The 71,157-nt window shown below is 40.5% G+C and overlaps 4 protein-coding genes across 12 annotated transcripts in view; 3 read left to right on the plus strand and 1 right to left on the minus strand.

Moving 5' to 3' along the window:
* The first annotated feature begins 15,059 nt into the window (after window positions 1-15,059).
* On the plus strand, window positions 15,060-18,897 carry aqp4 (aquaporin 4). Of its 3 annotated transcripts, none has more exons than XM_068340433.1 (5): window positions 15,060-15,200; window positions 15,756-16,173; window positions 16,264-16,428; window positions 17,117-17,197; window positions 17,827-18,897. In XM_068340433.1, exons 1-5 carry the CDS (start codon window positions 15,127-15,129, stop codon window positions 18,079-18,081), a joined length of 993 nt encoding a protein of 330 aa, XP_068196534.1. In that variant the 5' UTR covers window positions 15,060-15,126; the 3' UTR covers window positions 18,082-18,897. The 3 variants fall into 3 exon arrangements, with proteins under 3 accessions (XP_068196534.1, XP_068196535.1, XP_068196536.1); XM_068340434.1 differs by having other exon boundaries at window positions 15,092-15,200; window positions 15,759-16,173; XM_068340435.1 differs by lacking the exon at window positions 15,060-15,200 and adding an exon at window positions 15,326-15,345.
* A 6,538-nt stretch (window positions 18,898-25,435) lies between these two features.
* LOC137612239 (BTB/POZ domain-containing protein KCTD1) lies at window positions 25,436-36,607 on the plus strand. 3 transcript variants are annotated; one of them, XM_068340667.1, is made up of 5 exons: window positions 25,436-25,662; window positions 31,128-31,306; window positions 32,057-32,201; window positions 33,160-33,465; window positions 35,397-36,607. In XM_068340667.1, exons 1-5 carry the CDS (start codon window positions 25,654-25,656, stop codon window positions 35,556-35,558), a joined length of 801 nt encoding a protein of 266 aa, XP_068196768.1. In that variant the 5' UTR covers window positions 25,436-25,653; the 3' UTR covers window positions 35,559-36,607. The 3 variants fall into 3 exon arrangements, with proteins under 3 accessions (XP_068196768.1, XP_068196770.1, XP_068196767.1); XM_068340669.1 differs by lacking the exon at window positions 25,436-25,662 and adding an exon at window positions 25,865-26,123; XM_068340666.1 differs by lacking the exon at window positions 25,436-25,662 and adding an exon at window positions 29,373-30,400.
* Window positions 36,608-57,641: 21,034 nt separating this feature from the next.
* Window positions 57,642-62,480, minus strand: psma8 (proteasome 20S subunit alpha 8). Its single transcript, XM_068340554.1, has 7 exons — window positions 62,290-62,480; window positions 60,509-60,635; window positions 59,835-59,959; window positions 59,615-59,737; window positions 59,392-59,511; window positions 58,244-58,306; window positions 57,642-58,119 (listed from the first exon to the last, which is right to left on the minus strand). The coding sequence occupies exons 1-7, from the start codon at window positions 62,389-62,391 to the stop codon at window positions 58,024-58,026; spliced, it is 756 nt and encodes a 251-aa protein (XP_068196655.1). The 5' UTR covers window positions 62,392-62,480; the 3' UTR covers window positions 57,642-58,023.
* Window positions 62,481-63,158: 678 nt separating this feature from the next.
* The window catches only part of ss18 (SS18 subunit of BAF chromatin remodeling complex), a 10,075-nt gene continuing 2,076 nt past the window's right edge, over window positions 63,159-71,157 (plus strand). Inside the window, exons 1-10 of one of the 5 annotated variants that reach the window (XM_068341059.1) lie at window positions 63,159-63,314; window positions 63,771-63,847; window positions 63,944-64,028; window positions 64,693-64,849; window positions 66,035-66,265; window positions 66,427-66,597; window positions 66,916-66,993; window positions 68,801-68,923; window positions 70,390-70,520; window positions 70,919-70,981. In XM_068341059.1, the coding sequence (XP_068197160.1) occupies window positions 63,246-63,314; window positions 63,771-63,847; window positions 63,944-64,028; window positions 64,693-64,849; window positions 66,035-66,265; window positions 66,427-66,597; window positions 66,916-66,993; window positions 68,801-68,923; window positions 70,390-70,520; window positions 70,919-70,936 (1,140 nt within the window). In that variant the 5' untranslated portion in view covers window positions 63,159-63,245 and the 3' untranslated portion in view covers window positions 70,937-70,981. Of the gene's footprint in view, window positions 63,315-63,770; window positions 63,848-63,943; window positions 64,029-64,692; window positions 64,850-66,034; window positions 66,266-66,426; window positions 66,598-66,915; window positions 66,994-68,800; window positions 68,924-70,389; window positions 70,982-71,157 lie in introns of all 5 variants that reach the window. The other 4 variants (XR_011038848.1, XM_068341058.1, XR_011038849.1 and 1 more) reach the window with 4 other exon arrangements.

Consider the following 71,157-nt stretch of genomic DNA (forward strand, 5'->3'; position numbering starts at 1 on the left):
ATTCTACAGTCTACCAGACTACCTCTGGATATTGAGTTCAGTAACGTCACACAACAAAAAGATGCAGGAAGTTGTTGGGTTGACTGCTGTAGATGGATGTTATTATTTTTGGGTAGAACAGACCAGCAGCTTCCCCTTGAGTCCAGGTTTTGTGCTAAACTAAACCAACAAAATACTCACTGTACTTTGATGCTTATCTTAGCTGACATGAAATTGGTATTGATCTGTCTGCTTCCTTATCAATCAGACAATTGGTGAGAAAATATGTGGATTTCCAATAACAACAGTTTAGTCCAGTAAAGAATCCTTTTCATTTTGTTAATGTGTGCATCGATATCAAAGCTGTCGATGAAATTAAAGTACAGCCATGGGTTTGTATTGGATTGTAAGTAGTAATTAGAGTTTTTTTCAAAGCACAATGGCGCCATCATGAGGTGGGCTTGTGCACCTGCATATTTTCAGCAAGATCAGGATTATTCCTCTGGTATCTTGATGGGAAAGGAGGGGGATGATTAAATAAATAAATGTGGGGGCGGTAAATGAATAGACCTCCTTGGTATTACACTCATGCCAGTATGTTTTGTCAAATTATTTGAGCATGGTTCACAGTTCTTCAGCTATTGTTCTCAGTGTGTGTTGTTTGCAGAGTATATACAGTATACTGTATACTGTATAGACAAAAGATTAACCTTTTATTAATCCCCCATAGGGGGTCCTTTGTGGTGCGCCCCAATGAGCAACTTGTAAGGGGATGGTGCCTTGCTCAAGGGCACTTTGGCGGTGCTCTGGAGGTGAACTGGCACCTCTCCAGTGCCAGTTCACAGTCCTGGGCTGGGGACCGGAGGGTGGTCGATTAAAGACCCATGTGGACCAAAAACTTTGGAGTCTGAACTCGAGTCCCGCTCTGTGCGCAGTTTGCCTGTTCTCCCCGTATCTGCGTGGGTTTTCTCCTGGTTCTCCGGCTTCCACCCACCTTCAAAAAATATGCGCTTCATGTTATTGGCCGTTCCAAATTGACCGTAGGTATGAGTGTGTGGGATAGGCTCCGTGACAGTGGATAAAAGCGTTAAAGAAAATGTATATATATATATATATATATATAAAGAATATATATATATATATAAAGAATATATATATATATATATTAGTGCTTCACTGTTTCTTTTTTGTGTATATTCTATCTTGTCAGGCAAACACCTTTAAAACTCAGAGTAACGCCTCCAGGCTAGCAGCAGTGAATGCATTTATTTGACTGTCTTCACAGATTATCTTTTTTCACCCCATGGTGGATGAATTGATATTTAGAGTTTGTTCTATTTTGTTGTCCTACGGGGGTGTCTGCTGTTTTAAGATTGCTTAGATTGCCTGTAGGAGAGGATATCAGTTGCTATGTGGGCACAGGCACAGCTTTTTGCCCGTTTGCAGGCTAGCTGCTCTTTTTTGTCCACCAGACGGCTCTGCGTTGTCAACAAGATGGCAGATTAATGACCAAGTGATATGCTATGTGACTATTTTTGGAAAATGAAGAGGAATAAAATGTTCCCAGGATACGCATACTGTGAGAGTGAATGAGTGTCCATCTACGAGTGGATTGATGGTTGGAATGCAATGAAAGGACATGCTTGGAGCCTGTGCTAAGGAAACAATCTGGCATATCTCTCCTCCAGAGGGTAATTTATTAGTGAATGTACAGTAAGAAACGATTTAAGCCATAACCGGTGCAAAACGAATCAAAATATTTAACAACATTGGTAGGAACAGTAGTCACTACCTTTCGTTTGGGAGATTCCATATTACAATACCAAAAGGGATCCACAGTTAAAAAACGTCATAAATTTCAGGCAACGGCGATTCGTCTAATGCAGCATCTAAGGTTTATGTTTTATTGTCGTACAGATTTTCATCTTCCTTTAAGAGCTTAAATAATTTCTATTATGTAAGAAAGTGCTTTAGTTTCCTCAGTGCCATTTAATCTAAAGGAGGCTCCGAGGACAGCGTCATTAGGTGATGTTCTGTGGAGTCCTTGTTCGTGCTTCTGCTCTCTACACTTCACCCCAGAGACCGGGCCGGTGAGTTGGACCAGAGGTCATGCTGAAGAGTGTTTGACATTTCAACTGACCTTGATAATATGAAAGCTGGAGTGACATTTCAGACTCAAAGTCTGAGAAGGTAGATTAATAAGGTGAGTAGTTGGGCCTTAGGAAGACAACTACCTCTCAGTGATGATGGTATAAATAAGGATCATATCACCTCTTGTGTTTTGTAGCCTTTCAGGCGTAACACGGTGGTGAAATGGTGCAAATTAAAACATCACCTCTGACATTTGCTTTGATTATTCTATTGTGTTAGTATTGTTCCAAAAACAAACTGGCATTAAAAATTTTATTTTTTGGTTGAATTTTTTGGAATGGACATCATCTTGATTCAGTGACATTCAACCCTTGTTTCCATATAGACGTATTTGCACATTATTCAGTTATTTGTATGATCCATTAGATGACCTTTGCCTGAAGAGGGGTACTTTGACATCTGAATCAGTATTCATAGTGAGGCCAGCTCTATAACTCATAATAACACATTGATCACACTGATCAATAGAGGAATGGAAGTCCTGGTGGATTTCTTTCTACAGGCATTTCTTTTTTTCTTCTCCATTGATCATAATGGTGGAAACCGGTGATATTGAGACATCTGGATATCTTGTTCTGAGTTCAAGCAATGCTAAATAAAACTCCACTGGCAGCACTGACAACATATTGTAAGCTCAAACTGAACTCAACAGACTAACACCTTGTGGAAAAGCTGGTTTATAATCAAAAATTCAGTTTGAATGCTTTCCGTGTAAATATTTCCTTTTCCCTCTAATGCTAATGCTAGGAGACATCCTCTTTCCTTATAGCTTTGGGAATTGAGGCTGATAGTTGTCAACATCTGCAGTGGGCTCCTGTGGGTTTCAACCTGACAGCTTGTCTCCTTGAAGGCTTGGTAATGAGAAAGACTGTGTTCATTCTGTCTACATGTCTCAGAATGACACACACACACACACACACACACACACACACACACACACACGCACACACACACAAGTGTTTTTGGATATTGTGTATACGCTGTGGTTTTCCTTAAGCATTGCTTGACAAGGCTGGAAACCAAAGACCAATAACTGAATTCAACATTTTATCCCTTTTCTATAATTTATGATGGACAACCTATAGAAGTGTCCCTTCTAAAAGCATTCCTGTTCAAATGTGTAGTCAGGGAGATCTGTTTCCATCATCTCACTGGTCAATAAACTGGTTGTAGGATGAAGATACTGGAACTCGTGACAGTGATGCTAAGTGCATTTTAAAACCTGTGCATGAACTGAATCATGCAGTGGACAGAGTGGGCAGTGAGCATTTAAAGGAGAACGAAGGCACTCAGTAGAAGCTTCGACTCTTCCACAGCCAAAGATTAACCCTAATCCCCAACAGTGAAAAATGAAAACTGACCGTACTTCTCTACGCCAACTTCCTGTTTTCAAACATCAACAGACCAGAATGTTGTTACTTTTATTTCTACAGACAAAAAAAAGCTACTCTCACCTTAGCTCAAATTTTGTTGCTGCACTGGCCCCCGTGCTCCTCATTTTGGTCGAAACTTAACCAAAATAAGCCAAGAGATGTGCAGCAGACACACTGCATGATACACCGTGAAGCACTGGGATTGAAACAGTTCAGTACCAAGCTGACAGATGTCATGGCCAACGTCATTGGCACAGTCGACTGTATAAAACACCCCCTGTTAAAGCCAGCATTTTTTTTGCACTGTATGAGGAAATGGTCTCCGACCACACAGCTGTTCCGTTTCATTGCGAGTCCCGATGACTGTGACCAGGAAAGGTGCTGTCCAGGGGCTTTGAGCTGTTACAAGTTCCTCGTGAAACTTGCAGTGCGAAGTGACTTTACATCTTCCACATCTGGCAGATAAAATCGCACCATTCATCAGAAAACGTGAAAAGTGAGTGAAAGTTGTAAATGTGGAGAACCTGAAAATCATTTCTACAAGACATCAAACTGCAGGGCTCAGAAATCCCGTGCATGGAAGCGCACATCTCTGCTTTTCAGAAACACTTCCAGGAATATTTCCTGATGCAGAATCCCAGAGAATATGACTGGATCCCTGACCCCTTCAGTGCAACACCGACTGACGACTTCAGCACATCAGAGGGTGAACAGCTCATTGATGTCCCCTCTGATTCAACACTGAGATTACAGTTTCAGTCAGACACTGGCTGCATTTTGGATTGAAGTGGAGAAAGATTACCTGCTGCAAGGTAGGAGATCCCTGGCTGTACTTCTCCTACATCCTACCCATGTGAGGTTTTTCTGTGGCCTCGATCAAAACAAAATACAGATTAAAGCTGGACACTGAAAATCTCAGTGCCAATCTCAAAACTGCAACCTAGATTTGACATGATGTAAGGATTCAAGGTGTAATTTCTGCCCAAAAAAACCTTTTAGGTTCTTGGTTTTCCTTCCTCTTATGGAGTTGTTCGTGTTTCAAAGGTCATCTTTGCGGAGAGGCTTTATTTTTTTTAAGATGTATAGCAACGTTGAATTGAATTGATGAGCGCTTGCGGCCCTCCCCGTGCCTCTAAAGCAAAAGATAATTGCTTTGGAGGCAGAACGTCCTCAGCAACATGGTAATTAAAACAGTTTATGATAGCATACCAATGGTGTGTGACTGGTATGTTATTAATTGGAAAATATCACAGTAGTCTTGACAACAACATAACACAGAGGTTGCTGCAATGGTGTGTTGCTGTGGTCTAATGTCTGCTGTTAATGTCTCCCCTGTAATCAGACGAAGATAATCTGAGACAGACACGTCATCAACACACCATTGTCGGGTAAAGACATAATCCAAAAGTGCTTCTTTGTCATCGCTGTGCTTCAATATGCATTTAAATGAGGATGTCATTGAGACTCTTTTGCAATAAAAACTGACACTTTGTGACAGAGGCCGTTCTGCGTATTTAGTCAGCATTCAAAGACAGCAGGTTGATCTTGATTTCAGCATCTCCTCAAACATCTTTGGTGAATTATTACTATTACTATCTTAACTTTATTTGATAACCCTTTGAGGCAATATCTCATATGAAAATCAGGGATATAAAGGTAGCTGCTGTAGAAAATATGTGTTTACATTTACTTAAAAGCGATATTTAAATGCAGTTTTGCAGCCTCTGCAGACTGCACTACAGAATTATGTTTCCACTCTTGTGATTTGCTGGATACAAAACGGAACACAAAGATTTGATGGACTCATTCATCAGGGATGGTTGCTGTGAAAGCAAAACGTTTATGATGTTTGCTCAGTCTGCAACTGATCTTGAGAGAACAGGGACAAACTTAGAGAGACGGCTTTTTTCCAGGAAGAGGGGCCACATGGCAATCTTAGCTTACAAGTGACTGAAATGTCATACTGAAGCAGACAGGTCATCCTTCACTTTAAAGTGACTGCAATGCAACTGTCACTGTGCATATCATATTGTGTAAAAATAAGCATGGGGGGTGTGTGTGTGTGTGTGTAAAAGTGTGTGTTTCAGAGTCCAGCAGCTTGTTGGTGGTTTTTCAACTGACTGATCACAAATGCCTGCCAATGATGATGTTCTGTTGATGGTTTCCATCCATCTGGCATCTCAGTTTCCTGTTTTAATGTTCCTTCTGAGTTTTTGCTTTATATTACACAGCAAAGAGGAATTTCTAATGAATCCTCTGAGACATCCAGAAGAAAGTGAGAGAGAAAAAGGAAATGAAAGCAAGAAAGAGAGAGAGAGAAACGCAGGGTTTAAATATTAAATCCCCAGCAGCTGGTGATAAGTTACACTCTTTACATGAGGTTTTGTCTCATAACAGGAGGGTGATGAGCCAAGCAGGGCAAATACTATTTTGTGTGAATAATGACTGAGAATCCAAATAATATTTAAACTTATAAATTAATTCTCCTTTTGCTGCAATTGGTTCTGCTTCTTTTTCTGCTGCAGTTCCTTATACCTCTGCTAAATTCCATTGGGATTATATTTTGTACTTTCCCATTCTGCTGAAACATTTCCTGGAACACACATTCTCTAAGTCTTACAATCCAGTCAGACACAGAGGACAGTTTTATCTGCCCAGTGCAGCCCTGTGATTACAGAAAAGGCTCCCAAAGCCATCCATGATTGCATCTGTGCCTGTAAACTTATTAGGTTTAGCCTGTCAAAGCTGTGGCGGATGCTACTATCAAAGAGCACAATGGTCACACTGTTATTCACCCACTAAACATCAGGGGACCAGGAGGATGATTTAACACCATAATTCTCCACTAGGGGGGTCTTTCCTGGCACCAGGGTGATGTTGGGGAATGTAAGATTCAGGGCCCCTTTTCTCAAAAGAAGCCCCACATATTGACATTATAACATATTTTTAGGCATGTTCTGTTAAAAACTGCTAAAATGCAAAGATTAAAACCTGCATTTTTACAGCTTTACATTTCTACTCATGTCAGCTCAACAGGGGTGGACAGTAACGGAGTAAATTTACTTAAGTACTGTACTTAAGAACAGATTCTGAGGATTTTTACTTAACTCAAATACTAGATTTCTTTCATACTTATTACTCTTACTCGAATGGGCCTGTATGGCTCCTTTTGGTCTTGTGTGTGTATGGAAGGGGGGAATTGTTTAACAAAATGTGAAAATGACATAATTGTCCTCTTTGATGATTCCATTAATTTTATTTCCTTTTTTATAGATGTTGGGGAAGGCTTGGTACAGTATAACATAATGGTTCTACAGGCAAGCACATCAGTGCAGGTGGTTTCAAAGAGTTTTCTCTGAAACAAGAGATACAAGGTACGATATATAAAATTGTAAAATGACAGTAATTCAGTCAGGTCCACTCTCATCAAAGATAAAAAAAATAGGAATTTACTCTTACTCTTACTTTTACTTTAAGTACATTTAAAAGCAAGTACTTTTTTACTCTTACTCAAGTAATTTATTGACTGGGCTACTCTTACTTGTAGCGGAATAAATTTTGACCAGAAGTATTTGTACTCTTACTCAAGTACTGGGGTCAAGTACTCTGTCCATCTCTGCAGCTCAATCAGAAAACCTTGGTGTCCTCTGCTGTTGAATGAATGGGAGTAATGAAGCTTACCAGGAATGTGAACTCTCCCTCTGTGGAAAGCGCTGGGATCCTGTTGTTTTTGTCCAACACCACTATAATCTCAAGGTCATCTGTATGAGAAAGACTGAAAGAGAGGGAGAGCAAAAAAATAAAAATAAAAGAAGTGTGTGCTTTTCGGACCATATGGTTTGCAGCTTTAAGAACTCATAATAATTTGGTCAGCTCACTCACAGTTTCAATGAGTATGTGTGGTTAATGTTTAACATTATGTCATCACGCTGTGCAGCACACACTGCAGGCTGCACAAGGGGAGATTTGGATTTGATTAAAGTGAAGTGTTCCCCCTCAGGAAAACTAGTCAAATTAGGCCTGTTGGTGGAGCTGATTAAATGCTGTAAAAGCAGCATGATACAAGGAAGGAAGGAACTAAGGAAGGAAGGAAGGAAGGAGGGAGGGAGGAAGGAAGGATTTTTTAATTGAGTAAAATAATTTTGTTTTGTTTTTTTCCATTCTTAGACACAGATAATCTCTTAAACAGCTCAGAACAATCTGACACAGGAAAACTGGTCATGATAACAAATATTGCAGGAAATGGTTAGATCTTGTCCAAACCTGCCTGTGGAAAACTTTAGTTACATCTCTGTTATGTCTTTAAACCTGTGATCCAAAAGGTTCCAAAATGTGAATGTTGCAAATAAAACTGTTTTCACATGTTTTTATGGGTTTCAAGGATGAAGAAAGAACCAACATTAAAATCTGATGACCTGGTGTTGAAGTAATTAATAATTTCATGACCTGCTATTGAAGTAATTAATAATTTGCATCATTAAATTTAAAAAAAAGTATATTCATTATTAACTGCATAGAACTTTTTTTTTCATTTCATCATCACCTTTTCTTCTTTTGCACTGTGAGAGAAAATCATCCCCTAAAACCTATATCCATCCACGATGGTTGCACGCCTCATACTATCTCCTCCATCCTCTCGCATGATTTGATGATAACAAGAGCTTACAGTTATCGGTTTGTTTTTGTCCCCATGTCAAAGGTTAAAGGAGCTTTCACAAACAGTTTCCCATTTGCTTTGTTTATTTTGATCACAATCAGTCCTTTATGGAGTCATGTCTTTTTAGAGAAGAGGTCACTGATTTGGCTCCCTGACAAAACCACATTACAGTGTTGGGGTTCTCTTCACCGTGGCATGTAGAAAACCTGGCGTGTTGCAGGGCAAACAAAGCCAGTAGCATGTGGCTAACGAAGCATGGCAGTGTTACTCAGCGAGGAAAATATGTATGTTAGCAGAGACACTCAGCTTATGTCGCAGTTGCTAAATCATCAATCATCAGGTTACAGCCAGAATGGATTCTTGAAGAACACTGAGACTAAGTATGGATTGCCTCTCTAATTTCTTTGTATTTTAATGCTTTATTTTCTACCTGCATTCGAATGTACGAGTTAAAAGTAAAATGTAATGATTTTTTTTTTTATGGGACATTCTCCACTGATTTGAAATGTAAAACACAATTTATTAACATTATCCATGAGCTCTCTGAGGGGAGTGGCGCCATATTATCATGTTAGTTTTGATTGCACATTCATAAGACCCTTTTAACATCATCGCGTGAATCCAAACAGCCTGATGTGTGAGACCCTCTCTGATCAACCAAACTCACGTTGTATCAGCAATCACTAATTGACTTTACTATAATTTAAAGACATGCAAATGTGACAAATTAAAGCAACCTTTTAATTAGTAAAGAAAAGGCTCCTCTGGTGTGACACCCAGAGGAACTATAGAAAGAGGATCCTCCACATGAAGCTGTTCGATGAAGCTTATTAATATTTACGTTTCTATGCTGTGAAGATTAGAATTTCAGTTGTAAAAAGGGAAAGCCTGGTGGCCATATTTACCATTGTAAATAAATGCGTATCTCACGCATAATCATGCCCACAATGCATACGGTGCAGGCTGCGTCTCATTCTGCTGGATTGTAAGTACCAGCCGCTACTGTTTGCTGTCTTTATCATATATCGCTGATATTTGTTTGCTTTTCTTGAATGAATATATAAACTCCAAGCAATGACAAGAGTTTTTGTTTTTCAACCTTAACCTTCTTTTTTTTTTAATCTCCTTTTAAAAATTACCGTACACTTCCTTTGTGCTCTTGTTGACTTTAGGTGTCAGACAAAAAATATAACCTGTGTTAATTGAAAAGATCCTCTTTACATTTCAAAAAACAGATCCCTCCCATAATTGATGGTTTCACTGGGTGGGTCATGTTACTCTTACTGTATTTGCAGTTGTTTGCACTATGCGTGAAAGGTATCCCTCCACCAGCTCCAGACACTGAGGCCTGGTCAGATAATGTCTAGCACTTGAATGCCCCACAGCAGGGAGCAGGGAGTATCCAGGGCAAAGGGCAGGTTTAAGACAACCTATGCAGCAGAACAAATTTGAAAATTTGGGAAAAAACTCATGGATTTTACGCATCATAGCTGAGACATATTTATGGCACCAGCATAGAGGACAAACACAACATGATGTACACCACGGATTTCAACCTCTGACATAAAACCAGATTAATCATTGCCAAGAAAGAAAGACAGAAAGAAATAAGACAAAATTGAAACCATAATTCTCAATTTTATATTTTCTCCGAATCTAAAATCTCCTGCAGTTTCCTCTTGACCTTGCTGCTTTAAAGTAAGTACTTTTTAGTTTTGGTCTAAAGGAGCGTGAAGGATCTTTAAGACAAACGTTAACTCTTAAGTAAAATAAAACACAACAACTTCAGAGGAATGTCCTTTCAGAAGGTCACTTACATAGTCATTGAATGAATCATTAAATTTGGTCGTGCAAAATTGCCACAGGTTACATGTTTATGAGTAACGTACAAATGACACCACTGTACATCACAACATCATCTTTTTTCTTTCTGAAAGATCACTCAAGGGATTATTCTCATTTTATTGTTTCACTAAGGGCATTTTAATGCATAACAACATGTCAGTCACCTCGGTAAATTATTAGTAACTGGCTGTGTAAGAGTAAATGTCACCACATTACTGGCTTGTTTAGGGTGTTTTTAATGCATATTTGTTTTATTTACTGTGGAAAATTATTGGAACACATAATAAAATTAATTCCCACAGTGGCAGCTCTGATAAGATGTCTAACAACACAAACACATCATAAAAATATTACCTAATGTAAGACAAATTACACATAGCTTGATAACTGCAGGGAGTCATGACGTTTATCACACAAAGGAACTAATAGAATAAGAATTCAGTATGTTCACCGGGTGTTCAGAACGTGCTATTTTGGTCACTGTTCTGAGTGTCCATGCAAGTCATCATAAATCAACGCATAACATGTGATGACAAAACCATCACAGAATCTCCGTCTGGCACAACATGATAGAAAAACACTGAATACAGCTTTTTAAAGCAGAATATTAAGGTCACTTCAAGTCAACGCATGCATTGTGTCTTCATCAGAGGGGCACAGAAAGTTGCACAGAAAGTAAACAAGGTGATCCTGTAGTTATCTCTGAAATAAAGTGCTGTGATAAAGCCTGATGTCATTTGCTCACTGACTCACTCATTAAAACAGAAAATTAGCCTTCGTTCTATCATGTTTGAAAAGCGTGAAACACATTTCTACCCACAGAGAGCAAACGATAGAAGGATCTCCCTGCTTATTAATCCACATATTTGTTGAGCGGAAATGAAAATGAAATATCAAAAATAGTTATCTGAAGGTGGATCTATCCCTGAGCTGGTGTGTTTGTGTTTGTTTTGTATTTAGAGTGAATCACACAAGGAAGTCACACAAACAGGTTGATTGATGTCTCCTTTATAATGTCTCTTGAGGTGAAATTGTCCTTTACATAGCTGGCTATGATCAGCCTTGTTTTCATGCTGTAGGCCTAAACTGCTGGGAGGCTCATCATAACACACTGAGCACCTCTCTGCTCCTCTTCCTCCTTTCTGACCGTTTCTCATAACCTTCTTCACTACACTGAGCTTCTGTCTGCTCCTCTTCCTGTCTAGTCTTCTCGCTGTTACTGCTGCTCTTCTCTGACTCTTTCTCTCCTAATCTCCATTCCCGCCCCAGCGATTACATTTTACTGACTCGATTTCTTCCCCAGAGTCTGTGTGCCCTATGTCCTCACAGGTTTTCCCAGGTTTCCCAGGTTGACCACTCATCCCTCCATCCGCTGTAGAACTGCTCCTCTACTGCCTCCATTATCATCCCTCATCTGTCCATCGGTGGGGGTCCTGCTTCTTTCCTTCCTTCCTCTGCCGTCACCATTCAGTCATACAACTGTGATAGTGTTTATGAACTCCTTGAGATTTCTGTTGGAGTTATTGTAAATAGGTTTGTAAGACTGGTTTAGACCAGCTCTATATGTAAAGTACCATGAGATGACTTTTGTTATGATTTGGAGCTGTATAAGTAAAATTTGATTTGCTTTGACATCAGCACAGTTAAACAGCAGCAGTCTGCACTCTGGTGCATTATATTTGTTGATAAAGCTATCAACAAGGATAATTTGGTTCCTTTTGGCAAGTGAAGCAGAGATGCCAAGTGCAGGGTTGGAATGTCATTTCAACCAAATGTACTGCAGCGATCTTGTCAAATGTTGCCAGGAATGATGCAACTAGTATCAGCAGGCATAATTCAGGGAAGAAATGTCTCACTGGATATTCTGTCCAGTAATTCCTGATGATAGACACACTATCCTGCTTACACAACTACTATTTCTATTTAACAAAGAAAAGGTAAGGTCATTAATAGATTTGGGTATTATACACTATATACACTATTATATCAGTACCACCATGTGACGATTCATATTGAATCAATCATTGCCACAACCAAATCCTAACTACCAGAGACAACGGGTAACAACATAATTCCTTGGATAAGACAGACTCAATGCTGCCAGTCTTTCTGAAATTATTTACGTATTTCTTAGCCCAAGATCGCACAATGGGGTAGGAGTTGGGCTGACAGTAAGAAGTTTGTGTTCTGTGAATCCCTTTCTGCATACAGGTTGCATGAACTTCTGCATGACTGTGTGGATTCTCCCCAAAGTGACATCCCAAAGTTTAAAAAAAAATCTCCAAATTAGATTATAGACACAACAAAGATTAATTGCCAACCGGTCACGGCTTAATTTTATCACTTACTAAAGTTTAGTAAAGTTTTACTCTTCCAGCTGCTCCCTGATCTTTGAAGGAGCTTTTTTTCTTTTTCACATAATTATTCTCTAAGTTCATGTTGTCTAAATTCGACCCATTAATTCCCAAAGGTAATTTACTTTTGCCAGAGTTACCATCATCATAAATCATCATCATGATTGGACACCATGCAGCCAATCAGTTGAGTATTCGTGGCTGTGTTAAAAGAGTAGCTGCCAACTCCGTATTTTTTCTTGCTTTTAATTAGTAAGGCTCCAAGAAATCAATGAAGATATACATTGTGTATGTTTAGTCACAAACTATTTCACTAACTCTTCAGTTATCGCTATGGCAACAGTATACACTTTTCTAATGCTACTAAAAATTGAAGAAAGAGCCTCACACAATGACTCAATTTGCTCATCCATTAACCTTCACAAGCACGACCAAAGGATGCTGCAGCTGCATTTACATGTGTGCAGGATTTTTATCATACTAATATAATTTAATATACTTCACACACGTAGCTGTGATAACCTGTCTGGTACAACGTCGTGGATAAGTAATTGTTTCCCTGAAAGGTTGCTCCTGAAGAGTTTCAATAAACCCAGCAACAGTCTTAATGGTGGAATGTTGATGTTTTGTCTTCTCATATTTTCTCTTTTTTTGTCTGCCGCTCAGCCAATCATTAATAACAATCGGAATTCATTCTGTCATGAACCTTAACCCTAAATCCCAAACCAGTTTTTTTATATACCACCTTGTGTAATGTTTAACATGTCAATAGTTGGTATTTTTACAGCACAACATGACCCTTATGACCTGACTATTATTTCCTTAATTATCTGAATTCGAAATACAGCAGTTCGGGGTTCACACAAGCGTGACCTCAGGCCTCAGAGGATTAGTAATTGGTGATTACTTGTTCACTGCTTTCATGACTGGAGGATTTAGTGCAAGTTTTCCACCCACGACCCAATGATATATAATAGGCTAAGACAACTGTCCTATCAAATTCAGCGTCATGTTGGCTTGAATACAAGGATTATACACAACGACTGAAAGCCTACAAGAATGAAGAGTCTCACCCAGATACTGTTTGAAAGGAATTTTGTCAATTTCCATTGTATTAACCCACTTTATATCGAGTCAGCTCATGTTTAGAACAATAGCAAAGAATTTACTGGTACTAATTCAGTTAACAAAAATACGTACATACATACATACATACGTATGTATGTATGTACATACATATATAAATAGCAGCACAATCATTATTTCAACTTATTCAGGTTTTCCAAAGGGTTCCCCTTTGGGTGACATTTTTGTATTTTGAAGCCACAAAGCTGTCGACTGCGTTCACATCTGAATATTCATCAAAGTGTATAATCCGGGTGAAAATGATATCCATTTGTCTATCAAATGCAGAGCACATCTCTTCTGTGGCGTCGGATAGAATAATAACGGAACCGAACTTCTAAAAGTGAGCTGACTTTTGCCGGCTTGGAGCAAAAGTCGTGGTCTCGTTGGTGATGTCAAATAGATGCAAGTGTAAAAGAAAATGGAGAAAAAAATGTGTCCTCACGCCCAAAATAGTTTCAGTTTGGCAGCTCTCATGCTCTTTTCTGAGCGAGCGTCAGACATTTTTTTGCTTCAGGCACAAGAAGGAAGCAAGTGTAATATGATTTTTTTTTTTTGAGAGAGAGAAACATTGCCTCAAGGGCTCGCTGCTGCCCACTGGAAACACCAGACATTGCTTACAGTATAAATCATATAGCTGTTCTCATGTTCGCAATGGACAGCAACTGTTTTACCCTTTAGCGCTTGAACTGAGAAATAAAAATAGAACTGCACTTTTAGTCATTAGGATATGATCTGATTTGAGTTTGTACTATTTAATTTTTTTTAACCTGCAAGTGAAACCTCAAGATCATTGAAACAAAATTAATCTTTTTATTTAAAAATAAGGAAGAGTACTTTCTTAAAATGATATTTCTACAAATTTTGCAAAGGAATTCTTTGATCACTCTAAAGATAAAATATTTATTTCTGTCCAAATCAAACTAGGCTCTGTCACCAGTCTTATCATGGGAGCGATGATGATGAAAAGCCACTCCTGTATGCACATGTGACCACTCAAGTGCAAACACTTACATATTTGATCCAGAAATGTGGATTTTATCTCCTCTCTTACTCATTAAGAATGCTAACTGTTGGTTTATTTTATGGTTTTTATGGCCGATGCACATCACCTGAATCCAAACATTTGCCTTTGGTTTAATTCCTTATCAACAATGAGTCACAGGGACAAAGCAAGCTGCTCTCCTTATCTCAGTTGCCTTTAAGAATAAAAGCAAATACAATATTTTCCATCTGAAAAAACTCATGTGCAAGAACTTTATCAGCATGTGTGTGTTTAGAAGTTCCTGTTCCTCTGAGTAAAGAATAATAAAATGAAATATAAAAACCATTTGTAAGTTGTATTTCTATATCCTTTTTCTTGCTATTGATTTTTTTTTAGATCAACCTTTTTTAACTGATAGACAGTGGTACAGTATGATGCTTCACTGTGCATTCTGCTTTTCTAAATATCCTTGCTCCAGCATGTTTTAAACGCTCTTGCATGACTTGGATGCTGAACCTAACACTGTTGCTGCACTTTGTGCGATGGTTTCTACTGCCAGCAGAATCTCCTGGCTCCTCCCCCCGAGCAGGCTCTTTAATTCCTGTGAGGTGATGCCCTGTTAGTAACTTAATAAAGCTGCAGGATCCCCCGGGCAGGATGTGTGGATCATATTCTTCTGACAGACGGGCTCTTTGCTTCACTTCTGTGCCTTCACCGCCTGCTACTCTCCTGTAAGTACGACACACAGCCATTTCAACTTTTAGGTGCATGAAGGGAGCGATGTCTCTGCTGGTTGATTAACTCAGTGGGACACATAAATGAAAGCACATCACATACTATGGGCACACGGGGAGAAAGATCATGTTGTTGCATGAGGTAAGTTTCAACCTTTTGACCTCGCAAGTGACTAAAATGTTAAACATGTGCAGTAACTTAGAATTTCATTGGAAGATTTTAAGTCAATGTCTTTGTCTTTAAGGAACAAAAAGATGAGGATTTTTCAAGTCCTGGTATAAGTTCTACAAAATGGAAAAACAATTAATCGAATGACTTGATCAATATGTGTGTTAATTTGTCCACAGACAAAAGGTTTAAAGAATAATCTGTGTGGACGTTTGTAATGGAAAGTCTTTGGCTTAAATCCCTGGTGGAGTTATAAATGCTGTGCCCAGAGGCAGCCATCCAGATACTTGCTGAACCACATGTTCAGTACATTTCCAGTCACAAGAACACACCAGGAATACACAAGTAGGCTAATCATTTTTCTCATTATTCTTTTTTGCCAGAAGGTTTTTGTCCTGGTGCAACTGTCAGAGCATTATGGTGGCCTTTAAAGGGATCTGGACCAAGGACTTCTGGAGGGCTGTGTCTGGAGAATTTGTAGCCACTCTCATCTTTGTCGTTCTCGGTCTCGGCTCTACCATCAACTGGGCTGCAGGGCAGGACGATCCTCCCCCAGCTGACCTCGTCCTTGTCTCCCTCTGTTTCGGCCTGACCATCGCCACAATGGTGCAGTGTTTTGGCCACATCAGCGGCGGCCACATTAACCCAGCAGTCACTGCAGCCATGGTAGTGACTAGAAAGCTGAGCCTGGCAAAGGCGATATTCTACGTGGTGGCGCAGTGCCTGGGAGCTATAACAGGAGCTGGGATCATCTACCTCGTCACACCTGCTGCTGTGAGAGGATCTCTCGGAGTGACAACAGTAAGAACTATATTAATCTTGTTTTGTTTTGTTTTTGTTTTTTTACAGAGAGTTTAGCTAAATTCATCAAGATATACCTCTTTTCCCAAGGTGAACTCAAACATCTCAGTAGGACACGGCCTCCTTGTGGAGCTCATCATCACATTCGAACTCGTCTTCACTGTCTTCGCCACCTGTGATCCCAAGCGCACAGATCTGGGAGGCTCTGCCGGCCTGGCCATCGGCTTCGCTGTCGCTATTGGTCACTTATTTGCAGTAAGTCCTTTCCCTTAGGAAGAGGATGACATGAAATGGCACTTAGTGTAAAAAGAAAATACATTCTCATAACACCATGAGGAGGATGGCCAATTTGATTTTGTAGAGGTAATTAAATATTTAGAGTAAATTTATGTTCAGTCACTGAGATTAAAATCTAACCGCAGTACATCAGCCTTATTAATGTTCTTCAATCCCACCTACGTATCAGCTGACAGCTCCCATGTCCCCGACCCCAACAGGAAAGCTCTGATTTAAAGATTCTTCTTGCAATCTTATTAAATTCAAAGTGGCATGCCAAGCTTCTTTAAGAGCCACTGGAAGCTATACGACAAGAATGCCTCGTAAGTGCAGGTGCATTAAGACATCTATTCTTCAATGTGTTATATTGCACACTTCTCACTGATTCACACCCACATGCACATCTTTATTGGAGGCTGCTATCGCATAGCAACCAATCTCACGGGACTCCCCTGAACTCTGCAGAGTAAATGTATGCACAGGGAAATAGATGTTACCTCTCACAGTGCTCGTCTGATTTCTTCTAATGTCCAAAATTCATGCATAAATTATGACTTTCACATAATATTTCTTGCAGTATTAGACATATCCTTTAAGTCAAAGTTGATAAAAATTACATTTTTCCAACAAAGCCATCATGTAAAAATACAGTGCTTTTGTCTTTTAGATCCCTTATACAGGAGCAAGCATGAACCCTGCACGATCCTTCGGGCCTGCAATAGTTACACTTCAGTTTGAGAACCACTGGGTAAGGAGTTTATCCACTACTTTGGGAGTTTATCTGGCCAAAATATTCCAAAATGATTCCTGATAGTGGCTGGTTCAGTATGATTTGTGTCATTTCCATATGACATGGTAAGTTTTGTGATTAGAATTGTGACAAAGTAAGGTGTAAAAAAAAACATAACGTCATGGTACACTGTCAGAAAACTAGGAAATATAAGACAATAGTTTGATAATAATAAAAAGGCAAGCTCAACCAGAATGTTACATCAAGTGTAAGTTACGTCATGAATTACCAGGACCTGTTTTTTAATTATTATTTAAGATCCTACATATTACTCTCATTCATTTCTTTCATTTAATAAAGTTGAATAAGAGAAGTGTGAATCATCTCTCCACTTCTGTAAAATGAAAAGTCACAGACAGGTGTGAAATAGCATTAACTTTGAATTTTTAACTCACACAATCATATCCACTGTTGCTGTGACACTGTCAGTAGTAGTGTTCAGAAGTATTTCCCCATAGACCTGATGCTGCAGATACAAATCAACCAGGGGTGGCTTGTCTTTGCCTGTGTCCCAGAGCAGCAAGGAATAAAACATCTCTCACAAGCTCTAATGCTAATGATCATGTTTGCGTTCCTGTTTATGGTAGGTGTACTGGTTAGGACCCATTCTGGGAGGCATCCTGGCTGCTGGTCTGTATGAGTACCTGTACTGCCCCGACCCTGAGCTAAAGAAGAGGCTGAAGCAGGTCTTTCAGAAGGACCCAGCAGGGAAATACAGGGAGGTGGAGACGGAGGACATCGGCATCAGGCAGGGCTCCATTCACATCATCTCTGATATGGAGAAGACTGAGAAAAAGGATCCTTTCCAAGACCCTTCAGGAGAAGTGCTCTCTTCAGTATGACTATCACATGCACTGGAAATGGAGACCAATCTGTAGAGATGACAGTCAAACACTGGACAATTCACTGTGAGCTGCTTCCCCTCCAAAGACCTCACCTGCCCATGAAGCTTGACAAAGAGGATTAATACTTCTTTTGAAACCCTAATATGTTGTTATCCAGCTAACATCTATAACCCACTCAATGCTACTCCATTAATAGCTTAGTAGTAGCAGCAGCACCAGCAGCATTGACAAGCAGAGTGTTACATGCTGCAGAATGGCAGCTGACAATACAATTTGTTAAGAAAATATGTGTGGGGTCAACCAATTATGTGGGGTCATCACGGTGAATTGGAGGACTGAAGAAGAAAATGCAGGCTTGTTATTTTTGGATTAGTGTCACATTCACTCCATGCTTTGCATACATAATGACAGATTTTTTCCTTGTGATCATTAAGCATATTACATGTCCCAAGCAGAGTAAGACAGCTCTGATGGGATTCATGGTCAGAGTTGTAGTATTTTCTATGAATTGGTATCTTCTCTATTTTCAGTGCATTGGTCAAGATCAACCAGCTCATCTTCAGGAAACACTACATTTCCTGATTTTGTATCTTCTTTATGTCTATTGCAATATATTGTTTCAATTTCAATCAATTGCATTGTGTAGTTATTTTTGTTCTTCGCATTTAAATGTGGTTCTTGTAATGAATTTCTTGTTTCTTTCTAGATGCGGCATTTCATACTCTAGTATTTAACTTATTGATGACATATTTGGCTGATCTATTTTGATGATTTTGTGTATAATTTTTAGTTTGCTCACAGGTCACAACTGCTACAGGATGTAAAAAATATTACTTTACAAGAATAAAGTAAAAGTTTTTTTTTATTTCTCTCTCCAGTTTTCCTTCCAGTTTATTAAAATATATTCAAACAAACAAGACAGATTTACATTTTCCCAACATGAGACATCCAGTGACCACATCATTAAGATTCTTCACTTTAGCCAATTGCATCTGGTTGCAGGAACTGGACACTGGGGAGAGGAAAGGATCGAATCAATGATGGATTTGCTCATCTACCTTTCGATTATGTCTCCCAATGGCCAGATAAATGTCCATGATGTGTGCTCTCTGTGAGTTAAGTCTCTGAGAATAGCTTCATGTAATCTCATTCCATCGGCAGACAGCACAGGAAATGATACCAGGTTACAATGTGAAAGAGAGGCGATCTGTTATGTCTGCACTTTATTTCCTTTGCTAACAGAACAAAAGCGATCCAATCTCTTTCTGTAATGTGGAGGTAATGACCCCCCCTCCTTACCCCAACCCTCACCACTACCATCACCACCACCACTGATGTGCTGCATCACCTGAAGTTATCTATATGGTGCAACTATATTGTGTGTTCAAGGCCAGAGCGCTACAATAATTCAGGCTGTAAATCAAAATTGCTCACACTGTGGATTCACCCTCCTCATCCCAGGCTTTTCTAAAATTGATGCACTTTTTGTGTGACAATATCACCACCTGGTGGCCTTTATGTTAGTCGTTCCTTGAGTAATGAGGCTCGTCTTCATATTTCTCCAGGGGAGGGCAGCCACGATCCTTGGATGTGAGCCTGCAGTTTTAACAGCCAACGTGTGCAGACATAAGTCAGGTTTATTCAATTCATTTGGAAATAGTCATTAGTATAGAGCTACACAGGACAATTAATGTCTGCAGAGCCCTATTGATTAATATTTAGGTAGGGTTCATTTTTAATCATGGAATTTTTTAAAATTATTATTTTCACTATTTATCCTTTTTTTTTCAGGGTCTTTATTTCCAGACCTGCAAACACTTCCTTCCCTTCTGAGCACAGTTGTGCATTAAAAGGTGACTGTTTAAGGACAGCTCCTGGTGTTTAAAAACTAGCAGTGTGGTTCTTCATGGTCTACAGTACCGGAGTTAAAAATGGACAGCACTGAATTTCTCAGCGGTGCTATCCTTTACCTGCAGGATGCTGCCTGCATGTATCCCTTAAGGCTTCAGTGGCTCCAAGCCAGCACCCTCTCTGCTGCCCTTCATCATCTTTATGGGCTGAATAAATGAGTACATAAATCTGATCTTTCATGCATTGACTTTCCTCTTGGGACACATGACAGGGAGTGGGCTCACCCGGTTTTGATTTATCAGCCGTCGCCCATCAGAGGATTAAATAGTGGGAAACAGGTGAGGAGTGGAGTCCCTGCTGGATGAAAAGTTTAGGTTTGGTAAGACTGAAATATTGTTAGGGTTTTGCTCTGGACAAAACCCTCTTCGGTTCTTTAGCTCTGTTGAGAGGTGTATCTTCAACGATGAGACAAATTGTATTCCAAACAAGTTTTACTGAGAAGTTTACAAGTTGGAGAGGATACAGTGCTCTGTACTTCTATGTTTAGAAAACTATTCGGTAGATAAGGACTAAATGTTGTGGTATCTATGTCTGTGTAAGCAGATGCGTTTTGTGGTTATTTCCATGGTTAAATAGAAATTCCCAACAATATTGATGATGGAAAGGATGGAAAGCAAAATTTAAAAATGCATTTTGCATCTCTGAATACAGAGTATCCTTAAAAATACTTTCATACTCTTAGATGAATGAAGAGAGGCCATAAAGTGGAAATCAGAAATTAAGATTTCTGTCTGAAAATATCTACTTAAAAACTTCCAAGTACTTCCTGTCAAGGAAAAGGATGATGTTATACGACAGCAGATAACAGACCGATGCTTTTCAGCTGTCTGTTTATTAATTTATCAGTAAAATACTGAGCAGAAAAACTGAGTGCATGGATGACATTAAAGCGACTCTATCCTTTCACTCACTGCATTCTCTGTTAATAAAATCAGTGGCTATAGCATGGTGGGAATGATATAACTACAGCCTCATTTGCACATCATACAATTGCCAGCAAAGTATATCTCCAAGTGCATCTCATGCTTATCTAATTGAAAACAGACAGATTTATTGCAACTTGAAAATTCAAATGCTCAATTCCCTGCATGCAGCAAAGGGGGGCAAAAGATAAAACACACACCTTAAAGATCATTAGCAAATAATATTTGGGGATTTGTGGAGAAAAACAGCGTTAAACACTTGTTTAATAATTCATACTATAAACAAGAAAGTCTCCCACTTCCTTAATAATTTAGACGTAAGCTAATGTTGATTTATTCAGGAAGGTCTCCGCCACCAGCGCTGCCTGGAGTGCCCAAATTTGAATTAAAGTAGGACAGTAGCAGGCGAGTCTGTAATAACATTTGTATAATTTTATTATTGCTCTGGGCTCAGTTCATTTCCTCCTCCAGTAGCTGCGTGAAATTGTTTGATTCTGGAAACTGCCTTGAGTGTGCCGCTCTGGGGGTGGAGGGTGGTGCAGGAACAGGAAGGCATGTGACACTCTCACACTGTCTGATGCTGTCATACACACAAACAGGAGACACACCCAGCTTCACTTTCACAAACACACGCACACACACACACACACACACACACACACACACACACACACACACACACACACACACACACACACACACACACACACACAGGGAGATAAATAACTTGTTATTCTGGGTTTTGTAATGCTATAACATTGGCTCACTTAATAACTCAAGCTGTCTTGAGAACATGATTGATGCTCTCACTCACCATGTCACTTGTGATGAATATTTTTTACTGCACTCATGTGAGATAGCTGGGGAGCGGCATAACTCATTCATTACATTAGCAAATCATATGAACATGACATCTTTTTCTTCCAATAGATTGCCATTCCTTGTAAATATTAGCCAAAGAACGCCACTTTCTCTTGCAGATATTGTAAAATTCCTCTTTTTTTTAACTTTAATACTAGGAAATATTTCATTCCTATCAGCCCACAAGGAAGAATTAAACTTCATAACCATTTGGATTCTACTATTCTGTGATTTTGTTTTCCAATGATAGGACTATCATTTCCAAAATGGTAATTTACCAAACTCTGATTACTCCAACAAACAATCAAGTTTTGTCGGTATTAGCTCATGTAACACACACCTGAGACCCCAGTGGCTTCAATGCAGAGAGGGAGGGTGGAGAGATTCTGATTGGTGTCCTCGGGGCTTTGCTTCCAACTTCCCACTCACACACATTCCCTCACTTCCACCCTCAACCCCCCCACCCTCCCTCCTCAATTCCTTTATGCAGAGCAGCCCAAACTGGAGTTTGATGAAACACATTTGTTTGACTTAACTCTTGCCTCGCCATCACAACTTAAATCTCAAAGGCCTGTCGGTGTATTGTGGCCCCACAGCAATTGGGTTAATGAGAGGATATATGTACAAGTGTGGGACTTGACCGGAGGAGCTGTTTTCCATTTGGGTTAGGTCTTCTTCTGTTATTAGGGAAACCTTTATTATTGTTGCCCTCTAGTGGGAACCATATAATAGGATTACATTTTATTAGAGCCTCCCAGCATTACCGAAGTGGCCCCCGCCTCTTGTCTCTCTTCCCGTCACAGCGGTGTCATCGTCTCCTCAGTCCACCGAGGGTGGGATGGGTGGGTTTGGACCTGCAAATGATGGGGATCCTCATCTTTTCTTAACAGCAGCTATCAATATAATTATCGGTTTAACTTTCTTGTATTTATTTTTGTTGTTTTTTTAATGAAAAACAGAAAATGTCATGAGCAAAATGGAATTGTGTGTGTCATGCTTCCTTTGTAAGTTTTTACAACCACACCACAGACATGGACCCACCTCCCACTGACTTCACATACCTGAAGTCTGTGAAGCCGAGTGTGAACAGTGACTCAAGCATAGTGCACAGGCAAGTGTGTCTACACTGTTTGCTATTACCAACTGACTAAATGATCCCCTCTGTTGGATAATTACCTTTGTTAATGTTTTGCCTCTAGTCTTAAACCTGATGGCATGACTAGGACTAAGATGTAACAATAGAGGCATTCTTCAGAAATGCAATTTATTTCACAGAGCCAAATATAATATTTGATGAACAGTTTAGGCCTAAAACTGCACAACACTGCTGGGCAGGGCAGCTTCAGCACTTTCTCTTCTCAATCATCTCATTGCTTTATATAACCGCAGGCTATTAGATGGGTGTGTCGGGTGTTGCAGCAATTATTAACATGGTCTGAGGCAAAAGCAACATGTCTTAGTCCATACTGGCTGGTTTGCAAGGTCTTGGAAGGCCAAGTGCAACAGTTGACTGAAATATTATCTGATACTCACAATAAATGTCAGAAAATGATTTTATGTTAGTCTTGGGGTATTAAAATATACACTTGTGCCAAAATTCTAGAATGTGGAATTTATCACCTACTGTTTAAATTGTTCAAAATCCAACATTAAAGTTCTTGTTAATACCAGATAAATGTTCATTACAGTGTAGATGTGTGACCGTAAAGAGTTCATTTTATCTTTTATGTAAATAAGGTACTTTGTCTTGTTTCCCTGGAGTGTCAATATTGAGACAGAAATAATGGATTAAAAAAAGTTTTTTTTTTTACATGCAACCATTTTCTTAACATTCCAGGGAGCGGCAATGTTTTCCTCTCCATTGTCTGTATGTGAGCATAGAGCCCTATGATCTCATGCAGGTTGGGCAGTTTCTGTTTGGGGCAAATTCACATCTGCAACCAATCTGGATAATTTGTCCACCAAACTATGGTGCAGCCAGCCAGTGCTCGCCTGCTGTTGCTGCTGTAGCAGTTTAGATCTAGATCCAAGGAAAATACGACCCATTCACAGCGGCATTAGAAGAATGGCTTTGTTTTGGGGTATCAAACACCACATGTATTAAAAGATCCTCGCTAGATAGTTTCAACAACATCTGATGCATATTTTTAATACAGAAATAAGAGGATCCCATTATACGTCGGCTCCATTTGCGTGGAAAATGGATAACGTATGGGACCTTAAGGCCTGGGGTGTTCTTTGTTTCACTATTTGTTTGTCAGACTAATGGCATAAAAATGTCTGTGTGAGTGTGTATATAGTGGTAGTTTAGCTTTGGTGTATCGTGCGCCAGACGGTATCCTCTGGGGAAAATCACTTCATTGCAACGGTTTAATCCTGTGTTTGTTTTTCTGTGGGATATGCTGGTCAAAAAGTGGAAAGTTTAATGGTCCCTGGATCGAATGGGCGATGGATAACTGGTCCTCTCTCAAAAAGCATTCTGTTTATCATTAAGAAAAGATGGTCTGAGAGAGAAGCTCTTTTGATGTTCAGGATTAGAAAATGCTTTTGTTTGTATCCATCAGTCACCAGTCCCTTCTCATGGCAAGTCTCCTTTCTACTCTTGCTTGAACTTCAGAAGAAACTTGGATCCAGTTTTCTCCCTGGATGAACATCTGAAAACACAGCCTGGTTGTATATATTTATTTAAAATGAATGCTTTCTGTGTACTTTTCCTGACTTCTTGTGCTTTTAAAGTTGGGTAATGTTACAATAACATGGACAAATAAACTTGGTTTCATGGATGCTCTTAGAAAAGTTGTCGCTCTCAACGGTAGGGGGCGCAAGAGTGAATTCTTCAGGCTTTTTTTCTACAATGTGTTACTGAGAGTAACACATGATTTTGTCAAGTCTATGTCCATATTTGCACGAAATGAGAAGACTCTTGACTTGGACTTAATAATGACACATGTTCACATGAAAGAATTCTTCAAAAGGAAACACTTTAAACATGGAATTCCTTTCCTGCATCCCACAAGTACATCTAGAAAGCTCCAATCTTCCTAAAATCATGCATGGTTGAGCATTTGAAATGAGCTCGCACATCACCCTCAGGCACTGATTCAGACTTGATTGGGGCAAGGCAAGCTGCAAGTGCTTATTTATACAACTACGTTATGGAGGCTGTCCAAAGGGAGGAAAGAGACTGTGGAGATTACAAAAGAGAAACTCCAGAATGAGAATTCCATTAACCACATTCCATTAATTTAATAAGTTCCATCCTAATCAACAAGTTGCTTAATGCACATGCGGTGAATATGGCATGTGTTGACGAAGGTTAGATATCTGAGAGTGGGGGAGAAAAAAAAATCAAAGGACTCCACCAACAATCTATATAATTATCATCATCTGCTGCTTTTCCTCCCTGGCAAAGAAACACTCCATCCATTTGTAGGAATCGCCCGAGGGAACGTTACATCAAAACTAATCATAACGATTAAAATCAGCTTCTCTGCAAGAGGGGGGCAATAGGCAAGTTGGATGCAGGATGAGTGAGGGTGTTGTAAACGCAAAAATAAATAAATAAATAACAATTCTATATTTGATTTTATGAAAACATAAACTCAAGAATGACTGAGGCACTGCTGCTGTAATGCATTTTCCTTTGCTCGGAGTTTTTATTCTGCAGATTGGTTTAGACTGGGGCAGAGACATGAGCTAATTGTATCCTGATCTTTGCCTTGAGGGGTTTCGGAGCCCTGGAGCAAGTATTCTCTGTATTTTGTTCTGTCTACCTTAGCCAAGCTATTGCATTTCTCACTGGTGTAGGAAGAGAAGCAGATCGTGAGCCAAATCGGAGGGAAAAGGTGCACATAAAGATATTTTATGCCGCTCTATGTTTCAGGTAAGCGGTTTATTTGGTTTGCTGTTTCTTACCGCGGCTGGATGGACTGGGACATTGAGGCGCAGCAGCTTTTACGCATGTGCCAAGTGATTCGAGCGGTACAGTTCTTAAAAATATTTAACCACTTCCTGGCTATTGTTCCACAGTTACTGTAGAAATGTATTCGTTTGGTAGTAATACAAAAGGCTTTGCCACATCCGTGTCCAAACGAACTGTGGATTAGATTGCGATATTGTCGAGTAAACACTCTTGTCCACCGTGCGAATTCGCTCCCGGTGCGTTTTCAGCCCCGAACATATCACCGTTTCCGTGTCGCAGTCGCCTTAGAACTTGCTCTTAACTTGCTCAAATCCGCATTTGTAGTTTCCGTTCAGATTTTTTGTAGCCTTTTGAAATTTTGTCGCGAAACAGTTGTAGTTCCTGGCTGCTCCAGATCTTCCAATGAAAGGCGCCATTGTGGAGTAAGTTTGCCGCAGGCCTTTTTTCGTTTTCTCTTATACAGGATGTAGGTCTTTACATACGTCAATACAGAATCTGTGAAACATCCTTAAACACAAGCCGAACAACTGTTAAGGGACTTATGTAAATGACATCGATGACGAGGGCTGGGGGAATTTGTGTCTTTTCTTGGATATCTGACCATGCCGTGCGTAATCGCCTCCAAGATCCGAGTCGGGAAATAAAATGGGCAAATAGTTTGCAAAGTAATAATGCGGACCTTTTCCATCCATACCACCATGTACGACGGAAATAAATATATGCTGATGATCACGACGCTCAACACTTTAAAATTTCACGTTACATTCTCAATTTAAAAAAAAAAATCCGAATTAGTTCAGCAAATATCAACATATTGAATGAAATACGAGGTTTTAAGGGGCACTTAATTTACCCCAAACCCTCCGAGTTCACGTCACATAAATAAAGTAAGAAAACACTTGGTATCACCAGTTTTAGTGGGCGCAGAAATAAATAAATAGATCAAGGTGTTGTCAGGATTGATCACTTGATGGCGCTGTATTAACAAAACCCCCCCTTTTCCTTACTGGAGAGGATCTGTCCGAGTGTTCCCCAGTCAAATTCCACCTAACAAAAGGTTCAGCGATAGAAGACACGTTTTTAAAAGGCCATATTACATTCGTCAAAATCACTCCCCAGTCAGTGGTTTACTGGTAAATTGAAACTCATGGTGGAAAATTATCGTTACTGTATTTCATTAATAATTGTGCCACTGCTGGCTGGGGGGACATTTACTACTGCCTCCAACAGCCTGCAGCCACCAGGCACCAGTCACACTTCCTCATATCTGTGATGTGCTGCTGCTCCACAAAGAGTGATGCTGATGCAGGGTTAAAGCTTTAACTTGTAGGGAAAGAAACAGACAGAATAGTTCCTGTTCCTGTTTGATGCTTAGATGTAAAAAAAAAAAAAAAAAAACCAACATAAAACTTTGTATAGTTTTCCGATTGTCACTTTAACAGAGAAACTCCAGCCTTGAGAAATTACTAGTTCTCAACCACAGACTTATTAACCATAATCCACAAATAAAAATGACTTCATCCAAACTAATCTAATTTATTTTTAGCTGAGCCTGTTTGGCCTTAACTTTTAATCTTCAAAACAAACTTTTTATCCTTTTCACTTGATTCCAAACGAATTCTTTCAATTACATGCATTTCTGCATTTGGTTTTGTTTTTTTGTTTTTTTTTACCACATCCTTAATAAGCTACTGCTGTTCTTGAGAGAAATGCTTATATATCCAAAAATCAATAGGTTTCAAGATGTCATGACAGAGAAAAGAACATCCTGCCAGTAACGTCTGAACATTTATTTAAATGTTTAAAGATGCTCTAGCCATGGCACTGAGTGAGAATTTACATCACATGGCCTTTTCTAAATTCCCCACCTGCCCAGACGACCAGCCTACAGTATTCACTCAGGCCGTTCTGCTGTGACAGTCTTCCTACCTGTTATTTTCTGCCTTTACAGCTGGTAGTGACTGAAGTTAACCCATCGTCTGCAGTTGTCAGTGCGTGGACATTTGAAACAAATGGCCACGGGCAACAAAGCAGAGACAACTCATCCAGATTATGTAAATACCAGTCTGCCTGCCTCAAACTGAATGTTAATGCTCTGATCTGAAATGCTAATTGTGTCTTGTGCGATATGTCGAAGCTCTGACCGTTTGATTAAAGCACTAGCTGACAGGAACTTGCTTAGGTTTTGGGAGCACTTTGTGCGTGATACCCCGCATTCGTTGTGTGAAGGTGTAAACAGAGCTACACGGTTTGCCTTTTGAGTTGTGGAGAAGATGTTAAACTGATGATTTTGCATAAAAGGCTTGAAAGACTTCTGACCTGTGATGGAAAAACAAGGAGTAACTGGAGCAGCAAAAGTTCTCCGCGGGCTCTGATGCAATGCGCCTGTTTTAGATTTGTTTGTGCATACTGTGGTGCAGCAAAACTACACAAGCTGGGTAAACGAGCAAATTCGCTAAACACATACGTTTCAACTTGTTTCACAAAGGCTGGAAACTTTGGGGACTTTTCAACAAACACAGTCGCACGGGAGATTTTTTTGTGCAATATTGTGCCAAATGCAAAATGGCAGGAAAACTGTTGTGGTGGAGGTTCTGCTGTGCACATCTGGAGCTGATAGCCGATGAATGAATGTACATCACTCATCCGTCCACCATTGCACTGGTGGATGATGAGGAAGAAGTGACCTTTGAACTGTTCTTCAGGTTAAGGCATGACAGTATAGGAGATTCGATGCAGAGGAAAGATCCACTCACACAGATGTACTTCTAAAAACTCTTGAGTGATTTTGTGATATAAGTGTTCTTTCCCACAACCTACTACCCCCTTCTACATCTCACCCACCCACTCTCCCACCCGGTCTCTTTCAGTCTCTCTTCTCTTTCCCCTGCAATTTTCCATAATGCCTCACAGATTTTACACTCAATCCACCTTTGCGATGACAAGGCTTTGAGGAAATCCAATTCCACCAAGCTGTTTTCAGAACTTACTCTCCACAGGCACACATTCAAACACACACACACAGCAACACACACACACACACATCATCTCCACAAATTAGTCAGGGAACAAATTACCTGCATTCTGAGTGTGATCCCACGCACTTTGCCGGCTGCCTTACACAGGTCCCCTTTTGAAGAGCAGCCATGTGATTTCTCTCTCTTTTGCCCTGCAGGCCCCTTTGCCTTCTGCGAGGGATTCTGGAGTTGAATTTTAAAACTATGTATGGCTGCTGCCTGCGCTTATCAGCGCGTGCACAAGCGGCATGCAAATCAGACCAGGATCACACACACTGCATTGGAGGCCTGCACTCAAAGGCAAGCTTAATTGCTAATTGGGTATGTAGGTGTGAAACTCACACTGCCAATGAGAAGCAGGGATGTGGATGTTTTAGGGCCAGTGGTTGAGCTAATTAATTTTAATCTGAATGTTATTAAAATTTGTGGATTCCCAGCATTTTCTACATAAAAATTTTTTTAAAGTCCAGAAGAGTGCTGTGGCAGTACTTTTTCTGACAGCATTCAGGCATGTTGTGGTCTGGTTTTCTATTCCATGAAGTCATTAGGGTGGTGGTTTTGCAATGCTGATGCAGAGCCAGTGAGAAGCAGATCTGAAAGATGTTACAAGTGCTCATGTGTTCTCTGAGGGGTGCGGTGTGGTTATGGAGTGATGAGATACAGTACTTAGCTTTGATGTTTCTTTGTGCAAATAAAGGACACTTGCATTATCAGTGATAGTATGTAAAAAAATTAAGAGAAGAGTCTCTATGTGCATCTGGATGAGTGAAGATACTGTTACTGTTTTTTTTTTTTTTTTTTTGTTTGTGACAGGAAATATCATCATCAGTCAGGTGTTGTTGAGTGATGTGTGTGTTTGTGGGTGGAGGATATTAAAGGGCCATTTATAGTCCGGTTGGATGAGTGGGTTGGTCGCCGTTTGGGGGGGTAATTTCGCTGTCTTTTGGACATTGTGTGTCTGTGGTGCTGAAGGAAGGTGTTTTTCTTTTCTTTTTTTTAAAAAAAAAATGGGCACCAGGAGGACCACCGCCAGCAGAAACGCTGCTTCCAAAGGGCAAAGGCCAGATGCGAGGGTTCCAGATGTGTGCGCTGACCCGACATCCATAACCAGATGATCATCTTTTGTTTAGGGACGATTTGTTTTTGTTTTTTTATAGTGACAATGCGACACACCTGCCAACTGAGACAGCGACAGCCCAAAAAGAGCCGCAGGCGCTGCGATGCTAATGTTGTCGGGGGCTTTGACTTCTCCCAGCCATTGCAAAGAAGCCGCTGCGCGTAACAGCCACGGTTCCGCTCTCCTCCCGGTGTTCGCCAACCCCGCGTTTTGTTTTGTTTTTGTTGTTGTTGTTTTTTTTTGTTTTTTTTTACGCATCTACACATCAGTGTGTCGGGAAAAGGAAAAAAAAAACCCCACCGATCTATCTGTTCAAGTCTGCGTAGTAATGGACGAAACGGACATCATGGACTTAACGCATCAGAAAACGAGAAAGCGACCGCGTCCAATCAGTTCCGCGGACGAGTCCGTTCACGCGTCCCTCAAGCGGCTCCCGATGCGGGCGGCGGAGTGCAGGGAGCCCCCGCTGATGTTCGCAGTCCGAGCAGAACCCGTTCCCGCAGCCTCTCTCAAGCAAAATGACCATTCGGTGACTTCATCTCCAACCACAGTGATGCCGGCGCAGGTAAACGCGTAAAATTCTGAAGTTGTGTGTTCGGAGAGAGAGAGGAAAAAAAAAGAAGAGAATAAGTGGAGGAGCGACGGGAACGGATCACCTCTCTGCTGTCCTTTAATGTAGATGCGCACTGATGAATTTTACTGTTTCTTTAATTTACTCTCAATCTTCTTCTTTTTTTTTCTGTTTTGTTTGCATCTGACTTTGTAGTACTTTAGTTGTTGGACGTTTTCTTCACTGTTACGCGTAAACTTTTAGAGGTTGAAGTCATTTTCTCCCAAAAGCTTAATAGAATTTGTCTACTAATGGTGTTTGTAGGTTAACAAGAGGCAGTTCCCCCAAATCCTATTACAATATCCAATTCGAGAGCCATTATACCTCATTTCCAAGACGATGAGATTGATGCTCCCAAATTAATTTGATTTTGGAGATTATGGCCCACAGGAGTGGATGTTGGTGGATTGTAGCAGCATTCAGGTCAAGGTCAGGCTGCTCTAACTTACAAAAAGGGAAAGTCTTTCCTTTCACTTTTGTCTGTGCAGTGTATTGCGTTGCATGGATTGTTTACATTTTTGTGTTCAATAATTAAACTAAAATGCTCGAAATCTATCATTGAATGTTCTCTGATTGTGTCACATCATTAAAAACACCTTAATCCACAGCAGGAAAGCAGAATTGTGCACGCCTTACAGTCATTTTCATCTACCTGTGTGATAATATTTGTTGTGCTCCACAGGATAATCGCTCCAGCATGTCCAGGCCCATGATCACGCGGTCACCAGTGTCTCCCTTGAGTAACCAGGGCATTCCAACGCCTGCACAGCTCACCAAGTCCAATGCCCCTGTGCACATTGATGTAGGCGGACACATGTACACCAGCAGTCTGGCCACCTTAACAAAATTTCCAGAATCCCGGTGAGTCTGCTTGTGCCAAGCATCTGTGTTTGATGTGAATGTAAATGCGTGATGGCATAAAGTTTGTATTTTTGTCTTGCTGTATTTGATCAGTGTCAGAATGCCCACCATTTAAACAATCAAGTGTTACATCTTTTTAAAGTCCAAAATTAGAGGGAAACAAGATGATATAAAACAATTGCTCCTTCCATCCAGAAAAACATCTGCAGCATCGGTTGGTTTTATCATTCAGCATCAGGAAATGTTTCCCTTTGAAGAAAAGCCCACAGTTATTTGGAGTGGTAAACAATTTGTGGGTGTTTTAAGTGCCGAATGCAGTGCACAGACAAAAGAAACTTGGTTGACAGATGTCACAACAGCAGTGGAGGGCCAAAGGGCATGGGGCCATCTGGAGGCTGGGAGGGCTGTGGTGTTGCTCCCAGCCTGGACCCCAGGGTGACTGGCGCCCAGCCTCAGGCAACCGACCACCAGCTGGCTATAACCTTCTTGACCACCTCTGTTTTTAATGTTTTTGGCTTCACTTCTGTCTGAGCTTGGTGATGTTTGCATATGAGCATGAAGGTGTGAAAAGCTTTTTAACTAAAGGAGTGAGTCACATGGTTGTGGACGTGCGGGTGCCTCACCGGGTCATGATTACCAAAATATGACCATATGTTTGCAAAAAAAAAGGAAGATTGTTAATGTTAATGTTAACCCTGCTTCTCCTCTTCCCTTCCCTCCCCTCCTCACCCCTTCCCTCTCTACGGGCAGAATCGGTCGTCTCTTTGATGGCACAGAGCCTATAGTCCTGGACAGCCTGAAGCAGCACTACTTCATTGACAGGGATGGACACATGTTCCGCTACATCCTCAACTTCCTCAGGACGTCCAAGCTCCTCATCCCAGACGACTTCAAAGTAAGTGGATGTCCATCCTGGAGACTGTAAAGTCCCATCAGCAAGTCAGCAGTCCTACAATTTAGTGTGCACAATGAATCCCAAGGCCTTGAATCACCCTTGGTCTTCTTTAAATTGCTGAAAATGGCTCCCATGCTGGAGACAAAGCATCAGGGCAAACAAGCTATTAGTGGGCAAAGATTCATCTGAGATATGTGAGCCACAAGCTTGCATGAAGACAAACATATCAATCCCCTGGCAGCCATGATCATGTTGCATGTGTTAAACCCCGTCTGCACTTCATAGTTATGTGAAAAGTTTCCATCCAGGGTGAGTCTCACTGTATACGATACATTATCATTCCTTCTTTTTTACGTTTATGTGTCATTTAGTCAGTAATTACTTAACTCGCCCTGGGAGAAAACAAATAACCGCATTATCTGATGGACTGTCCACAGTGTGACTCAATCACTGGAAAGTATGTCAGCTAAAATAAGCAAAGACAAAAGACAGGCTCGAGTTCAGGCGTGGGCTACATTCATATCCAGCAGATTTTTAGAGGAGCATGAGAAAACTTGATTGTGGTGAGATTTAGGCCCTGCAGTCCTGCAAGTAGATGATCTGATCCTCTACCCTGTGTCACATGTCGTACCGCATTCCTCTTTTCTTCCAAAAACACAACCTTACACTGTTTATTGGTCATTTTTCTCTTTAGTGTGGTAAAATAATCTGAGGGCTAAAAGCTTCCAAACACTTCCTCCTTCCCCTACCTTAACGGGAAGGAGGAAGTGTTTTTTTAAAAATGTGTGTGTGTGTGTGTGTGTGTGTGTGTGTGTGTGTGTGTGTGTGTGTGTGTGTGTGTGTGTGTGTGTGTGTGTGTGTGTGTGTGTGATATACAAAATCTGTCATGTTTCTCTATTAAATCTTGTTATTTAGTCACGTCCAAAGATATTGATGCTCTTCGCCGCCTCTTTTACAGGACTACAGTCTGCTGTACGAGGAGGCGCGATATTTTCAGTTGCAGCCAATGCTGGTGGAGCTGGAGCGCTGGCGCCAGGACCAGGAGCTGGGCCGGGTGTCACGCCCCTGCGAGTGTTTGGTGGTGCGTGTCGCACCCGACCTGGGCGAGAGGATCACGCTCAGTGGCGACAAGGCTCTGATCGAAGATGTGTTTCCAGAAATTGGTGATGTCATGTGCAATTCTGTCAATGCTGGCTGGAACCATGACTCCACGCACGTCATCCGCTTCCCACTGAATGGATACTGCCACCTTAACTCTGTCCAGGTAAAGGGAACCGCTACAGCATTTCATTCAGCAGCAGGAACACTCAGAGGTTACAGGAAATCATGTTACTCACTCATTTTTACCTTGAGGAATCAACTGAGGTCATGATCCGCTTTTCGGCTTCTTTTCATCTGCTCTTATTCGATGTACTTTTAGAATTTTACTCGTGTCCGACTGCAAAGTCTTATCTTTTTAATCTAATGAAATCACAGGAACAGCCTCGCAGAAAATTTCTTTCTTTGATGAGTTCATCAAAGTATCAATTTAACAAGCTATCATTACTCAAAGCAACCGCCATCTTTAAGTTTCTGTGATATGACTAGAATAATGATTTCGACTTTGGCTCCAGAGCTTGTGGATGGCCATCTTCTATGTGGCGCATCCCCTATAATAGGGTTCTCACATCTTTGAATGTCCGAAACATGTAGACTTGAATCCATAAGGCATATCAGAAGTGGACACCAGTACCAACCTGGAGAAAAGGGACAGCAATTGTGCGATGGTGGACTTCAATCCATCATATGAGGGAAGAACTGACACCTGTTATGGTAAAAAGTTGAACAAATGTGCGAACAGATGGGAAACTGATTAGCCAAAAGAGGAAGTGAACAATTTATGGGCATGAGATTTACCTTTTTGCCTTAGAGGGTTGTTGGACAAAATTTCAAAAAGTCAAGCAACTCTGGCAGTACATAGGAAACAAAACACATCTTCAGTTGGATTTCTTATCAAAGTAATACCTGATTGTCTGCACATGCATGTGTTATAAAGATAGTCTTGTTCTAAAGATCCTTAATGTTGTAATTCACACTTCATATTTCGAGAAAGTTGTGAAAAGCCACATATACCTTGGGCGCCTTCTGTTATGCTTTTACCCCAGATAAAGAATTAAACGTTAGCCTTTCTTTGGCATAATGGGGGTCTTGGCAAAACCATGCTTTCAATACAAACAAGAATACTTCAATTCATTTTTCATAATCCACATGTATTTGGCAATATCGTATGTCCGTGATTATATATTGACATACCACTGATTCAATGATGGCAGAACCCTCATATACCTAAGCATCAATATAAGATGGAAAAGAGGCATATTTGAGAAGACTTCACAATTATTTGGTCTGTATCGCCATCTCAAGAAGTCGAATCTCCATCTTGCTCCCAAAAAACACACAAACAAACCTGTTTCTGAAGTGTGTGAGCCGCTGAGAGCGAGCAGGAGAGTAAGCATGCTCCCTGGCGGGTTGTCCCCAGGCAGGGCCCATAATCCTGTTTGGTTATTAAAGCACGCCGGCGGTGGATGCTGTATCTGCGTCTAATGGAGGCAGGGTGGGGGGTGGGGGGGGTGTTTGAGAGAAGGTGGGATGGGGGTTGGAGGGGGGGACAGAGAGAGCTGCCAGCAGTAGGGGGACCTTTGTAGTTTTGGCGGAGGTTCGAGCCCCGGGGCTGGGGAAGAAATGGGAAGAGGGGGTTTTAGTGAGCAGTCCACACTGAGCCAAGTGGCAGAGAGAAAGCCTCACCACTCCCTGGGGCTTCTTCGATGGAATGTGATCCTACAGCCACCCCCACCCCCCTCCCCCCCGGACACGTCTGTAGATGTCTGCAAGGCTGCAGCATCAGAAACAGCTACACACACTCATGCAAACACACATTCTCACATATGCACCAGAAAACAATGAAAATGAGAGGCTGTCTCTTTCGTGGAAACTCTGACTATTGTCTCATCCCAATCCCAATCCCCATCGCAGGCCAAATGTTAGCGCAGCTTGAATACTGGTAAATGATCTGTTAAACAGGACCACCTCATTTTGGGCCACCTGGTTGACTTTCAAAGTTGAATGTTAGCGCTTCTGATACAGGATGCTGATGATGCCCTTTTTTGATTGATGTCAGAACTCACTTCTGACCTCTGTCCCGTTACCCCCGCTCAGGTTCTAGAGCGTCTGCAACAGCGTGGCTTTGAGATCGCTGGCTCGTGCGGCGGGGGAGTGGACTCATCCCAATTCAGTGAGTACGTCCTGAGAAGGGAACTGAGGAGGACAAGTCAGCGAGGATCCAATTCAAACAGGATAAAGCAGGAGCAGCTGGACTAGAAACCTCCTGAGCAGCAGGGGGTGCTAGACTTTTCCATGGCAGCCAAAAGTTCAGCGCTGCAGAGCTCTGTGGACTCTGGTTTTCTTTGTTTCCTTATTGATGTCTTTGTTTTCTTAAACTTGAGAACCATCTAGTGAAGTGCAACAGGAGGTCTATTGACATCAGACGATATGAGAAATTTGATAAGTTTGAGATTGCAAGGACATTTTTGATTGTTTAGCCCCCAATTTAAATTTAAAAAAAGGATTTATATATGCTGGAATCCCAAACAACGTTTGTTTTAAAACTTAGAGCCTACATTAGGTTGAATATGATTTCTATTATGTCCACTTAAATTAAAAACAGGCTTTTATTGCTGATTTAATTTGTTGCATATAGCTTGTCACGGGTGATTTTATTGTGTCACTGGCAAATTGGCAAAGTTGCTTTTAACCTTCACTGTAAAAAGGTCACTGATGTGTTGCTTACAGTACAGAATGTCTCAGTTACCAGTTTAAATACAGCTTCTTTTTTTTCCACAATTAACATGATGTTGAACATTGTGATACCAATGAAGTGTTTTGTTTTTTTACTTAAATGGAAGTTATTTTGCTGGATAATGCCACAAAACACAATTGACGTTAGTATAATCAGAAAACAGACCTTTCTATACACAGTAAATAATATAAATTAATCATTATTATGTCTCAATATTTGCTTCATTGGGTAGTATCAACTACTAACACTCGTGCTACCTTGAGGATCATTTAATTGGATCATGTATTCCTCTGAGTCCATGACCGCTTAGTTTTGTTTTTTGTTTTTTTTTGCATTGTATATGTATTTTTTTTATATGGACTCTTTTTAAAGACAAGGCTTTTGTCTTGGACATGACTGAACAGATTAAAGCTTATTGTACTACCCACTCTAAGATCACTTTTACTTGTAGCACATATTGATATGAAGTTGGATATAAAGTATTTCTATTACAACTGACCCACCTACGCTCCCTAGATTTGAGTAAAGAGGAATGTAGCAAAAAATGTGAAATAAATCTCAACTAAAGTTGTCTTGGTGTCTATTTTTTTTTCTTTGCTGCAGGGGACTTCTTTCACATGTCCACACTGCATTTCAAGCACAGCAGTTTTTAATTTCTTAATTGTGTATTTAGGTTTTTTTCTACTTTCCCACTATGTTCTGTAGAAAATGAGAAGCTCCTACTTTTTGGAAGTTTTTTTTTAACCTCTGCAAAATCAGAAAGCAGATGGTAACTTAATCATGCTGATATTTTACCTTTGAGAATTTATACTGGTGCATCACTCGCTGTATGTGGCATTCATTACGTAGATATATTGAATAGAGCCGACTCCTCCACGCAAGTCCTGTCAGTTATGCTTCCACATTTCCCTGTAGGGCCCGAATCCAAAGTGAAATCGCGCACAGAGCCCTGTCGTCTTGTCTTCCCTCTTAGCAAAATTTCCACTTTCTTTGGCTATCTGTGGTTTGTGCTATATGTCTCCCTTTCAGGCCTCTTTGCCCTAGATTACTGTTTGACTGTCTGTTACTCAGAGGCAGGAGGTGCAGCACTGAGTGGTGCAGAGCACTGTTGTACTCTCAATCAAACAAATAAGAATTTCAGTGATGTCCCAAAGTATCCATGGAGGAGACTCGTTAGCATTCAGCTACGATGGTGGCAGTATGCTGTGATTTCATATTTGATATTTCACTGACAATTTTTTGTTGCACTAATCTGATTAATGTATAATTCAAAAGAGAAAAATGCTACCTGATGAATATTTAGGAGTCATTTTCATTCAGTTGCAAAGGTATTACAAGAATAGTTTGACATTCAGAAACTGAAAGTATTCATTCACTAATCTAGAGTAAAATCTGATGGATGCTGCTTTCTTGAGCCAGTCTAATGCCAAACAAGCATTAAAAACAATCTACACCTGTTGTCATGCTAAGCTAAGGAAAAGCTGCTTGCTTTAGGTTTAAATTTGTCCATTAAAAAGTGTTCAATCCAAGCTGTTTTATAAAGATGCTTAACTACATTCACTGTAATGGACAAAAAAATAGACATTGTTTCCCAAAGTTAAATGTTCTTAAAACTAGCAATGAGAAAAAAATTGACTCATGCTCAATTTTACATTGCAGAGGTACATTTTGTGATCTTAAAATTACCTGTGGGGTAGCCTGTGTATAATGAGACTATCCAGGCCGGGATCCTCTCATCTGGATTCAGACTAAGTTGAAAAGGAACTAGACACAACCTCCTCTCTGGACGCAGCCTGTTGGACAAAAGATGAATGGTATTGAGAAACTGACTTCTAGTCCTTTGGAGGACAGGGGTTCTAGGATAATAAAGCAATTTGAGATCCTCCTCTCTTCTGTGGTGTGCCTGTGATCATGACTCTCTCGCTCAGTCCCTCTGATTATTTCCAGTCATCAAAAGGCAGAGCAGTGCCTGGAGAAAGTGGCTGTGGAGATCTTTCGCTCACTCCTCGGGCTCTGCTTACTCACCACTAGTGAAGGTCAGTAGATGGACTCATTCACCTCATCTTCAAATCATCAGCCCTCACAATGCTCAGCTGTACAGAACTGTGCAAGCAGTGGCTACTGTTGTTAATGAATATTCGAACTAAACACACTTGTGAGAGGATATAGTTTGTACTTTAGACAGTCTTATTTGCAGTCCTCTCTTTTGTTCTGTGTTGATTTGTAGGTAATACTCTTTACAGTGTGTGCCTCCCACCTTTATTGAAAAAGCCTCTTGGCCATTTTATGCCAGCAAGATAATTATAAATGTAACCCATGGCAAAAGAAAGCAAAACACAACTCCCACATCTCTCCCTCCATTCTTCTCTCTCTCTCTCTCTCTCTCTCTCTCTCTCTCTCTCTCTCTCTCTCTCTCTCTCTCTCTCTCTCTCTCTCTCTCTCTCTCTCTCTCTCTCTCTCTCTCTCTCTTTCTCTTCACCCTATCTCCCTCCTCTCCTCCTCCTCCTGAAGCCTCAGGAGCTGATTTCAAATTTTCAAAGATATCTCATAGTGAAGCTGTGAGATTGAAAGCTCATAAATACCTTTATTATAATATAATGCCCACATATTTCTAGCAATTATTTCTCATGGAAAAATATGTTCATTTGCCTGATAAATGCCTGCACAGTCTTTGGGCTTTAAGTGTTCTCAGATAGACAATCTAATATTTCACATGGACACTTTCTAGTAGAACAATATATCACAGTTGCTTTGCTTGATTATAGAGAAATTCAAGCCTTAGCAAAAAGGCAAGCTGACACATTTCAGCGGAAGTCAGCAACTGTAAAGATGGGTTCCTGGGCTTGAACCTGTCTGAGAAGAAGACTGCAAGTCAAAAGAGGAATCCACCTGACTTCTGTTATTGTGTCTCGATATTAACATATAATCCTTAACATCCCCCGTTTTCTATTTCATAAAAAACCTGAGGCAACTAGAAATATTTCCAGTCTGTGTAAGAGATTTTAAGATAGTAAGCTTTGATAATCTCCGTGATGATTTTGTCATCTCAGCCATACTAGGTTTTTTGGCAGAAGCACAAGTTTTTGAATAGTGATCCAACAATACAAATGGATGGCTGGGAGAAAAAGCCAATAATATTCTTTTTCATTGAGAAGAGCATGCATGTTCACATTTTCACAAAAGTTTCCGACTCCTTTAAAGTTTCCAATAATAAGATATTTTGAAGATTCTGACACAGGATTGCAGAAATTTTGATTAAAATTAATATAAAAAATTATATATTGTAAAAAAAAAAAAAAAAAAAGTAAGAATAATTCCAACAAATCCAACAAAGATGCCAGTAGGTTTTAGGTAAAAGTATTCAATAAAAATAAATTCTGAGAAACTAATGACATCTGATGAGAGGTCAGGATAACCATTATTATTCTGATTGAACTTGAAGGGAAGGTAAACATTTATAGGGAAAGTAATATCATGGAAATCTGACAAATAAATATTAATAAGTTTCACTGAAATCCTGAAAATTCAGTCACAATAAACAAAAAAAGAGAGCTCAAAATATTTCACAAGTTGATGGATAAATTTGATTTTATGGTGACATTCATAAAAGTCATCAGGGTTTATTCTATGCAGACAATGAATGCCTTTTAAAACTGTTTTGCAATCTTCCCCAATGTTAGTCTGCCATTTCAATCTGGATCAAGCAACAGACCAATGTTACACATGCAAATGGAATTATTCACAATATCATTCAATTAATTGTGTCTTGACCTGACAGAGACAAGGAAGTCATGACTGACATAAAATCATCTCACCCAAAGGCTTCAGCTTCCTAAATATAATACTATACAGACGGACCATGCTTGTCTTGATAGAAACAAGCCAACCACCATCAGTTCCTGTACTCACCTTGTGGTGACTGGGCTGTAATATTCCACAGTGCTCCAAGTGGAGGATTCAAGGTAACGCTCCACAACATTCTGCGCTTTCCATTGTTTATTTATCAGTCAGGCCTTGAGTTATGGTGCGCTTGCAGTGAGGAATTTTAGACCGGACTATGGTCGCTGCAGGCCCCTTGGCATACACTATACACTGAGAGGGAATCATTTATATTCTACTCCAGAGGTAACAGAAGAACATGAGATTGGGAAACGGCTCAAACACCACTCTGCTTGTTAGGCTTTAGGCGCAGAAAAGTCAAGCTGTTTTTAAGGGCCTGCAGAGCATATTCGAGCAAGTTCTGTTTTTCTTTTCTATTTTTTTAATAGTTTCTTCAAAACTCTCCCAATAAATATGCTGTGCTCCGTGCCACATTTGCGCTCACACATTTTCCACTGTCATTTGTTTGGCTCTGTGCAGGTGTGAAGGAATCCTGGCTTTAGTGAGACTCTCAGTAACTCTGGAATCTGACCAGTGAAACTGAGTTCTATAGGTACTGTATTCTAGCCCATATTGAAAAAGGCTAGAGGGCATTTTAAGCCATCAAGATAATTGCAAATGTATCCTTTGGCAAAAGCAACAGCAAATACACCCCTCCCATACTTCTTTTCTTTTTTCTTCACCCTCTCTTGGTAGAGAATTAATAAGGGCTACCTATCCTTGATTAAAAGGTCTCAACTGTACAGTATTGCTCACCGTTAGCACCCCTTCCTGCACTAGCCTTTTTACATGGACAGACCTGCATATTAGGAGCGCTCTAATGATTCTGGAGCTTGCCATTCGAGGGCCACCTATACATCATAGCGGTAAGGCCAGCGGCTTTATTGTAATACAGAGGACAGACATGCTCTGAGGCTATGTGGGACACAATAGAGGTCTTTCAACAGACCTATAAATACATGATCTGTCAGAGTTGGTGTCCTGGGGGCACTCTCAGCAAGGCTCGAGCCCTCCGGTCGACCATCACTTATGCTAAGATATGCGCCAGCCCTCTGGCGAAGGCTAAGGCTCAGTTCATTCCAGCCCCTCATCAACCACCACATTCTACCTCCAGCTATGAGAATAAATAAGAACAAGATGAAAAAAGGTGATTCATTATGATGGAGAGCAAAACCTTAACAAAACAAACAATTGGAGGGATAGAAAACAAACAGTGATAGCTTACTATTGTGTTTTTGGCAGCACCATCTGGAAGGATGCTACTGAAACAAGGGTGTGTGTGTGGGGGGGGGTGTTCATCCAACAGTATAAGGAAAGGTTGACCATATCAGTCACAGTCTGAGAAGACATTTGTTTTGTCAAATCCCTGATACTAACAAATGTATTCAGAAAGCAATGGGTGGTAACCCAGGCACTAAAGTGGAATACTTCTCCCATCAGCGTTTCCCTTCAATATTATGTTGTTGTAAGTATATTTTATGTGATGTATGCAGCTCCTCCTCCTCTTCCTCCTGTTTCTCTCCTCAATCTATCTCAGGTGAGAATCTCCTTTCACCGCTGCCTCCGAGCCAAGATCAGCAATCTGGGAGTCAGGTGTGTTCTTTTGGAGATTAGTGTGGATGGAGGCTGTTGCATGTTAGAATAATAAACAGGTTGAACACTTTAACTCTGCATAATTCTCTATCTCTGTACCAAGTTAATGTATTAAAATCATATTCTTCCTCGGAGCAGAAAACCAGCAGCAGATTATGTCCGGGGCACAGTGAGAGTAAACCCGATGACAAATTTCAACACTCCTACAAGGGTATCCACCTGAGCAGAACGCTGTTATTTAACGTGCTTTTCACCAAACACCAATATTTAAGTGGGGGATTCTAGCTCCCTGTATTCTAAATTTTGTTTTGTGCTTGTAAAATTTTTTGGTGACGTTATAATTCTGTGCTGACACTCAACAGCTTGAGTAAACTGTTGTTTTAGTAAACAACATGTCCAAATTCTCCCTGTTCCCATCCAGAATGAAATCTCTCCATCAATCCCTGCCTTGAACTCTTAAGAGTGTTTTCTGGTCCCCTTGAAAACCACAGCAGATAGGGGGCAGAGTGTTCAACGTGTCTGGTGTTCTCAGCCTAAGATCCTGACGTCCCCTCCGTTCACATGCACATCCACACAACACCGCCTGCATCAGTCTCATCCAACCCACCCTCTCGACCCCCACACGCCCCACTCTCCCTCCCAAGCTCATTCTTCTGAAACATCTTCCAGAAGAGACGATAACTGCTCTTGTGTTCTTCTTGCATTGTATAATCATGTTTCTATTTTATGTTCTTCGGATTCGATATCTTTGATATTGTTTGTAATCTTTTGTTTTGCAGCTTATTGCAGTATTTCTTTTTGAAAAATTGTAATAAACATTACATTTGGTCTTCTTCTACATTTGGTCTTCTTCTTAGTTTGATAAATGTTAGTTTTCTTCATTCAGGAATGTTTTTGATGTGAATTCCTTTTTGTGTGACTCTCTTTTGGATTTTGTGTCAACGTGATTTTCTTGTAATTAGACTTCTATGAATAAATGTATTTTTAAAAAATCAAAAAAAAATCTTCTTCTTAGTGTTTTTTGTGAAAAATCTTCTTCTTCTTACTCTTATTCTTCGTCTTCTTCTTCTACCCCCCAGATCTCTCTTTGCCACAGCTGCTGCCTCTTGGCCTTGCCCAGAGCCTTCAGGAGGTTTCCTAGTTCTTCTTTACCCCACAGCCAAAAAGGAAAAGCAGGCGATGGAGGAAAATAAAACTTCAGGCACACCACGCAAGGCCATCTGGGTAATCTTCTTCAAAAGGCTTGAGGTGATAGCTGCAATTTACACAGGCAAAAAAGAGAAGAAGAAAAAAGAACAGACCTCATTTCCATACCTTCCAGCCTCAAGGAGATGAAATTGAATAAACTAAGAATTAGAAAAGAATTACAGTAAAACCAATACGGAATATTCAACATTAGTTCATTTTGTCCTTGCAACACCCCACTCTTAACATGCACACACACCTACACACACACACACAAGCACGCACACCATTTACTAAGAAAGGGAACAGTTGAAGGCACACGAACAACCAACAGAAGCGCACAAACACACGCACACACTCATACAGCTCCACTCCAGTACACGTGCAGACGCACACAGCCGAGGGGGGGAAACAATATTTGCGATGAAAGCAAATCAAACTGAAATCCAACATGTTAAAGTCAAGTTGATTAGTGTGAAAATGTAAAAGCATCTTCAACTGGCATATCCCACAGCCATAAAGATATGTTAATTTGCAACTTAATGGCTTAAAGCATAATTTTGCTTATACAAACCTTGAAACATGCTTCATTTTTTTTAAATGTGCTTTAGTTTAATGAAGTAAACACCACCACAAAAACAATAAGTGCCCCAATTAAAGAACAGGCATGAAGAGAAGTGTCTATTTCCCGTTTTTGCCCCCGCGGACATATGTACCCGAGTGTGTCTGCGCGTTTATCCACACGCAGAAAGCATATGCATCGTGTGCAGCTCATAAACATCATGTCTACACATTTTCAAATTAGCATATGTGCCGTGTTGTTGTTTAAGATGTAGGCTATCTGGTGTGAGATCAAGGCTACGCGTTTCAGGGTAGATCACCGAGCGTGCGTGTGCGTGTCTGTCAGAATGCGTTGGGGGATATACGATCATATGTAAGCATACGTCTGTGATGGCATGCTGTTACTGTATAATTGGTGCATAATGCAATCAGGGTTACCATTCATAATTGCATGCCTGTTATTAGAACATATTGTGCGTTAAAGGCAGGACGCGCCATCCTCCATTCTTTCCTTCCTTCTCTTGCCCGCGCGTTTGTGTCTGTATGTCATCTGGCCTGCTTCGCACCCCCAGAGGGCATATCCCATCAGGCTTGCTGTGTTCCAATGTGTCCCGACAGACCTGATGTGATCTGAGTGGCTGACGGGTTTTGTCCCTGCTGCCCGCCGTCTTTTTCTCCTCCCTGCTTCGCTCAACATGCGCGCGTAAGAAACCCACAACCTGATGTAGACTGACTGGAGTTCGTACCTCATGTGGATCGCCTCCAGTCTGTGCGTGTGCGCCGCATGTGTGTGCGTCCACCAAAATGTTTTTCAGCATGCAGGAATCATGCATTCTCCTCTGTTGTAATCTGGAGTTTGATCTAGAGGTTTGCACTCGTGCCATGGGTAGTCTTGAAGCGTACAATTCGGTTACATGCTTCGCTTCTACTTTTGGTATCGTTTTTAAATGATTGCATTAATTTGAATGTTCATTTGTGAAGCCCTGCTGGAGAGAAACAATGCCCTCTTGGTTCAGTAGCCAGAGGCCTGGGGGCACACAGAAAGAGTGGGGGTTGGATACCATGAGACCAGGGCATCAGATTCGGGTTTAGAGACAGAGATATACCAAGTGGAACCTTGCACCTTCAGGGCGTGTTCCTATGTGTGTGTGTGTGTGTGTGTGTGGGTGTGTGTGTGTGTGTGTGTGTGTGTGTGTGTGTGTGTGTGTGTGTGTGTGTGTGTGTGTGTGTGTGTGTGTGTGTGTGTGTGTGTGTGTGTGTGTGTGTCTCCTCATATCCTTATGTTAACACAAACACACATATGGTGGAAGCAAGTGATCATTACGTAGGGGAAACAGTTTGTGGAGGTTCTTTGTGTTTGTGTAAGTGTGTGTGTGTGTGTGTGTGTGTGTGTGTGTGTGTGTGTGTGTGTGTGTGTGTGTGTGTGTGTGTGTGGTGTGTGTGTGTGTGTGTGTGTGTGTGTGTGTGTGTGTGTGTGTGTGTGTGTGTGTGTGTGTGTGTATGTGTGTGGGTGTGTGTGTGTGTGTGTGTGTGTGTGTGTTTGAATAGAATCTAATTGCTTGATAGTAGAGGACAAAATTGTTTTGCCTGCAGGTTTAAGTATGGGTGGTGCTGATGAGAACTGGTCTGATATCTCTATCTACCAATCAGCTATGCAGGTCCACCCCACAGCCTGCCTCTTTACACATCTTTCATGTGCTAATACTATGCGTGAGAATATAATATAATTTTTTTTTATTAGAAAATTTGCTGATTTTTCGCTCAACTTGTTCTTTAAATGGACAATGAACATTAGGATGCTTTAACGCAAGCATTGGTGAACCGCTGCAACAGAGAGAATCAGGCTTTTAGCATTTAATTAAAAATGATCAGGGGGATTTTTATTGATATTTCTCTGCACTCTTCAGGCTCAGACCTATGCCCCAAGTCTGAAGTAATGTTCCTTTGATCAAAGATTAATTACCTTAGTCGGGATCTTGGATCACCTTCAGTCACCCCCACAAGCAAGCTTATCTTGTGGCTAAAAGAAACGACAGCATGGAAGAAATAGCTGCAGAAATTACTCTAGGAGACCGATGATGAAGCAGCGTTATGACCCTGCTTGTGTCTATCAAGGAGCATAACTATTGCAGAAATTATATTAGTTTTATTGTAGTGTTAAAGCCTTTTCCATGACCCTACACAGCTGAACTGCTTTGAGATGACAGAGAACAGACAATGTTGTGACACTGCCAACTCAGAACATTTCTCAAAAGCCTAATGGACATATCCTCAATTTTTTGTGGGGCTAAATATGACTCTTATGCCCCCTGTGATCATTCGAATGGGAAGGGAGGGGTCTCGGGAGGCCAGGCAGGTCAGGAGTCACTGGAGTCATGTGACAACCCTCAGGTTGTTGCTGGGACTGACAGACAGATCGAGAAGCAGAGCTGCGGTGTAGCTGCAGGCCCATGGGTGAAAAGGGGGTCAGTGGCCACAGGAAGCAGTGCAAAAACGCCCGGAGCGACTGTCCTTAATGAGAGCACATCCCCTGGGGTGTATATATCCCAGCAGCCTAACCGACATATGAAAAACTCCAATCTATATAGACTGCTGTAGGCACAAGAGAGCAGCCATTTTCATGGTCCATTCGCTAAGCCAGGAGACATCTTATGAGGTAAACAAACCCAAGTACAAAGATGTGCAGCTTGGTTTAAGGTGAGTTCTGTTCCATCATTTGTGTTGTGCACTTATCGTTTGTTGCGTCTGAGAGATCTGACCTGCTCAGTTCCCAAACGGGGGCCTCTCCTCAAACGCAATGTAAAATTCATTATTATTAGCTTCAGTTTGCGTGCTGCTGAAGAATGGAGGCCGATAGAACAGAAATCCTGTTGGTTGAGTAAAGGAAAATACACTTGGAAAAAAACAAAACAACTTTGAGTAACTCATTAGATTCAGAAAATTATAAGAATAATAACCCCAAGCACTGCCTGGGGAGGGAAATCTCATTAACAGGTTTTTCGATTCTTTCTTTCAATACATTTGTTAAAAGTACCAGGGAGTGTTCAATTATCACCCGCTCTTTCACCTCCAAGACATAGGGTGACAAGAAACCTCAGAGAAACCTGCAGGGCCTGGGAGGGGCCACGCACATAAGAGCACAACCATATCCACCCACACGCATGCACAACCTCCCCATCCCCACCCCCATCCCCCAGAGTAATGGGCTTTCTGACCATTTGTTTAATGCTGTCAACAACCAAGACAAGAGCTGGAGGCGACACAACCCCACTCTTAAATGAGTAGGAACACAGTGAATGCTACACATGTGTATGCACTCGTCTATACATGTCTAAGTGTTAATACGCCCCCCTCCCCTCAGAAGAAAAAAACCCCCTTTGTTTCATTTGTTTGTAATTCTCCTTTCGGCATATGGTCTTCATCCTCGAGGAACAATGTTGGGAAAGTTATATTTGCACCGAAGCAAAGTGCCCCCCACTCCCCCACCTCCTCGATATGTGACAGAGAGCCCTTGGGGGGCTTCAACTTGGCCCACCTGGAGTGCTGTGTCTCCACCCAACCCCCCTCTGGTGGTAGTTACCAACACTGAGCAGCCTTGGTTTTATGCCTTGCAGGCCTACAACTACAGCAACTGCTGGGAAAGACATCACAATCTGGAGATCATGGTTGAGTGCCAGCTCACAAACACCACATATGTGTGTCAAAAGATGAGGAAATCGATTTGATATGTGGTTAAAGTCAAAACATGGCCATGCCTATGCTAAGGCCAACCAACCCTTTACCAATTAGAAGCCAGAGTTCAAAAGCAGAGAGGAGGGGAAAAAAATAAAGTTGAACTAGATGCTCCAGGTGCAGCTTGTGCTACTCCCACATTTATTTCTGGTGTTAAATTGCTAACAGTTAGCTTCATAGCAGTAATACCTGGGGCTGATACCTCTTGCCAGCTAATATACCCCAAAATAACCTTCCAGACCCATGCAAAGAAGGTGTAAAATTGACTTGTAATTATAATAACTAAGTATGCTCCTACTTTTAAAAAGTAATGCTTGAGTTGAACTGTATGTTGTTAGGTTGCCTCTAGGTGCCAAATTCTGCACAGAAATGAAGACTGTCAAAATGTAGTGCCGGAAATCAATCAAATCTAAATAATTTCCTGAAAATGGCATAACTGTAGCCTTACTATATACTGTGTGTGTGTGTGTGTGTGTGTGTGTGTGTGTGTGTGTGTGTGTGTGTGTGTGTGTGTGTGTGTGTGTGTGTGTGTGTGTGTGTGTGTGTCTGTGTGTGTGTGTGTGTGTGTGTGTGTGTGTGTGTGTGTGTGTGTGTGTGTGTGTGTGTGTGTGTGTGTGTGTGTGTGTGTGTCTAAGTGAAAAATATGACCTGTCCATTCAAAGAATGTAATGAAGGTTTACATATCTTTCATTGGAGAGGCAGTATGCACCATTCCTCTCTTTGATAAGACTTGAACTGTGGCCTACTGATGGAAGCAGTTGGGCTGAACGTTTGTGTGGGAAAGAAAATGATCAAATATCACGCTATGAACTCATGGTAACGATAACTGTTTTTTTTTTACACACCATCTATATGCATGTCTGTTCTCATGTAAAAAAGGGAAGATGATTTACAGATACATTAAAAAAAATAAAAAGCATGTGTTTTAGCTGGAGGTGAGGGACAAGCCATTTTCTTTTTAGCCCTCAGGCAGTGAACTCGGCAGCCTTCATTTCCATTTCTTTGTTACCTACACAACTGTTGGAACAGAAGTACTTTCTCAGGTTGGTTTATGTATATGCAATGGAAAATTAAATTCATTTAAATGAATTTTAAAAATCAATAAGGATTTTTAAGAGCTGCGGTGTTAGATTTTCAATATAGGAACAATGGCACACAATGCAGTTGATCATGCCCAGAGCCTCATTCGTCATTTGCATGTTTTTTTTTTTTTCGTCCAAACGTCTTCAGTTAAAAGTCCTACAAAAGAGAACTAAGTCTGCTTTTTTGACAATAAATAACAAATAGATAGATAGATAGATAGATAGATAGATAGATAGATAGATAGATAGATAGATAGATAGATAGATAGATAGATAGATAGATAGATAGATAGATAGATAGATAGATAGATAGATAGATAGATAGATAGATAGATAGATAGATAGATAGATAGATAGATAGATAGATAGATATACAGTACTTTATTTATCCCAAACTGGGAAATTTAGGTGCTATAACATTTATTAATTAGAATGTAATGTACTTTCATACCTTTGCTTTATGCTTAAGTATTTACACTTGAAGTTAATAAAAGGAAAACAAATGCACACCTCAATACAAATGACAGATTTCAAAGACATTATTCAGAGTCTAACCTTTTCCACATTTTTTTAAATTTTATTTTTTATTTGAGACAAGTTTAAACCCACACTGATGTCAGATGTTTGCTAGCGAGCTAACACCATTAAGGTTATTTTACTTTTATCATCATGTTTTTTGGAGCAGATGTGACCAAATTATGATAGGTGGATGGAGCTCAGGAAGGTATTTATTAGCCGCTTCTAAAAGCAGAGGTAATCATGGGCCAACTTTTCTTTGAGTGATCCGTGGAGAGAAACAAAAATAGTAAAACAATCGTGATGTCTATTAACCTATCTTCTTCATGAACTCTGGACTTAGTCCTAGCCAGTTCCCTGCTTTCAGCTCGAGGAGATGGCCAGTCTGGGAGCATAAGGTGAACTTTGAATAATGGACTAATTAGCTTGTTGCCAGCTGTTGGCAAGCTAGTTGATCAAACTATTATGAAAGACAAGTTTATTTCCACATTTCCCTTTAATTTATTAATGCACTGTGGGCCAGATGGGAAGATTGGGTGGGCAGCTGATGATCTCTGCCCTACAGCAAACCTTGCGTCATTGTATATTTTCCCATAAATGGGACCATGATTTACTAAATGAACATTGTGCTGTGTTGGAGAAGACTGGAAACTTGTGATTGCGACTGTAAACTCATTAGGTAACTGTTTACTGGATAAGAAATTAAGTGAGAAGTGAGGTTGTTTTCTTTGAAGCTTCCACACAATCAGACTTCCATCTGAAAACAGTTTATTTTCCCCCTAGTGGCCATTAGAAAGAATGCAGGTTTATAACCAAGTAGGCTATCTCTATTTTAACAGAATTTTAAAAATATATACAGCATACATATATAAAGGTAAACATAAAGGTAAACAAACAATAATTCTCATAGCCTGTAACTGTTGCAGGTATTATCATAAATCTTATGTCGTAAACTTGGGTCTAAGTTGACTTTGGTGGTATATGTTGTATGTACAGTATTGTACAGTTATGAACTGTTCAGTCATTGTCCGACGAAACAGTTTAAACGCTTTTATTACTCTGTTCATGGTATTCACGAACAATAGTATCCCTTTTTTTAAGATACGTTATGGCTGTGTGAAATACAAAGGTAAAAAGAAAAAGGCTAAGCTCAACTGGGTAATGATGTATTCTTGTTAAAATGTAGAGCAAAAAAAAAAAGGAATACACACACACACACACACACACACACACACACACACACACACACAATCAAAGTTTTACTGCCTAGTTTTGATTCAGCTCTTCATTAGCCACAGGGCCCAACTCCGGTTAGCTCCAGTATTAGGCTCAATTAGAACAAGATCCAATTAGAGGGCTTCTTTCCCCTGGGGCAAGGAGAGGCAGGAAATGGAGACTGAGAAATGTATAAGTCGACAACATGCGGACACAGCCAACATAAACAAACTTACTTTGTTGATCTCTGCTGTTGCTACGCAGGAGTCCTCTGGGAGTTAAAGCCCTGCTAGTCTAAGCTATGAGATAAAACAAAATAAAAAAAAAAGCCCCACAGCAAAACATGAACTCTGTGAACACAAGGGCTCCGACACCATGAAGGGAACGTCTGGGCCCAGAAAATGAAAAGCCCACAGGCGTTTTCCATTTACAGCTAAAAACCAGCACTCGCTCCTAGCCAGGGTTAGTATCAGACTCTCAAAATGAACACTTACACTACAGGGAGAACAAATGAGTAGCTTTCTACTGTCGCTCTATTAAATCTGTTGGTTAATAGACATATACCACACCACTGACAGAAATCGATAATGCAAAGTATGATAAAGTGCAGGGGGGAGAAAGAAGGTAAAGACAAGAAAGTAAAAATTGGTGACAGATAGGGAAAAAAAGAAGAAGAAAAAAAGATCCAACGGTGTGGATCTGAGAACCATATTTCTGTCCAACAATCAGTTTGGTTGGAGGAGGTGATGGCGGCTATGTTGTGAGAGCTGTTTGGCCTTGCCCTTGCCTCGGGCCTCTAGTGTTCTTCCCCCAGGCGGTGTGTGAGGGAAATGGTGTGTGGTGCGAGGGTAAACCTTGACCTGCTTGCCAGGAGGCTGCACACGGAATGAAATGAGCACAAACAAAGCAGGGGATAGAAAAGGAGGAGGAGGAGGAGGAGGAAGAGGAGGAGGTAGCAGAGGAGGAGGTATATGGCTTCACTTGTTTCACCACTACGCACTACACTACCACTCTTTTTTTTGTTGTTGTTGCCATCTGCTGACTCTGAGTGGCAGAATACGCGCTGAACATCCACGGCTGGGAGTGCTCAGGTGTTGTGGGTGGCATTCTGGTACGCTGTGAAGATGGAATGTGAAATGTTGCATTTCCCTTCATGATCTGCCAAGTTGTGTTTTTAGGGAAAGATGGAAATCCTATTATGTTGCATGCCTAACTTGGCCCCACAAACTCTGAAACTCATTTTGTGAAATTGGGTTCAGGTCCTTTTGCAAAGTGGGTTTTTTGGTGTCTGAAGTCTGCAGATGCATCTGTTCAGTAAGTGAATGTGCAGCTGTGTATCAAACTCTATGTTTTGTTTATAAGCAGGTTTAACTCTGGAAACCTTACGATAGTATTGTGTTCTAAGTTATTGTTCAGTTTTATCAAGCGAGGATTAGATATAAAAAGTCACTAACGTCGCAAAACCAGCATGTTGATGGACTTGTGCTTCTCATATCAACCCGGCTTACCTGTAAAAAGCCAAGAGAAATCCATTACATACTTTAGAGACAGCTCATGAACGGAATAATTAGCACAGCATGCTTTCCGCCCGGCTGGAAGTCTCTCTCGATAATGAACAAAGGAAAGGAAATTAGCTTTTGTCTCATAAAGTCACAACTTCAAAGATCCCTAGCATTGCATTAATACAACCATAGCCTCCAGCGGCATGGGAGAGAATAAAATAAGCACTCTCACTCAGACCCCATTTCTATCAAGGTCTTTCTCAGGACAAATACTGGGAGCTTGGTTGTGACAGACCACACACACTGGACTGCATGAGAAATTAGAGGGTGGGGGCATTGGGGGGGACAGACCCTTCCAGACCAACTCATAACAGTCAATTTTCTTTGTGAAATCATGCACAAACATGGCTATCACAATAAAAAGAAAATCATTCTCCAGGTGTAATACTATTTCAGCATTTTCTCCTCCGTGCTGCCAGATGTGCACTTAATCACATCAGGTCAACACTTTGACCCGGGGGCTTTCCAGCTGTGGCCGGGGCAACCTGCGACCGTCATCTCGCCTAAGTACTGCTCCAGTTATTTGCCCCCAGGAGTTTGAGTGGTACACTGATCTGGTGCTTGGTCATCCGGCCCGACGCTACTACATTCTAGCATGTAAAAAAAAACCCCAACAACAACAACAACAAAAAAGGGGTTGCATTGTGGGTGAGCAGATGCAAAATGACTCAATGATACATTTTTTTGTTGCTGCGTGAGGATGAAAAATGATCAGTCACTTTTTTGCGTCATTCTCAACCCCTTAAAGTTGCAATTACTTTCTCAGAGCAGAAGGAAACAGCATTTAAGAGGCAAAGCATTGTCTGAGGCACTCTCCTTGCCTATCTGTACCTTTATCTGCCTGGATCAGTTGTTAGTGCTGGCAGTTTTCCTCTTCTGTCCTCCAGAGAGAGGTGGCTCTCAACTGGAGAGAGGCGCCAGAGGCTACTCACTGTCTCCATTGTGTGGAGAGACACATGGAGGACTTGAGAGACTCGGTGCAGGTGCAGAGAGGAAGAGTGAGATGGAACACACCTGAGGGAGCTGATTTATTTTTCTCACAAAAGTCAGGCTTGATTTTTTTTTTGTTTTTTTTTTTGGGTGGTGGTTGGGAGAAGGGACACTTGTGTCAGGAGCACACATTTACCAGAGGTACCCTCTGCTGAAAGGAGGGTTAAAATGCTTCCTGTTAGACGTTTGGTTACAGACACAGGCTGCCGGAATACATAACATTTTCAGGCAAGGAGGACATAGTTCCCAGCTTTAGTCTGAATGTGTCACGTTCCTGACTCCCGTCACAGAGAGTGTTCTGCTCCTCCACTGGCAGGACACCACAAGCTCACCCAGATAACCTCACCTCACTCTGGGAGGTTTCTGGTGAAAACTACCCCTTTGCTAACTGTTTGTTTAAAAGCTGACAGGCTACAAGACTCTCAGTGACAGCATCTATTCATCTTAGGGTGTCAGGCAGGAAAAAAAGGGGAATGAGGAAGAGGTAAAGAAACTGAGAGGAGGCAGATGAAGGAAGATAGCGAGAGGAAGCCCACTGAAGAGCAAAATGCTTGATGCTGTGCTTCAACTACAGGATGGATTTACCTGAAACATCATCAGATCATCGCAGCAGAAATTTCAGGAAATCATCTGGCGAGTGACTGAATGAACGCTGATGTTTTCATCACTTTGGTTTTAATTATATGTCTCACTCAGCACAGCCTTCCTTCTACTCGTCTAATTTAGATTGAGATCCTTCCAGGCTTTCCCCTATCTTTCATTTCCCTCCCCTCCTCTCCTCTCTGCATCCCATCAGCCCCTTTGTAGAAAAAAAGGGGAAGGAAAAAAAAAAAACCTTCATGTCTGTGACTTTCTTGCCCTCCAGCGTATGAAGCCCTCTTTTATTTTGATCATCGCAGCACAATGGATTCATGCCATTCTGGCAACTTTATTCAGTATCAGCCCAAATTTACATACTGCTTAACAAGTTTGTGCGTGACTGTTGATGCCTCTGATCAAAGTGCTTTTGGAAATCTTTCTCATCTGTTTTTTTTTTTTTTTCCTTTTTCCCTGCCCTTCATTTCAAATGCATACTGCAGACAGGCATCTTTAACTTAGGGGCAAAGAAAGGTAACCTTAGTGCTGCACAAGCCCAAATGTCATCCAACAAGGAGGGTTCATGTCCCGGGGATAAAGATAATGTAATCTAAGCAGGATACAGTGTGTGACTGTGTGTCTTTGTGTGTGCGTGTGTGTGTGTGTGTGTGTGTGTGTGTGTGCGTGTGTGCGTGTGTGTGTGTGTGTGTGTGTGCGTGTGTGTGTGTGTGTGTGTGCGTGCGTGTATCCATGCTAGCCTCAATGTTTGTTGCAGGCTTGTGTTTGGGGGCGGAGGGAGACAGGGGATGACAAAAGTCAAAGCAGTCATGTGTCATTTTCGGTGCTGAAGGGCTGGGACCTGCCTTCAGGGCTGTCCTCTCTGTCAGACGCACTCAGATATCCGTGCTGAACTCTCTCACTGTCTCCTTTTCTTATGCTCTCTCCATCCTTCTCTGTCTTTATCTAATGCACGCACATACTGTATTTGTAGCTGCCTGCACCGGTACACACCACTATCCTGTGCTATAAGTAGCATGGCAAAAATATGCATAATAGCATAATTGTTGTTGTGAATGTAAATGTGTGACATGCAGCGACTTATGTCATACTCTGAAGCGATTGCAACTCCAACACACATCTGCCACAAGAGACTCTGAGCGATGTGATTTGCTCCATGACAAGTGATGCAACACGTATCCCAAAAACACTGAGGGTGCAAGAGGATGAGTGGGTAGAGATTTTTTTTTTTTTTTTGACAAGGATCAGGATAAATCAAGACATCACAGGCCACGCTGCAAATCAATGGCCCGTAAAAATTCACAGAGGAGGCTGCAAAGAAAACCCACTGTTGCTGACCCATTGCAGGAACCCCTCAGATCACAATGAGGTAGTGCAATTGTAAATACATGTCTACCGGAGCGAACAACACAACTGAAAACACAAAATAACCAAGAAGGGTGTGGGTGGAAAGAGAGGAATCGTGGGAATGCAAGATTGCACCTCCCTCAGGCAATCGAATTATCCTATGGGCTGATGGTTCCTCCTTATGCGTCGACTGACATTTTCCTGTAACCCCATCCTGAGTAATGCTATGTGATGTGTGTGACTGGCTTCTGCCACAGCCCTGAGAGGCCACGGAGCTCCAGGGCCGTCTGATTTTGGCCCGCAGCATCTTGGGAATTGTTTATTTTAACTCTTTCTGCTCCCTTTTTCCTCTTCTTCCCACTTTTTACATTTCCTTTCACATCTTTCCTGTTTCCTCCATTTCCCATCCACTCTTTCTGGCCCACTGGTTTCTACTTTCAATTACAGGACGATGCACTTGTATTCTCCAGTGAGACAACCCCCCCCCCCCCCCCCTGACAGATGACTCTTGAGGGGTAACTCAAAACCATGCTTTTAGTCTCTTCACACAAACTGTTAGTATTCCAGCACCTTTCATGGTGCACAAAGGTTAAAAGAGACACAACCAAAGCTGTTAGTAGGTATCTGTTACTCAGCTCTATATGTTTTTCTGTGTAGTGACGAGTGGAGGGTGTGCTGGAAAAATAAGAACTTGAAAGTGAACATGTGCTGTGTGTTGTGCATGTGTGTTATGGAGTAATAGAGGGGAAAAAAGGAAGACATTTAAGTACAGAGAAAAGAGAGATGTTTGATGAGATAATGGAATGATATTCAAAATGTATCCCTAGAGCTAGAAGATAAAAGAGAACATTACAAGAGAACATATTTTGATCGCTTATGGATATGTAAGCCAGCACCAATATGCCCAAACTTTACTTCATAGTGCCGCAGATCCCTAAAGGGCACAAGAGGAGGCGGGCCAATACACAAACAGTGTAAGAGTAACTGTCGACATGTGACAAGCAGAAAAGGGACAGTGTTGAGAGCCTAGCCTTTTATGACCCAACAGAGGTTGACAGCTTGGCCACCGCTCCGGGACAAAAAAAAGAAAAAAACTATGTTGCTTTTTCATCTGACAATTTTAAGCAAAGCAACGCTCCCTCAGCGTATTCCAATTGTTCAGAGGGCCTTTGTGGCTGTGCATTAAATTAGAGACCAAAAAAATGACAGCGTTCATATAATCTGCGTGCAGTTAGCTACAGAAATCTAAATGTCAACCTGCGCTGCAAAAAAAAAAGCGCGAACAAAGTGTCATCGATACCACGAGGACGCTGCTTCTATGCAACACTGCCCTCTGGTGGCGGAAGGTGATAACACCTCGGGTAAAAGCAGAAGCTGAGACGGGCTTAAATAGAACCTTTAGCTCCCCAAGGATGCAAATCTCGACAAGCTTTTACCCTTGAAGCAGTCGCCTCATTTGGACCCGAGGACATTTCGCGCTGACAAATTTTAAACATCCCAAGAGGGGCAATGCGTTGAAATATGACCACGGGGGAGGGGGGGTGGGGTGGCACATTAGAATGACAAAAATGTAGATCCTCAAAGTGAAATATTGTCTGACTTGGAAATGAGATGGAAAATAGTCACAGATCTTATTAAAACAGGGTCAGATTGTTTTTGTTGGCCAACGTTAAAAGTAGACATGAACATATGCAGTGATATTTTCCCATTTGTTCTATTCTAACTAACGGGAGGACATGCTTTGCCTAAAGTGTACTTTATGTGCATGACAGATCAAAAGAAAGAGACGCAGGCACTGTTTAAAAAAACCTGTTGTGTTCACATTAATAGTGCATTCCATGTGTATGTGTGTGTGTGTGTGTGTGTGTGTGTGTGTGTGTGTGTGTGTGTGTGTGTGTGTGTGTGTGTGTGTGTGTGTATGAGAGAGAGAGAGAGAGAGAGAGAGAGAGAGAGAGAGAGAGAGAGAGAGAGAGAGAGAGAGAGAGAGAGAGAGAGAGAGAGAGAGAGAGAGAGAGAGAGAGAGAGAGAGAGAGAGTACAAACAATGCACTCAGCCCACAGCCTACAGCAGTGTGCATTCTTGCTTGGAGAGTACATGTCCTCAGGCCTCGTTCCTCCGTCAATGACCTCTGGTGAAGCCATTATTTTCTGCATTAATGATGAGCAGCAGCCAGCGATGAGAGAGATGGACTATGTCCTGGGGCACTGTAACGCTGATTATGGGCAACAACAATGCTGGCAAAAAAAAAAAGAAAGAAAGAGCAGCTCAGAAGACTGGGAGTCTCAGCACCGAATAAGCTGCTCTGGCTATATTGACAAGATGAATCCGATAACCTCTGTAGCTAGAGAATTATCCAGCATAAACTTCAGCCAAGTTTACTTATTACTCGTTCTGTTCAATTCAACGTATTCAACAGCTGTTTTCAAGAGAACAACAAACCAGTTGCCGTGACAACAGCTGTCTCAAACTAACATGAAATACAGCAGGATGTGCAAATTGGCTAGATTCACACAAACACAGGTAATATCAAAGGATCAACTGACATCGACTCAAACACAAACCTGTAAGACTCACAAACAAGACAAATTGCAGACAAAGTCCAATTGCTCTAGTCAAGGCAGCCAGGGCACCCACTCTGGAAATCCTGGCTTGGGGAGATGACTCTAAATGAAGGACTTTACCATTCACCATTATGTCTTTGGTGAGAGTCAGAGGGAACCCCCGGGGCTCTTCAGCACAGCACGGCACAACTTTTCAAAGGGCTCCAGATTAAAGTCATTGAAAGTTCCCATTGGGGTCTGAGGCCAGGATCCCATTAAGCAGCCCGACCACACCGCTGGCCATAATTGTGTCGTTGAGAATTCAGAGCAGCGACTGCTTGATAAGCGAATTTGGGGTAAAATAAAAAAGGAGAGGCAAAAAGGGGTCTCGCTGGGACACCATTAGACACTTCATTCACTCATCACTAATTTGTTTTAAATGACTGAGAGAGGGAGAGAGGTGAGAGCTTTATAAAGCAATATAAGATAACAACCCCCTCCTCCAACACATTCCTATTCCAGGTCTGTGCGACAGAATGCTGATAGATGAAAACCATTGCACTTTATAGCTACACACTATACTGCCGCTAGTGGTGTTTTAAACTGTAGTTATCTTTATCGTAGTACTTGCTTTGCAGTAGGATAATCAATAAAGAGGAGAGGGGGAAAATGCAGGTAGGAATCTTTTTTTTTTTTAATCTCTGATCATCAGTCAGTGCACCACTAACAAAAACAGTACTTCTAACAGAACATATATGGAAATAGCCATTTAAAAATAGTAAGAACTACGTGAAATAACTGAAAACATGTTACAAAGAAATCAGCTTTTATTGAGTATTTACTTTCATGTTTTTTAGGCTGCAAACATTTCAACATTTGACAATTGTCACCATCAGATCTACTTGGTAACTGATATAGAAACATCATTTAAGCATCATATAAGATCTAAACCCTAGCTTGAGATTTTTTTAATGTGCTTTTAAAAATCACTCAATGCAATAAAAGTACAGGAACTAATTATTCTTTGGGAATGGTAAAGTTGTACTCAAAAACGTGAAAAACAGCTCTCAATTTATAATTTAGATCTTTCAGATGACAAATGTGGCCCACACCCTGTAAAAGTCTAATGTTTGCAACTCAAATATGTTGTAGTCTTCCAAGTGCAATTAACAAAAAATTCTGTTAGCAACTTCAGGTGGTCTTTTTCTGCTTCTTCTTTTCTGCCTCTTCCTCCTTTTCCTTCTCAATCTCAGCCACCAGGGTCTCGATTTCTTTGGATTCCAAAATCTGCAAACGGCCAAGAAAAGGGAAAAATTAATCCCTAAATAAAAAAAGAAAGAAGAATGGAAGAAACTAAAGAAGAAGATATAAAGGTAAAAATAAAAGTCAAACATGATTCACAGTCAATCACCTTCAGTGGCTGGTTCCGTCTGATTACAGCAAGCTCAATATTTTTCCCTCCTGACTGGACAACCTGTAACAAACATTTTTAGTGACAAATGCATAGTGAATCAACATATTTTCACCAAGCAAGCCATCAAGTCTGGTGGATTTGAATCCAATTCAGTACCTTAAAACGGTTTGTCTACTGTGACTATTAACAATAATTGGAGTCGGTAGTTTACAAAAGGAGTTCTAATATTTTTTTAATGTGGATTCTTGACCTCAAGTTTTCTAACTGATTGTGTACAAATTCCATAATGACCAAATATTTTGGAACTGGTGCTAGATCACATCAGATGGCAGCCAAGGCAAAGGCTGCAATTAATCCTTTTAGAGATTGTTCCGTTTACCAACGAGAGCTAGAGGAGGTTCTCAGATCACCCATGCGTTGTTTACCTGACTGTTTTGTTTGTTTGTCCATAAGCTATGCATCTTAAAAAGGTGCGAATTAATTTTGAAATTGTGTGGTGAAAGAGTTAATAAAAAGAAGAGGAAAGAACTGCTACCGTTTGATTTCACAGAGAAACTTGTTAGATTTTGTTTACATTTAAAAATACACGGCTGTATCTATAGGCATAATTCCTGTAACGCTGTTCGACACAATTTCATCTTGCAAGTGGTAAAAAAATAGCTAATTTTGTTTTTTTAGTGGCACTAACTACAATAATTAGACTTTCTCCAGTTATCTTGCAGTCATGTTGTGGACACCAGCTCATGTGATCTTGAGAGAACTGATATTAAACTTCAGTCATGCATCTTAATATGTCCACGTTGAACCCAGGTTTACACATACCAGAAATCCTCTACATACAAGAAAATGCAATGTAATTCTATACAAATGCAACATTTACTTTTTTTTTTTTTAATACTACTTTTATGCCATTTTTGTGTAGAATGGGGTTTGGTCAAAGACTATCAATCATGGAAGATCACATCTGGTGTTTCACTGGTCTCAAGACTATTGTTTTATGCATTCCTAGTTCCAGTATATTGTTCTCCATTCACCATCTGTGACACACTCCATGTAAAAAAAAAAAAAGAGTATTCATTCAGTTTCAATATGTGTAGCTAATGGCTATGTGTATTGGTCAGCAGACAGATTAAATTTGACCTTACCTCAAGCAGAGCTTTGATGGCCAACTTGATTGCCTCATTGTCCCCAGCTATGGCTTCATCCGTGTAATTCTTCTCCAGAAATTCCCTCACAGTTTTTGCACTCCGGCCGATTGCATTTGCCTGATTTTTTTCATGAATCACATAAATAATCAATTAAAACTTCATTTCTTACTGACAACTGTAAAATGAACCAGCATAATGCAAGAGGACAAAACTAACTTACCTTCCAAGCATGGTATGTTCCTGATGGGTCTGTTTGATACAGTCTGGGAGTACCATCATAGTCAAAGCCAACGATTAATGCTGAGATACCAAATGGCCTTCGCCCGTTGCTTTGAGTGTAGCGCTACAAATATGAGATATATGATGTGACCCATGCTATCTTATGCTCTCTTTCAAGGAATTTTGAATTCTATAAATAGTTATGATGGTGAAGCAGTTACCTGTTTCAGTGTAGCTATGTAGCGGGTGATATATTCCACTGTGACTGGGTCCTCAACAGTTAGTCTGTGACTCTGGCACTCCACCCGAGCTCTATTTATCACAATACGGGCATCTGCTGTCAGACCTTCAAAACAGAAAGAGGTTGATTTACTTTACACAATGCAGGTTAAGCACATTATAAAATTTGACAGAAACTTAATACATGATAGAGGGATCTGGGTCATTCTACAACAACTTAAGACGAACTTCAAACTTTTCCCAGTTAATTTTACATTTTGTCTCAAGAACATTCACAAAACTTTTCTTTGATGAACTCATATGGCCTTGAAAAAACCTAACGCGTTACTATAAAAGCATTTTGTTTATTAGCTTTGCCCTCCATTTTTGATATTCTTAGACTGTATTTAATTGCCGTTTTTTTTAACTTGCATTAGTTAAAATTTGCACTGAACATCCAAGAGACAGGATCATTTGAGACATCTATTCACATTTTTCAAAGTATTGTTGTAATCAAGAATATACCAACACTGAGTAATTATCCATACAAATGCGCGCTTATTATTACTAATGTAGTCTTCATGATAAGTTATCTTTGACCACAATTCCATTTTATAAAATGAAAAACATGTGCAAATATATTATTTCATTGTTAAAAAAAAAAAAGGTGTGTTACCTGCAAATGCCATGCAGACATGCTCATCTAGAGCACATATCTTACGGACAGTCCTTTCCTCCTGTAACTTTGCAACAGATTTCTTCTCAACACCAAGGACGACAATGTCTTTGCCTCTAATTCCCACCTAAAGAGAGAAAATTTTAATTTAACTTACCAGTATAACAGTAAAGAAGACATCACTCAATTGCTGCTTTACAGAGATTGGTGAAAATTACATTTTGTAATCGTAATAAGCAATAAATGTCATGCAGTTATGGCACACGGGAACATTTTAGGCTTAAAGAAAACTATCACTGTAATTCCAAAGAAGTTGGGACATTGTGTAAGACGTAAATAAAAACAATACAGTGACTTTTAAATCCTTAATCCTTTTAAACCTATATTCAATTGAATACACAACAAAGACAGGATATTTAATGTTTAAACTGGTAAACTTTATTGTTCATTTTGCAAATATTCATATCCTTTAAATTTGATGCCTGCAACACATTTCAAAAAAGCTGGAACAGAGGCAACAAGACTGGGAAAGTTGAGGAATGCTCAAAAAACACTGCTTGGAACATTCAACAGGTGAACAGGTTAATTGAAAAATGGTGAGTGTCACGACTGTGTATGACTCAGTCATTCACAAGAAAGGATGAGGTGAGATTCGTCTAATTTGGCAAGACAATGTGAAGTCCCATTGAGCACATATTACAACAGTGTGGCTTGATACTAAGACCTGCCTGCAGTACAGACCTGTCTCCCATTGAAAATGTGTGGCACATCATGAAGTGTAAAATATGACAACGGAGAACCCAGACTTTTGAGCAACTGAAGCTGTACATCAAGCAAGAATGGGAAAGCTGCAACAAAGCTGCAAAATTAGTGTCCTCAGTTCCGAAATACTTATTGAGCGCCCCTGTCCCAGCTTTTGTGGAATGTGTTGCAGGCGTCAAATTCAAACTCAGTGAATATTTGAAAAAAACAAAACAAAAAAACCCCCAAACCATAAAAAATAGTAAATCAGTTTAAACATTTAATGTCTTGTCTTTGTTGTGTATTCAATTGAATATAGGAGGATTTCTAATTCATTGTATTGTTAATATTCACGTTTTACGCAACTTTCCAACTCCATTGGAATTGGGCTTGTATTTTGATTGTTCAAATGCAGTGAAGACTACAGTGAAGCTATTGCATGGCGTCTTAGATTACTGTATTACTTAACAAAAATAATAATCATTAACTCTACGAATACTACTACAAAGAAAGGCTTTCCCCACAAGTTTTCCTTGTATTTTGGAGACTTGTAGAATTTATAAACAACTCATAAATCGGCAAATCTGGAGGCGATCCAAGCCTTACTAGCTTTTTTTTAGAGACTAATATGAAGAAAGACTGAAACATGTCCTTCCTCACTACCTAAACCTTGTTTTAAATCGTTATTACGAACAGAAAAAAATCCAATTCCGTTGACCATATAGCAATGAAATTCTGCTTCTGAGAATTAGCATGACAATAGTTGCCTTTATCACATCGAAAGTGAAACTACTGTACTGTATTTGTAAGAGCGACACAGCTACAAAATGTTGCCTAACGATATATTTTAAGCAGCAGTTCATTGTCTCAAATCATATGAGAAAGCAACAGACGTCGTAAAAACCGTATAACCTATCAATAAAATTTGTTGTAAATAAAATCTCTACAACACAAAATGTATTAGCAGTGACTCTGCTAATAGCTAGCTAACTGACGTTTGCGAAAGTTAGCATGCGAATTCGTTTCATTGTAGGACTTACCGCTGTTGAACCTTTCTTTACAGCTTCTTGTGCATACTCCACTTGAAACAGATGACCATCAGGGGAAAAGACAGTTATAGCTCTGTCATATCTTGCCGCCATTGTACTGCAATAGAAGCACAACCACGAGAAAAGAGGAAACTTTTACCAAATGATTCAGCACGTTAGCACGTATCGGGCCAGTATGTGAATCCGCGGTGTGTTGAAACAGCGCATGCGCATGAACTTTGAACTAAGGTGATACCAACCTTACGTTTCAGGGTGGAAAGTTGTAATTGAAAATTGTACAGACATTATTTAATTTGCGTTACTGCACTGAAAAATATTTATTGAAAGCTCAAATGTGAAAAAGACTAAAGAATCCAATAGTACTATAATGTGGGTGAACTTCAATTTATTAAAAATAATTTGTAAAAATTGTTAATTAACTATCCAGTTTTGATTTGAATCGTCAATACAGCATACAACAATGTTATTTATATTTTTCAGAAATACATTATGTATAGAAAAATAACTACCACTAAAGGGGATTGATAAAGGATGCTTCTTCGTTCGTTCTTTCTTTCTTTAGCTAGATCTCATTTTCCTTCTTATTGATGAACCCCTTTTCTGCGGTCTGTTGGACTGGTCCGGACTGGTCCACTGTTTCAGAAATAGGTGACATTAGATTCAGTGAAGACAAATTATGGATTTGTCTTATCCCGACAGTCACAAGTATTGTATTTCTGTTATTATACATACATTTAATTGAAAATAACGTTTATCTATGTCACCAAAATAAACAATAATGATCAACTATGATTTTCAAAGAGCCGTATCTCCCCCCAAACGGACCAATGCATTACAAAATTGCGTCCTATTCTCGGCTGTTTGATCTGAGTTCTACTGATTTGTGAAGTGTGTTGGCTAGTCTGACATTTATGCTCTAGTTCACTTTAATTCATCACAGTATCACCATGTCGGTGGCGTTTGCACCTCACAGACAACGTGGGAAGGGTGATATAACACCCGCTGGAATACAAAAGGTAATTCATCTTTTTAGCGCGGCTCAGAATGGAGGCTGTGGCATTAGACCCTTCTTAGCCGTTGAGCTAATCAATGTAGCGGTGACCATTCAAGTCTCGCTGCGATTAGATCGGGAATGTTATACCAGGGTCAAAGCGCGGTGAATATGAACTACAAGATGGGCCTGGGTAGATGTACTGCACTGAAGTGTAATGCTGTTTTATTTGAATTGAGGCCTGCCATTTTAATAGCAACGGAGAGCTAGCGAGCGAGACTCCTCTTTTGTTAGCTAGCAACGTACATTCTCGTGTAAGAAACAGAATCCTGTCGTCCTGGTTTATACCAAATAATGGCTGAGTATCCGTCAACAAGCTAAGGAGTAAATAAAACAATATGCTCCGGATTGCTAATTTTAAAGGTAATGTTATTAGTCACATTTGAAAGCTTCACATATGTTGTATGTATGTCCATTGCAGTTACTTGACGAAAACAACCAACTGATCCAGTGTATAATGGACTTCCAGAGTAAAGGGAAAACAGCAGAATGTTCACAGTAAGTTGGGAAATGTCCCTTCAGCTATGCGTTGGCGATATTTTTTTAGTTCAAATTTAATAGACATTTTTTTGATGATTATTCCCCCATTCACAGGTATCAGCAAATGTTACACAGAAATTTAGTGTACCTGGCAACGATAGCAGACTCCAATCAGAACATGCAGTCCCTCCTCCCTGCAGTGAGTATTAGTTACTGGTTATTCTCTGTTGTCTGCTACGGTGACATCTCTAGTAATATGTTATTACAAATAGATACGTGGTAAATATATCTTTTGATTTTTTAAAAAAAAATCCAATCTGATATACTTTTTGTACAATGGCGATTTTGTACCAGTTTAAATACATACATTTCAGTTTGGTTATCTAAAAGTGACATGCTTTTTGTTGTTCTCAAGGGATATTTTGAAAGCCTATAGCAAAATGTCCCATTTGTCCCCGCTCCCATTAAATTTGTCATAACTAATAAACATATTGTAAATGATGAATGGATGGAGGTGTTTGCTTATTTGTTTTTTCATTGAAAAGTAGGTGGCAATGTTAAGTAACAATGATATGTTTCAATATAGTTATGGGCTCAGCAATGCTCCCTGACTGGGATTTAATTAGAACAGTTTGTGCAGTAATTATGTGTCAATCTATTGCAATGCAGGAATTTGTGTTTTCCATTTTTAAGTATAGGGTTTCGTTTAGAAATTGTGTCATCTTTGATTATGGTTTGTCACTTGATTAATAACTAAAGATCCTGGCTTCTTTCTTTAAAATTTCTCCATATAAAAGACCCAGGCTCTGATGCGTTTCTAGTCAGCTGATGTGTGTACTTATGTGAATGTTATGTACCTGCAGCCACCCACTCAAAACATGCCAATGGGCCCTGGTGGGATGAACCAAAGTGGACCCCCGCCTCAGCCTCCTCATGGTCACAGCATGCCCTCTGAGGGAATGGTTAGTGGTGGTCCTCCAGCCCCTCACATGCAGAACCAGATGAATGGACAGATGCCTGGTAGGTACCCCCCAATCCCTCCCACGTCTTTCTCTCCGTTCTTTCTCCTTCTTTTCCCTTAGTCCCAGTCTCACTTGGGTTGCCTAGCAACAGCAGAGAGCTGTGAGGGAGGTCGTTCTCCTGAATGATGATGTCACCTATTTGCCAGCTCTGGTCTCAGGCTTAAACTCCCTTTGATTACAGTTGTCCTCAACTATTATGGTTTGTTTCTTTGCGTGCTGATTGCTGCGCCACACATTCTGTGAATTCTATAGGCTAAATGTTGAGGACACAATATTAGAGCCAGAAAATGATGCCACTGTGCGGTTACTGTTTCACGGGAATACTACTGTTCACTTAGGCAGTATTTTTTTTCCTCTCTCTTCTTCTTTTGATGGGGGGGCGTCCATTAAAACCTCACAACAGAAATGCATTCTGACTGACATTACGATGGTATCACTTGTAAGCTCTGGGCATCTTGCTCGGATTTTAAAGGAATCTTTAACTCATTGGCTTCCAGCGCTTCGTAGCGATTGAGCTCTTTCGCCGGACTTTCTCTGATGCTCTTGAATCATAAGCTGTCACAATTTCTCCGGCTTCCTCTGATTCGCCATCCTCTATTCCGTGACCAGATCAGTCATTGTTAAGCAAAGTTCCATGATTAGAGACTTGATTTTCACTGACAAGCTCCATGCGATTGTCACCCAGCCCTCCCTGTTGAAAAATGTAATTGACGTCTATAGCTGTCAATCATAAACATCGGCTTCTTAAAATGAACTTCATTTCAACAGTGGAGCAGTCATTCACTGGAGGTATTTTCAGTTATTATCTCCCATTTCTCCTTGAACCGGTTGCATTCTTGGTGTTCTTTATTTCTCCTTTTTGCCATGTTGTCTGTAATCAAATCATTTAAAGTGGAATTGTAATGTGTTATGCTTGTAGGACTGACTTGGGGCTTGTTTCATAAAAAAAACAATATGTCCATATTTAAATTGGAAAGATACAATAGTGTCTTGTGGAAAAAACAAGTCAAATAATTGCAAAAAGAAATTTCATTTTTAATTTTATCCATTAAATCACATTTCTGTCATATGGAAACAGCCACAGATGTAAGTTGTCTCTGAGTGATGCAATGCGGTTGTTATGTTAAATATTTATTCATTTTGTTCATGTCATGCATCATGAATAACCTCCGTTGTTTTCCAGGGCCTAATCACATGCCCATGCAAGGTCCCGGTCCAGGCCCCAACCAGCCCCCAAACATGCAGAGCGGTTCGATGAATATACCCCCCAGCAGCCATGGCTCAATGGGTGGTTACAATCACACCGTCCCTTCTTCCCAGGGTATTCCAGCCCAGAGCCAAATGAACATGACTCAGGGCCAGCCCATGGGAAATTACGGGCCTCGGCCCAACATGAACATGCAGCCCAATCAAGGTGAAACAACCTGTTTATTAGGTTCTAGTTGGTTGTGATGATTTCTTTTCATCATTTTCTGGTTTCTGCACAACATTCGCTGGGATTAGATAAGTCGTGTTCTCTGTGTGGCTTTGCTATTTGGTTAATTTGAGAGATCGTTCTTTGTCGAATTTTCACAGGGCCCATGATGCACCAGCAGCCTCCTTCCCAACAGTATAACATGCCTCCTGGTAGTGGCGGACAGCATTACCAAGGTCAGCAGAACCCAATGGGTATGATGGGTCAGGTCAGCCAAGGAAACCATGTCATGGGGCAGAGGCCCATGCCACCGTACAGACCCCCACAACAAGGTATACCCCCCAGAGTGTGTCTGTCAAGTGTGCAAGCTGTGAGTCGGTCTCTCTTCTTCCCTCTTACCAACCGTCCAACATTTCTTGCTCTTGTTTCTCTCAATTTCCTTTATTTCCACTGCTCTAATTCACAGACATCTTGATGACTAAACATGTTAACCCAAAGCCTCCCATCGTAAAATTATTCAAGTAGCCAAAAGAAAGCTTTCTAACAAGAAGTAGCGGCAAGGAATCCATCCTCTCCACTCTTCCCTCACACAACCGATCCAACAACACCTTGAATCTACTTGTGTGTATGTTGTGTGTATGTGTATGTAGGACCCCCTCAGCAGTATCCAGGGCAGGAAGACTACTATGGGGACCAGTACAGTCACGCAGGACAGGGAGCTTCAGAAGGTAGGAGAAACCCTCAAGTCACCAGAAGAAAAACAACACAGAATGAACCCAGGAGTTGTGTTAAGACACAAATGATGCAGAGACTGTGACCAAAACCAATATTTCAGTTTCTTCATTCATTTCTGGGAAATTGAATTGACTTTGATTTTGAATGAAGACAAAACATGTTGTCAGATTCTGAGGAAACATCCACATGCCATAGTGCATCCTATTCCAAAAGGTCCGGGATTCCGTGGATAAATTAATGGAAACATTCTTCATATGCTTTCCCTACAGTCCTAGCTAGTGTTCCACCCTTTTGTGTGGGGAAAAAAAGTCAGGAAAAAGACTCTTTTGATGGTCAAAACCCCACCGATTTTTTCTCTAAATATAATGTGAAATTTCTTGTATTTGATATAAGTATTTGATCAAGTATTTAATTTTCCTACATTTAAAAGGCAAAGCAGTTATTTCTTGTGATCCCTGTTCACAAGCCATTGAACCTTTTTTTAATCAAAATGTTAGGACCATAATATTTTATATGAGATAAATCAATGTCACCGATGTAAACAAAATATATGTGCTTGTCAGAGCAAATTATTCTAAATTCTTTTAATGATTTCATCTTTAACATGGCCAGATCAGTGTAAAAGTGCCAACAACTTTGGCTTTTTGATGGAATTCAAACTGTTAATTATTTGGTGGTGCTGAAGGGGTTAAGACTGAGGCCTTGGAAGTGAAATAGCAATCATCTTACAGCCAGGGCTAGTGACATGCACAAGCAAATCTATCTTTCATTATAAGCACACATTTGATTAACATCAGCTCACCGCCTGTCTTCATCCTGCAGACTGTGTCATCCCCCTGTAGCTTCCACATGACAGTACTGTGTGTAACGTACGCAGCAACGCCGGTTAAAAAAAAAAGAAGCAGAAGCCTTGTTTTTCTGTCGATCAAAGCTAACCGCCTAGGAGATCATTTACTAGGGAAGATAACAAATTCATAAATCACAAATGGCTACTTCTCTTTCCTTGTCCAATTAACATTTACTTACATGTTGGGTTTTTTTGTTTTCTCTACTGACTTTACTACTTTTGACCACTGAAAAATAAGTTTTTCCTTTCTTCTACTAAAAACCGAGACATTTGCAAGCAACAAGTACGAAACGATTTCACACAGATAAACGATTAAAACAGCTCAAATTGATCCTTAAGACCATTAACACCCTGAACTGTGCCATAACTTCATCACTTTCTTTGCATTCCACCAAAATGATCTGAAGTTATGACAGAAATAAATTAAAATAGGTTGATTACTCGAATTCTTTGGGAGCTCAGTTGTCCCCATATTACCATCGATGCATTTGTGCATCTTTCATAAAAAGACCCTATTCCCCTAATTTGCGGGCATGGTATAAACCCTGTTGGAAGTTGGTTAATTTAGGAAAGCTTTCAATTTGGTAAACTTAAAATAAAAAGTACATAAATATTAAATATCAATAAGGTCAATATTTTACCCAGCTTAGAAATTATACATTACCGTAACCTTTTCTTTACTCTTAACTTGAATGTCTTGAACTACTAGAGCATGCATCATTTACTATTAGATTGTATCTAATAGTAAACTTCACTTTTACTTTTACTATTGTTATCTTATTACACCTGTATTTTTCAGTGGCTGCATGTTACATTTATGTGTTGCAGGTGCATTTCAACCGGACGATCTCAGTGGAAATTCAATTTCTTATAATATCCCAGAAAGATTAACTAAATATTGGCTTTGATGTTCGTCTACACATTTCTTACATTTCCTGCTGTTTCCCCTGAAGGTAACGCCCAGTATGGCCAGCAACAGGAAGCATACCAGCAAGGCCCTCCTCAACAGCAAGGCTATCCTCCTCAGCAGCAGTACCCAGGTCAGCAGGGATACCCGCCTCAGCAACAGGGCTACGGTGAGTTGTCCTCCAAGAACAGGAGAACATGTTTGTCCTGCAGGAGGCGCTATCAGCTTTCTTTGGCTGCAACATTTAACGGCTGCGAAAGAATTCTTTCAGAGAGTTGCCGGTTTTTGCCTTTTGGAAATGTAACTTGTCAAGAACAAGGAATTAAAAGACCACCTTAAGAAATGATATGAGGATTTGTGCAAATTTAACCAGTGGTGGCGTTTGGGAGGAACATTAGCATTCCTCCTGGTGCGTCAGTATAATATGACACACTGTTCTAAAGATGTGGGAGAGAGGATTGGTACAAATTGCTATATTGAGTCTAAACTGCCAGCATGTTGGAGAAATAATGAAGCAGCGTTAATTTTAGTTATTCTGAAATTAACAAACATTTTTTAAAAATAGCTTAAATTGAACAATAAAAGAAACTTTTTGTGGTTGCTGTTATTGTAAATTAAAACACCGGATATGTGCTGAAACATTTCCAGACTGTTAATAGTGGTTATTTGAAGGTAATGACAAAAAGAATGACAAGTTTAATGAACAATTACACAACAAATTTGAAAGAGCCTGTAAAACTCCGAGATAATCAAAACGAATAAAACAAAGGGTGAATAAAATGTTCCATAAGCGATGTCAGTATCTGAGATCATGCAGGTCTTTGGTCTTTTTTCTTCTTTTATCACATTTTTCAGTGGAACTTTCCATCACTCACCCTCTGTTTGAACCGGAGCTCATGTTAGTAATGAGCTAGCGGAGAGGCAGAGGCTGTGAGGTGAGATCCATCTGGCACACTCGCATACTTTCTCCCACAGGCCCCTACAAGGTTACGCTCAACAGCATAAGGCATTATAAGCACCTAACGATGCTGCGTGGGCCTCATTTGACTCGAGCCCCAGTGAAGCTTCTCTCAGTCCTTTGCAGCACCTGCATAGATAGCCACAGCGCAAGGAGGCTGAGGAAGTGATTTTCCATCCCCCTCCCTCTTTTAATGAATCCTGCTCCTCTAATGAAGACCAGCAGAATCCTTGATGTCTCCTTGCATTAGGGAACAGCCGCCCAGCTCCGACTTGACTCACTCAAAGCCATTCATTACTGAGTCAGACATTGTGGTGGCAGCCTACACAAATGGGTCTGATACATCCAAGATCCTCTCTTTGTCATCCATCAGCCTTTTTTTTCTCCATATATATATATATATATATATATATATATATATATTGTGGGTCATTAGTGATTGTAGACTAACAGGGATTCCTGAGAGTTTTTGGAATAACAAGTATGAAGCACAAATGATTAATGAGAAAAATTTTACACTGTTGTCAAACTTGTTTCCTCTGTTTGAGTTTGATTGTCATGTGATAAAAAAGTTTTTTTTTTAAAAAGGTGTCTTCTCCATTCCTCACACACCTGATTCATTTAACCATTAATATCAGGATTACATGATTTTTAAAATGAGTTATCTATTTTTGCAGGTCCATCTCAAAGTGCCCCGGGACAGTATCCTAACTATCCTCAGGGACAGGGGCAACAGTATGGGGCCTATCGCCCTCCTCAACCTGGACCCCCCCAGGGCCAGCAGCAACGCCCCTATGGCTATGACCAGGTGAGTATGGCCACAACACTGGACAGCTGCAGAGATTCGTCCTGATTTATTGTTAATCTTTTTTATAGTCCAGCTTGTATATTTTGTATAGTGAGACCAGAGATCAATGAAGTTGGAACCTAAACATTAAAGAGCAGCATGTTATGAATGTTATCATATTGGGGGTTATATCCAATCAAAAGAGTGTATGTGTTACTACTGTCTTTCACCTGTTATATATCCTGGCTAATATGGTTTGCCAATTCAGTGAAATATGAGGGCTTTAAGAGGATTCTTCCTGAGACATGATGCTGAATGCTATAGTGTTTAAAGGGAGATCATTTTGTTGCCCTGTATTTCCTGTGGTCTTATGTGGGGACCACAGCTACACTTTGATATCTTTATCTTTGAATATTCAGGGGCACATGAGGAAATAAAGACCCGGGGATTTGAACCCCTGACTAGCTCTGTAGGAAGCAAAGGTAATGGTTGCTGTGAAGACCTCAACGTCCAATCTAGAGTTTTGACCACTTAGACTTAATTTTCATTTGTTATGTTTCCTCTGTTTCTCTTTTGTCCTTATTTATCTCCCATCTTTTGTCTTTTCTCTCTAACCTTTCTCCTTTCTTTTCTTTTTTTGTACTGTTTTTATTTTGTT

Source organism: Antennarius striatus, chromosome 18, assembly GCF_040054535.1.
Source record: "Antennarius striatus isolate MH-2024 chromosome 18, ASM4005453v1, whole genome shotgun sequence".
In the NCBI taxonomy this organism is placed as follows: domain Eukaryota; kingdom Metazoa; phylum Chordata; class Actinopteri; order Lophiiformes; family Antennariidae; genus Antennarius; species Antennarius striatus.

Bases quoted from the DNA above. Each gene is read 5' to 3' on its own strand.
- LOC137612239 (XM_068340666.1), top strand. From the start codon at position 29,939: ATGCTAATGTTGTCGGGGGCTTTGACTTCTCCCAGCCATTGCAAAGAA. The intron at 30,401-31,127 runs GTAAACGCGTAA...TGTGCTCCACAG, and splicing joins CCACAGTGATGCCGGCGCAG to GATAATCGCTCCAGCATGTC. The intron at 33,466-35,396 runs GTAAAGGGAACC...ACCCCCGCTCAG, and splicing joins GCCACCTTAACTCTGTCCAG to GTTCTAGAGCGTCTGCAACA.
- aqp4 (XM_068340433.1), top strand. From the start codon at position 15,127: ATGTGTGGATCATATTCTTCTGACAGACGGGCTCTTTGCTTCACTTCT. The intron at 15,201-15,755 runs GTAAGTACGACA...CTTTTTTGCCAG, and splicing joins TCACCGCCTGCTACTCTCCT to AAGGTTTTTGTCCTGGTGCA. The intron at 16,174-16,263 runs GTAAGAACTATA...TCTTTTCCCAAG, and splicing joins GATCTCTCGGAGTGACAACA to GTGAACTCAAACATCTCAGT.
- psma8 (XM_068340554.1), bottom strand. From the start codon at position 62,391: ATGGCGGCAAGATATGACAGAGCTATAACTGTCTTTTCCCCTGATGGT. The intron at 60,636-62,289 runs GTAAGTCCTACA...TTCTCTCTTTAG, and splicing joins TAAAGAAAGGTTCAACAGCG to GTGGGAATTAGAGGCAAAGA. The intron at 59,512-59,614 runs GTAAGTTAGTTT...GAAAAAAATCAG, and splicing joins GAACATACCATGCTTGGAAG to GCAAATGCAATCGGCCGGAG.